Here is a 72,089-nt window from a genome sequence, read left to right as displayed (position 1 = left end):
AAGTGAAGGACTAGGAGATCTGGTACACAATGTTGTGCACTGGTCAAGTCCACCACAAAGAACGATGAAATGTTCTTCATGATTTGCTAAAGGATTAGTAAATGTGATTATACTTAAAAGATTAAGTATGATTCTTAATCATTGGAACAAAGTTTCAATGAATAGCAGAACGAATAAGAAGAATCAATTAGGCAGAAAGATATAAGTTTCTCCAATCTTAAAAAGATGGGAGAAGACTTTAATATCGTGTTTTATGATTAACTTAGTGATTATATAAAACCGTGTCACAATTGATCCTCTAAGGAGACCTAGTGCACTAGTATGGCTAAGCAGAGGAATCAGAAATTGTTGAAATGGTTAAATCAAAAGGCGAATCATACTTTGTTCCAAGATCAAGTCCTAGAGTCGTACTCCAAGATTGTGACTTGAGTGACATAATCTTAAGAAAAAGGTTGAACACACTCATCAAATGTGGAGTAGGAAAATGTTTTCTCTTGTACGTTTGAAATTGGTAAGTTGTGATGTCTTGGATAAGACAAAGACCAACTAAGACCAATTGTGTGTAATATTTGCCTTGATAAGGACCTACACTAACTCTTGAATATTTGTTTTGTCAAGAAATGTTTCTTGACAAGAGAATCTTATATGTCAAGAGGTCAGTGGGAGTCTAAATGATCTTGAAAAGTGTCAAGAACTAATCAAGGGTAAACCTATTGTTAATCACTAGCACACGACTTAAGGTTTGCAACCTATCGTGTTGACAGAGTTTTGCTTCTGTGCCATTCCAGTTTAAGTTAAATATGCATATGAGTTCTATGAGTTCTTAATTGATTGCATAGAGGCAAGGCATCCTGATCAATGGAAAGTACATTGATAGGTAGGGTGAGCTGCTCAAAGACTTGGAAGCAATGGTGGGACCCTTGATGGCAAGAAATTAAGATTGAACAAGTTCAGTCCATATGAGTTTGGATTTGTCACTAACCCTGTCTTATGATTATGGTTATGACAGAGTCACATGGATAGGAACACATACACCATAAAATCTAAGTCTCATAAGGTTTCTCTCCTTCATGAAAATGATTGTGAGGAAACGCTTTCACTAGGAAGATTTTAAGGAGATAGCGATTGTGTAAATTGCATTCTCAAATTCGATTATGATTACGGCATCCCTCTTCATAGTTCGAATTGTGAGATTTGGAAATTAGTTTGAACATTCGAGACTTATTGCTATAAGTTCTGAATTAGTTTAGACATACATGTGAGCTATCTAAGGGAAAGGTGTATGAGTTTGAGAAGATTAGATAAAGGCTTATCATAGCATCTCGTATCAGAAATATGAACTTTCGTTAAGGAAATCGATAAGTATTGATTTTTAGAAGTTCAGCTGTTTTCTGAATACATGTCAAAGCTAGTGGGAGCATAAGTGTTATAATAATTATCATGTTAGTGGGATCATGATTATTATGTTGCAAGTTAGCAATATTAATTATAGAAAACAAAAGTTTCACTTTGCAAAGTTGCAGGGGTTGAAAAGTTGTTTTGCTATAATTAATGGAGAGAATATTATACTTCATTTCGAAATCTAAGAGGTTGGATCGAGAAATTTTTTGATATTATTTTAGTCAAAGGACATATATGGATGTTATGTTGAAAAGATTCAACATAAAGGAATCATATATATGGCAACATTATAGCAAGAAACTGGTAAAGTATCACGTTTTTCATTATGAATCGTGTCCCATACGCTTCGGGTATAGGATTGATTGCATATGTTGTAATATTCGAACGTTCTAAATTTTCCAAATGCCTAGGGCATCAAGAGGGAAAAAGGACTAGAACCGGATTTGACTAAAATAATTAAACAACTGTCAAGGACAATCTAAGGTTCGCCAAGGATTGGTCACTTGTGGACAGTTGGAAGTATAGTAATGGATGGACCATATTGGCATTATTATGAATAGATAAGACTCTATTTAGACTGATTTGTCATATGACAAATATGGAAATGTTTCCATATTGGGAGTTGGACGTTAAGAATTTATGTCTAGATTAGAAGCTTTTATGCAATTATAACAATCTCCAATAGAGCACTTTGAATGAGAGACTTCATGTCTATGGAATTGCCTTATAACAATCTCCAATAGAGCACTTTGTAATTGCATTGGCAAAGTCTTAGTGACTTTTGTGCAATAGATTACAAAAGGATCATTGCATAAAATTTTAGAATCTAACATATTTTAGTAGTGGCGAGAATTTTGTGTTCTTACACTAACGATAAGGATTAGGAGTTGTGAAATGAGCATCATTGGAAATGTTTTCAATTGATCTATTTCACAAAGTATGGACCATAGGTAAACAGAGTGTGCATGCTTGGTGCATGGGACAACTGCTGTTATAATTCAAGTAATAAGTTGATTATCCGAAACATTATACAATGAATAATGTGTAATCTATATGGTGACTAAATAAAAGGGGTTTTATTTATAATCAAAAGTTTGGGGCCATATTGGATTCAATTATTATTGTGTTTCACTTTGCATGTTTTGACTTCCCGAATAATAAGATTATTCAAACCATCCACAGTCGCTCATACTTTGGAAGTAGGTATGAAAGAAGACTGTCATGAATTGGCTTGTAGATTGTCTAAAGTGTATTGGACATAGCAAAAGTCTGCTACAACGTTCATGAGTGCTTATGAATTAAGATTTGAGCATTGGAATAAACCCATGCTCACTTGGATCGCTTCATGGATTTTATCACGAGTGATTGGTGAGACGATAATATCTTATATTTTTGCAACGGAGACGTGTGAGTTGTAATTTACAAGTCGGTTGCACATTGATAATATGTAAACGCACCAGTAACATGGTGTTATGAAACATATTGTTGTGTGTGATTTGATGACTAGGTACAAGCGAGCATTTGAGTCGAAGTTTATCCGTTCCTTTTACCCAATGTGGGATAAAAGCGATATTTGTGGGCCCCTCGATGATTTAGTGATGACACCCTAAGCGCTTGGCCAAGACTGGACTAAGTTGATGTGTTCAATTGTAGTCTGTTGTCAGTCGTCATAAATCGGAAATCGGGAAACAACACATGAACAGAGAGTATGATTAAAATCCATGTCTCAGTTCATACGATATCAAGAATGGAGGAATATATGATCACTTATCTAAAGGACACGTTTCTGATAAGATCAGAGTTTGACAGCGGCTTTTGAAAGCTATGATTGCTGATCAGGTTCTGAAGTCATATGCATAATAGTTATTAGACTTATCCAAGTGGGAGACTATTGGATTGGGTGTCTAAGCCCATAACGATTTTGGTATGTACTTGGCCCGATTGTGAGCATGATCATTTTGGGTTGCCTTCACCATAGCAACTGATAGGATGAATTAAGGAGAAAGATGATTAATTATGATTTATTAATATATTATATGAATAATATATTAAAAGAGAAATCATAGTGTTTAATTAATATTAGTCAAGAATTAATTAAGAATTAATTTTGTGGCTAAAAGAGATTAATTAAATAAAGGGGACTGATACTGTAATTATAAGATAATTGCATAAATTGGGCTAATGGACTCCATAGAAGTTGGGGTGGACGAAATCTATGAGGAAACCCATTAGAATTCGTCCAAGGCTTCTAAGGAGGGAGTCTATGGGCTGCTTGGAGCTTAAGCAGTCAAATTAAGGTTTCCTTGTTTGATAACCCTAATAGTCTAACTATATAAGGAACCCCTAAGGCCCCAAAAACATGTGGAAGTAATCCCTAAGGGTTCTTAGACGTTTTTGTGCCTCCTCCTCCTTCTCCTAAGTCATCTTGTTGCTCATGGTGTTTGTGATTCCATTAGAGGTGCAACATTTGAGGCACTAAGCTTTCAAGAGTCAAGATCAAGGAGATTTGTGATTGTTATTACTACATAACAATCAAGGTAAGATCTAAACCCTAATTCATATGTTAATTAGATTATTATATGCTAGATCTAGGGTTTATGAGCTTTGGATGATTATTGCATGTTTATTAGACAAACTAGATCCAAAGCTTTAGGGTTTGCATGTACACCATATGATTGATGTAGTGCTCAAAACCCATCAGTTTCTTGTATCCCCCCCCCCCCTAAAACATAGAAAAAGTCTTGAAAAATGTAGGGTATGAACTCACCTTATGTGTGTTTGCGGCTAGATAACGAGGTAGAAACGATGATCTTCGGGTTAGAGTACGTGATGGTGTTCGAATCCTATGAGTTTTAAACACATAGTAATATGTGTAAATTAATTGAAATAACATGAAAGTGTTATTGAAAACACTTGATTAAACAAGGAAACTTACCTAGATTTCTAAGAATAAATGGAAGTAGCTTCCCTGGAAATGGTTGATAGTGTTACTAAATGTTGAAGATGCTTCTTTAAGAGAGTTTTGGTGAAGGATGTTTAAGTGAGAAGTGCTTTGAAGGAGGCTTTAAACGTGGTTATATAGGAGGGTAAGAGATAATAAAGTGACATTTACATTGGTATGTGTAATTATCTTCTTGGAAAAACAATTATGCCAATCAAGTGGCACCATTTGGCCACCTTTTTGGTGATTTCGGCCAAGGTGTGACTGAAATCACCTATTTCGGTTTGGTATCACCCAAGGAAGGGTGATTTTGGCCCTAGCAAATGGGATTTCGGTCCATGTGAAGAGATTTCGGTCATGTGCTTTAGATTCATGAAGATTTCGGCCATAGAATGAGATTTCGGTCCAACAAGGCCGAAATCTCATGGTTTTAGATTCCAAAAACTGAAATCTCTTAAGTAGTGTAATTTATTTGCCTTTTGTTGACTTGAGATGTCTTGTGTTGTATTATGTTGACTTGTATTGACTTTCAAAGGTTTATTACGAATATGGTTTTCAACTTATATATATATATATATATATATATATATATATATATATATATATATATATATATATATATATACTTATACAAATGATGCCTTTTGGCTATAAATGATTTATTGCAACAAGGTTAAGATGTGGTTTTACTTATACATAATACACTTTTAGACTTTGCTCGACTCCTAATTTTCCAGTTGTCACTATATATATATATATATATATATATATATATATATATATATATATATATATATATATATATATATATATATATGTGTGTGTGTGTGTGTGTGTGTGTGTCTGTGTCTGTGTGTGTGTGTGTATGTTAAAATGAGAACAAAATGGTATTTGAGAACATTTGAGAACAAAAAAAAAGCGCGTCGTTTAAGTTTTAACGAATAGAGGGGCTTATGTGTTATTTAACCTAACGATTTCCTGTGTCTTGCTTCTTTAAGCACATAACCAACGACACTCCACTCCGATGCTGCCATCCGCCCAGCACCACCTCCTCCCGTTATGCCTCTCCAACAGCGACCCCATCTTGTGCCTTTCTTCTTCCTATTATATACATTCTCTCTATATATTCCAATATTCCTATCTCAATCAATTTTCCGTTCATATCAACTGATGCAAAACATCGTCGTTGATGTCTAGCTTACAATCAGATGACATTATATGTCGTCGTCATCTCCGTCGCAGGTCTTATCTTCTCTAACATCTCATCTAAGTCAATCGCCAGTGGTTGTGATGTTTTCTATGGTTCCAGTCTTTTTTGTTGGATCCCTAACCTCACTATGAAGCGTCTCTACTACAACAAAACGATGATTTTGAGTCAGGTATCCATTTGAGACATTCAAATTTGCTTGATTACAAATTGTTGGAGGGATGGAGATGGGATTTCAACTCAAAATTGTCATCTCCAATCGATTTTATTGGGCTTATGGTTTACTTGTGATTTCCCCACCATATACTCCGAGCTCAACTTCACTCATTGTGGAAACCAGGTACCTCTATCTGTGTTCTCCTAGTACTTACACTAAGCTTATCGCTTAATAAAACTATTTTTACTGAAATAAGAAGTCCATTGTTCCAAATCGATAATCGATTTCAACATATTCTGATGCAATATATTGTTTACACGATTTAGCAAAATGTCGAAGACATGAAGTATATAAATAAGCAGAACTCTAATTCGGCATAGATATTGTATGTACTTTTGTTAGAAGAATTTATTGTTATCCATTTGAGACATTCAAGTTTGTGACAGCTTATAGATTTTTTTATGAACACCAAGTGTTCGATGAAATACCTCAACGAAAAAACCTCCACCAATAAATCAAGAACAAGGTGGTGTATTTATTGTTGCAGATTGTAGGTGCTTGTTGACTGTTTTTTTGCTGAAATAGCATCATTTTGATGTCTCTGTTTAATTTGTCTTTGTTTTTTTACTGGACTTTATTTCCCCAAACATATTCAGCAACTTGAATGTTTGGTTGTTGAGATTATAAACTGGATTTTATATTCTTGCTTAGTTTCCCCAAACATATTTTGATGTCTTTGTTTAATTTGCTTTTGTGTAGGACTCGTTTTTCCTTCCAAGAGGTGACTTAAAGAACTTAATGGTTTAAGTTGGCAACTTAACCCTAATAAGTGTAAAAGTGGCATTTTATGTGAAAGTCCTTAACTTTGAACCCTCATTAAGCCAAGCATTAAGGCCCTTAGGTTAAATTGAATTTCACATCTCAGTAGCCTAATAAGTAACCAACAATCATATAAAAAGTTATAAACTTAAGGCTGAACCATTAAGTTCTTAATAGAACACCAAAAGTGATTTAAAAGCTATTATGATCAATTTTCCCAAATCTGTCCTCCAACTTCTAAAATTCGTGTAAGTCAATAAGAACACCTAAAAATCATGAGACTTAGTTTTATGGAAATCTTAGTGTGTCTAGTTTCTTGAAACTTTGAATCACATTTCGAAATTCCAACTCCTTGAGGGGTAAAATTGGCAATCTTCTTAGGCTGGTCCATGCTGTCACAAATTTCATGCACTGTCTTCAAAAAATCATATTAAATTCACAAAAACTGCAAATGCCAAAATTCCAAATCCTATAGTTGTATATGGATGTATAGTTTCCCACATATAAAGGGACTGATGTAATTCTTAGTAGATTGTACAGTTTATTCCAAGAGTGTTGAGTGGTCCATAAAGTGACAGCTTAAAGTTAATAACTTGTAAATTTAATATAAAATCAACCAAATATCATTAGAACGATATCTTTATATTTATGAAAAGATAAAAGGGGTAAATTTACCAATATTATTTTATAGAAATTTAATAATGGGTTGAAAGGTAAGAAAATAGATCCCAATAAGAGCACTACAATCAAAGAGAAAATAAGAAAATATATACATAAGTTTTATAAGAGTAATATAACAAAGCACAAACTAAATAATGTTATAATTGTTGTGTTGGTTCTTGGAAATGAAAGGATCCATCTTGCTAATGCTAGCTAATTTTCAAATTCAAGGAGGTGAGTTACAATAACTCTCCTATTATATAGGCATTACTTGTTTTATGTTACTGTTCACGGATACCCTAATAAGGTAGAGGGAACAAAGAAAGGCAGAATGTAGTTTGTTTTCTAGTGAGACAAGCAGACAAGATTCATTTCTGCGTTCTCGATTCGTTGATTGTTCTCGTGTATTAAATCACATTTGATTATATGATCTAATCATATATGGCTTATATGCACAAGATTCATTTTTGTGTTTTCGATTCAATAGTTGTTTTTTGTCCATATTAATCGTATTTGATTAAATAAATAAAACGACATATGATTAAATACATGATAACAACTATTGAATTGAGAACGTGAATTTGAATCTTATTCACATAAACGATATGTGATTAGATACGTATAATTACATGTGATTAAATACACGAGAACAACTATTGATTCGAGCACACGAAAATGAATATTGTCCACATAAATCATATGCGGTTAGATACATATAATAACATGTGATTATGTGTATGTAATCACATATGATTTATGTGGCTAAGATTCATTTTCGCGTTCTCGATTCAATAATTATTTTTTTTTCACTTTCATCATATGTGATTAAATATATTTAATCAGATGTGATTATATGTTTCTAATCATATATGATTTTATTTGGAAAAAGCGAATCTTGTCTATATAAATAACATGTAATTATATACACGATAACAAATATTGAACCAAGAACACGAAAACAAATCTTTATCCAAATTAATCATATGTGATTAAATACATCTAATCACATGTGGTTATATGAATCTAATCACATATGACTTATGTGGACACAATTCATTTTTGCTTTGTCGATTAAAGAGTTGTTCTCATGTATTTTATCACATGTGATTATTGTTGGATTAGGTGTCTAAGCCCATAACTATAATTGGTATGTACTTGACCCGAGAGTAACATGGTTCATTTTGGGTTGCATTCACCAGAACAATCTGATAGGATGGATATTTGAGAAAGATGTTATTTATGATTTATTGATATATTATAAGTATAATATATTAATTGAGGAATCATATTATTTAATTAGTATTGATCAAGAATTAATTTGGAATTAATTTAGTGATCAAAAGAGACTAATTAAATATACAAGGGCTGATTGTATAAATCCATGACACATATAGGTTGGGCTAATAATCCATGATTGATTAGTGATGGGCTAAGCTTGTGTAAGGATCCATGAAGTGTTAGTCCATTACAAGCCTAAGTGTAAGAATTAGGGTTACACATGACTCTTGGAATTCTAACACTATACTTAGAGCCCAAAATCGGATGAACAAGTGTGATAGCAAGAGTATAGCCGATTTTAGGGTGTTCCTAACCTCTCTCTCAAGTTCTCCAATTGTTGGTGGTGTTTTGTAAACCATTTGAGGCATCACACTTGAGGTGCTAAGTTCTTAAAGGCCAAATACAACAAGCTACAACAAGATGTATTCTTCTAACTAGTTTTATGATTCATATATCAAGTTTTTGTATGCTAGTTAAGCTTCATGCTTTAGAAAACACTATTGCATGTATAATTAGAAAAAACTTAGATCCAAAGCATTAGGGTTGTATGTGCACCATAAGGTTGTTATAGGGCTCAAAACCCATCTGTGGTCTAAAGGGTAAGTCGGTTGTTACTACTCCTACTCCTACTCCAACTGCGGCCAATGTCTTGGCAATCGGGCATGGCAAAGGGAAGAAGAGAAAGAACCCTTCTAAGGGTACCAAGGGTAAGATCCTTGAAGGCTCCTCTTCAAGCAAAACCAAGAAAGGTTTTGTCACTCCTTCTGCTAACCCTAATGAGGCTGAATGCTTCTATTGCCATGAAAAGTCGCACTGGAAGCGAAACTGCCCAAAGTACCAGCAAGATTTGAAGGATGGGAAAGTAAAACCCAACCATGCAGGTATATACACTATATTGTCTAATAACTCACCTCATTCTAAGTCTTGGGTCCTTGATACAGGTTGTGGTATTCAAATATGTTGTGATTTGCAGGGACTAAAAAGAAGTGAGAATGTGGAGCAGGGAAAGATAAACTTGATCATGGGAAATAGGAAAGCTTCACATGTCACCAAGATAGGAGTTTATTCCTTAGTGCTAAATAGTGGGTTTACATTAGATTTGAATAAATGTTATTATTCGCCAGAAATGGCAAGAAATGTTATTTCCTTTCATGCATTGTATAAACAAGGTTTTACCTTTTATTTTGATAATAATAATGGTAGTATTGATGTTTTCTTTAATAATGTTCTTTATTTTAAACCATTACCTTGTGATGGCGTGTATGAAACTGTATCTGTTGTAGATAATCTAGGAAATAATGTATTGTGTATTAACTCTTCCACTAGCTTAGATAAAGCATCCTTATGGCATTGTCGTCTTGGACATGTAATCAAGAAACGCATAGGCCAACTCCAAAAGGATGGAGTCTTGGAGTCATTTGACCTAAAGTCAGATGATAGTTGTGAATCTTGTTTGCTTGGTAAAATGACAAAGTTACCTTTTACTGGCACTTGTGCTAGGGGTGAAGGTTTGTTGGACCTCATACACACGGATGTGTGTGGACCCTTCAGAACCGCCACAAGAGATGCTAATCGGTTCTATGTGACTTTTACTGATGATTTTAGTAGATATGGATATGTCTACCTAATCAATCATAACTCAGAAACCTTTGAGAAATTCAAAGAGTTTAAGCAAGAAGTGGAGAATCAGTGGGGCAGGAACATTAAGATGCTTCGATCCGATCGTGATGGTGAGTATCTTAGTACTGAGTTCCTTGACTATCTTAAGGAATGTGGGATTGTCTCACAATTGACACCTCCTAGGACACCACAGTTGAATGGTGTAGCTGAGAGGCGCAATCGGACCTTGTTGGACATGGTTCGTTCCATGATGAGTCGAGCTTCGCTACCAATCTCATTTTGGGGGTATGCCTTAGAGACTGCCGCCCATATCCTTAATCTAGTCCCTACAAAGAAGGTTGCCAAAACACCTCACGAGGTGTGGACTGGAAAAGTTCCCAATCTAGACCACATCAAGATTTGGGGTTGCGAGGCTTTCGTGAGACGCGAGACTCACAATAAGCTCGAACCCCGAAGCGAAAGGTGTATTTTCATCGGCTACCCACAGAAATCCTTTGGTTACATCTTCTGCAGACCCAGTGATAATGTGGTCTTTGTAGCAAGAAGATGATTCTTTCGAAAGAGAGAATTCATGAGCCAAGGAGACAGTGGGAGGCAAATTGACCTTGAGGAAATTCAAGAGTCAAGTGGTGAAGGAACCTCAAACCCTAGCCCTCAACCTGAGGAGGAAACTCCTGTTGAGCCGACTGAAGAATCTATACCTCTGAGGCGTTCCACCAGAGTTAGGAATGCACCTGAGCATTATTATGGTTTTCATATTACTGTAGAAGGTGAGACACTTATCAGTGATAACACACTGGTAAATCTGGATGAGCCTAACAGCTACACGGAAGCCATGGCAGGCCCTGAGGCTGCTAAATGGAAAGAGGCTATGGATAGCGAGATACAGTCCATGTATGACAATCAAGTTTGGAACTTGGTTGACAATGTACCTGATCGTAAGATAGTTGGGTGCAAATGGATCTTCAAGAAGAAGACCGAAATGGATGGTAATGTACACACTTATAAGGCACGACTGGTTGCAAAGGGTTATTCTCAAACTCCGGGAGTTGATTATGATGAGACCTTTTCACCAGTGGCCAAGATTAAGTCTATTAGGGTTCTGTTAGCCATTGCTGCATTTCATGATTATGAAATATGGCAAATGGATGTCAAAACCGCTTTCCTTAATGGAAACTTGGCTGAAGATGTTTGCATGGTTCAGCCAGAGGGTTTTGTCAGTACAGAGTACCCCAGTAGAGTGTGTAAGCTCGAGAAATCCATTTATGGATTAAAACAGGCACCTCGCAGATGGAATCTTTGCTTTGATGAGAAAGCCAAATAATTTGGCTTTTCAATGAGTGAAGATGAATCTTGTGTCTATATCAAGGCTAGTGGGAGTATAGTCAGCTTTTTGGTACTGTATGTGGATGACATACTACTCATAGGAAATGACATCCCAACCCTGCAGGAAGTAAAGTCCTGGCTTGGGAAGTGTTTCACTATGAAGGACCTTGGAGAAGCTGCCTATATCCTAGGGATAAGGATTTTGAGAAACAGGAGTAAAAGACTAATTGGACTTAGTCAAAGCACCTATGTGGACAAAGTGTTGAAAAGGTTCAACATGCATAACTCCAAGAAAGGAGAGTTACCCATCCAGAGTAACGCCAGATTGAGTAAGACACAAAGCCCTAGTACTGAGGCTGAGATAGCAGAAATGAGTCGAATACCTTATGCTTCAGCTATAGGATCGATCATGTATGCTATGACGTGTACTCGACCTGATGTAGCCTTTGCTTTGAGCATGGTTAGCAGGTATCAGGGGAACCCTGGAAAGGCACACTGGACTGCGATAAAGAATATCCTCAAGTACCTACGGAGGACTAAGGACTGGGTCCTTACCCTCGGTGGCAGTGAGGACTTGAGAGTTGTAGGGTACAGTGATGCTAGCTTTCAGACTGACAGGGATAATTTCCGCTCTCAGTCGGGCTGGGTCTTTACTCTAAACGGAGGGGCAATTACTTGGAAAAGTTCCAAGTAGGAGACAGTGGTTGATTCCACTTGTGAATCAGAGTATATAGCAGCAAGCGAGGCAGCAAAGGAGGCTATATGGCTAAAGAACTTCATCGGAGACCTTGGAGTTGTACCAGCTATAAAGAAGCCAATGGAGATTTTAGTGCGGTTGCCTTAGCCAAGGAACCAAGAGATCATGGGAGATCCAGACACATTGACAGAAAATATCACTTCATCAGACATCGAATAGAAGAAGGAATCCTCGTGGCAAAGAGGGTATCATCGGATGAGAACCCAGCAGATCCCCTCACGAAGGGACTGACTCGGGCTAAGCATCTCCAGCATGCTCGGAGCATAGGGCTGAAGGATGATATTAGTTTTAGTAGTTAGATAATCTTGAAATTTGTAAAATGTAATTAACATTTGATGATAAATAAAAGCTGTTATTTATGAGTAAAGTGTTGCTATCTCTTGTCAATCGTTTACTATTATTTCTTTTTGCATGTTTTGACTTCCAGAATAATTATGTTATGGTTTATATCATATTATTCAAACTCTCCACAGTCGGTCATATGTTGGAAGTAGATATGAATCAAGACTGTCATGGGTTGGCTTGTAGAGGTCTAAGATGTTAGACAAAGCGGGGCTACAGCACTCATGAGTGCTCATAAGTTCTGAGTATTGGATTCAACCCACGCTCACTTGTATCACTTCATGGAATTTATCTCGAGTGATCGTGAGACGGTAATATCATATAAGTCTTCAAACCTAGAGATATGATTTGTTGCCTATGAGTTGGTTATGCATTGATTGCACGAAAACGCATTGGCAACTCGATGTTATAAACTGTGCCTTTGTGTGTAGTTCAACAAGTAGTAGAGCAAACATATGAGTCGAAGTTTATCTGTTCCTTCTAGGATTAGAAGCGATATCTGGGCCCCTCGATGATTTTGTTTTGACCTATGTACCGGGCCCGGTCAGAACTAAATTGATGTGTTCAGTTAAGTTCTATATCAAACAAATCGGAAATCGGGAAACAAATGTTGGACAATAAGCAAGACCATGTTCCATGTATTTGTCCGGATGATATCTAGAACAGAGGATTATATGATCACTTATCTAAAATGGTGCTTCATAGTTCAACAGAGTTTAAAGAGCTACGATTGCTGATCGGTTCCTGAAGTCATACTTGCAACTATAGTTATTAGACATATCCAAGTGGGAGACTGTTGGATATAGTATCTAAGTCCATAACTATATTTGGTATGTACTTGACCCGACTCGGCATGGTCCATTTGGGTTGCACTTCACCCGAACAATTTATGGATAATCGTTTGAGAATAGTATAAGTTATGATTTATTAATATATTATAAGTCCTAATATATTAATATAAAATCATATTATTTAATTAGTATTGATCTATAATTAATTTAGAATTAATTTAGAGATCAAAAGTATGACTAATTAAATATGAGCTCTTGTATTTATATAGTGTGGGCTAATGCTTATTTGGAATGGGCTAGGCTTGCATGGAAATTCCATGGATACTCCATGGAGCTTTAACCCATGGATCTCATGGAAATGAAAAGACATGGGTATTAGGGTTTACATGGATGTAACCCTAATCCACCATACTATATAAAGGAGGCTTTGGTTCTTGAAATTGCACTAGTTGATGTGTGTAAACCAAGAGGGCCGATTTCAAGAAGTTTGTGACTATTCTCTCAAGTTTCCAAGTTTGTGGTGATTTGTGACTTCCATTTGAGGCATCCACATTATTGGTGCTAGGCTCTCAAACTCCAAGCAATCAACTACTACTACAAGGTAAGTAAGTCTACTAGTTTTATTTGATTCAAGTATCCCATGCCATGCTAGTTAGGATAAGAACCTTGGAAAAATAATTATTTGCATGTATCTTAGTCAAACATAGATCCAAGGTTTCTAGGGTTGCATGTACACCATAGGAGTGTTAGAATGCTCAAAACCCATCAGTTACTGCCTATAAAATGGTGGTTTAATGGGTGTCCACTCTCACCCACCGCTTCCTTGATTGGTGGAGGGTCGTCAGTGGAACGGGTAGGATAGGAAATTAATTCTCATTAAAAGTATAATGATAATTATAAAGTAACTAAATGTTTTATTAAATTCCCAATCTTAGTTACTTTAGGAAAAATGTGAAAATGATGTTATTCAATGAAATTGCACTTTGCACATTGCCAAGTCGTTAGTGGAGCGTGTGTGGTTAACCGGCACACTAACGTGGACTAGTAAGGGTGGCAAAGGGTCGCTTGATGTTTGTCGTAGATCAATGGAGCGTGTGTGGTTTACCGGCGGCACATTGATTAGGTGATAAATGACATCGAGTGTACCAAGCACATTTGCATGGTTATTCACACCTTGTTTGTGATCCTCGGTATCCCAGTCACAAACTTGAAGGGCATAATCGAGATTTAAACATGCCATTGAAAAGTTCAATGAATCTCAAAAGAATCCAGGAATTTCAATTCATTTAAAACTTAATAATCAATTTTGTTTTTCATGGTGGAAATTGGTAAATTGTCATTTACCTACCTTCAAATATTTTGCAATTGGATTACGACATCCCTATTCCGAATTGTAGAATATTGTGTTGGGTCCTAGCCTTTATATTTCATTTGGGTGTTATATTAAGGATTCTTATCTAATCTAAACTTTGTCTTTCTTTTTCAGATGTCTTCCAACACCGCTTTTGGCTCTTTCTCCCTCATGAACTTGTGTAGGAGGGTCATATTTGATGGTTCGAATTTCAATGATTGGATTTGGAACATTAGGATGGGCACTCATTACGAGGACAAGGAATATGTCCTCGACAAAGAGCTTAAGGAGGTTGATGAAGCCACTGTTACTCCTGAAAAGGTTACTGAATTTAGGACACATGAGAAGGACGCCACAAAGGTGTCATGCATCATGCTTGCCACTATGTCAGTTGAACTCCAAAAGTCCTATGAGGACTATTACCCTTTCGAGATGCACCAAGACTTGATGGAAAGATACCATCAAAGTGCTCGTCAGGAAAGCTATGAAATCATTGCCTCCACGATAACAACAAAAATGAAGGATGGAGAGTCCATCACGACCCACTTGCAGAAAATGTAAAGGTTTGTGGACCGCTTGCTAAAGTTGAATGTTAACTTCGATGAAGAGTTGGCCATTGATATTATCCTACACTCTTTTCCTCCTTGTTATGATCATTTTCGTATGACTTATCATATGAACATGGAGTAGGTCACTCTTAGCAAGCTTCAAGGCCTTTTGAGAACTGCTGAAAGTAGTCTAAAAGGAAAATATGTTGTATCTACTCCTACTCCTACTGCTGCTGCCCCAGTCCTGGAAATTGGACATGGGAAAGGGAAGAAGAGGAAGGCTCCTTCTAAGAGCCACAAGGGAAAGTCTCATGATGGATCCTCTTCTAGTGGGACCAAATTTGGTTATGCTAATCCCTCAACCAATCCAAAAGAAGTAGAGTGCTTCTACTATCATGATAAAGGGCACTGGGGAGACTCACTAAGCTTCGTGCTTACAGTTTTCAGTTTTGGTTTCAGATACTTCCGCTAGTAAGGGGAAGAGCTCGGGATGACTGCATGACACACACCACTGTTTTTAGCCTGGGAGGATTTACTCTGATTTATGATACATGGTTTTGATACATTGACAGATATGATGATATTTTTGAGATACATGATTATGATTTTATGTGATGGATAATATTGATGATTTTTATTACTGATTTAAAACGAAACTTTTGGTCTATATTTTTGGGATGTTTCAAGTTGGTATCAGAGCCTTGGTTTGAGGGATTTGGGCACACTCTCGAGTGTGTCTGAACTCAAATTAAGGACTTGGTATGAAAATTTTCAAAAGAAAATCATTTTTACAAAAAGAATTTTGAAAAGAGAAAAGAACTTTGAAAAGAGAAAAAGGGTGTGGTGCATGCAATCAGCCGAGCTCAAGTAAGTACTCCCAAATTACCCATACAAGTTTATGTTATGATATGTTTATGAGAACTGCATGCTAGATTAGGACTAAGGATCTAGGAAGGATGCCTTATGTGCATATTATATGTGCATCAACTTTATGAGAACTGCATGCTAGATTAGGACTAAGGATCTAGGAAGGATGCCTTATGTGCCTGTTATATGTATCTCAGCTTTATGAATTGTATGCTAGTACAGATTAGTCAGTGATGGCCTGAATGAAATATGCTTGATTATGTTTACTCGATGCTCGAATGCTACTTGCTTTGTGCTTTTAGGAGTTCTAGTTATCTTTTACTAACTACTAAATGAATATGTTAAGTTACATATTGCGAGGACTAAATAATTTCAGAATGCTAGGTCTAGCTCTATTGCACAACTCTTGTTTGAGTCCAACCATTGTAGGGTAGGATCCCTCATTCGAAGAATTATCTAGTCTTAGTGATATGTAATACTATTCACGAGCTAGTTAGGGGGAGATAGCAAGGACTTCTTATGCAGATGATAGCGGAGAGTGGTTTGGTGATTACCCTAGGGCAAGCCTAGGATGATTTTAGCATGAGATTAACAGTAGTAGTAGAAGGGACTTGGTGGAGTCAAGGCAGTTCTTGAGGAAAGTACGGATAGATGGGGAAGGTAGTATAGGCTCGTACTACTGAAAGCAGAGGATCCGTACTCGAATCAAGGAAGGCTGAGATGAACCCAGGAAACTTGTAGAATGTGAGATCCCTTGAGTTATGATGAGTATACTGATGTTTGTTATGGTGTATTTTCAGTATGGTGACGCTACACACTAGGCCAGTTGGCACTTCAGGCACTGGTGAGGGATCAGGCTCGGGCTCTGGAGCCGAGCAGATGGATAAGCAGACGAGGGAGTTTATTTCATCTGAGATCACGCACAGCATTCTAGATCAGACTCGTGTGATCTTTGGTTCGGTCAATGAGGGTATTTTGGAGCTTCTGGATGAGAAGCTGAGCACTTTCCGCACTGAGGTGGCGACCATGATGGGGACGCACACACTGACTTTCAGGGAGTTCAAGGCTTGTGGAGCTCCCGAATATCATGGGCCTCGGCACTCCATTGCTAGCAGCAGATGGTTGGCTGATGTCACCAACGCATTCCGTACGAGCAGATGTCCTGAGGGGGACAAGGTCCGACTTGCATCCTGTTTTCTGAAGGACAGGGCACGAGATTAGTGGGAGGAGGTCGTAAGAGCCATTGGGGATGATACAGTTCTAGATGCTATAACTTGGAGTGATTTTTCGGCCAGGTTTAGGGCCGAGTTTACACCTGTGATTGAGGTGCAACAGCTAGCGAGGGAGTTCCAGGATCTAGAGAAGACGACAGAGACTATGGCAGAGATCACCGCCAAGTTTAGGGAGAGGGGCCTTCTCGTTCCGCAGTACGTGGCGGACGAGAAGATGAAGAAGACCCGATACCATGAGATGTTGCGGAGTGATATCCACCAGTTTGTGAGCCGCTCCAGCCGCAAGACGCTGGAGGATATGATTGCCAGGGCTCGAGAGAGGGAGTTGGATTTGGAGATGGAGAGGAAGAGGAAACCAGATGGGGTTCAGACAGGCAATTCGGGCAAGAAGCCCAAGTTATCAGATCACAAATCGAGGAGCCAGCAGGGCCGTATCCGGTGTGGCAAGTGCGGAAAGATGTACGAGGGGGCGTGCAGGGCGGGGAGTTCGGGCTGCTTCAAGTGCGGCCGAACTGGGCACATGAGCAGGGATTGTACAGCTGCCACCACCACCACAGTAGTTTCAGATTTGATTTGCTTTCATTGCAATCAGAGGGGCCACAAGAAGGCCTAGTGTCCGAGTCTGACAGCAGCAGGACAGGTGGCGGCAACCCGCTCCTGCCACGTTGAGGATTACAGATGGCCGTCAGGGCTGGGCAGAGGCGCCTACAGCAAGGAGCAGGGCTTTCCAGCTTACTGCAGAGGAGGTACATGCGGCTCCCAATGTTGTGACGGGTATGTATTATCTCCTTATCTCTTTATTTGTTATGATTATTGCTTATGTTTATGTGTTTATTATAGGATCGTTCTTAGTGAACGGTATATCAGCCTTGGTACTGTTCGATTCAGGTGCAACCCGATCTTTTGTGTCTCTCTCGCTCAACAAGCGATTCATAGGAGCTACGGGGGAGCTGGATTGCCTAATTGATGTGGAGATAGCAGATGACAGGACAATTAGGGTTGCGAGGGTTCACAGAGGTTGTACACTACAGTTATTCGATGAGCAGTTTTCAGTGGATCTGGTCCCTATTCCCCTGCGAGGGAATAAGGTTATAGTGGGTATGGATTGGTTGAGCCCCAATGGGGCAGTGATCGACTGAGAGCAGAAGCTAGTGAGGGTGCAGACTCCTAGTGGGGGAGGGTTAGTGATCCAGGGTGAGAGGCCACAACGTGGACCGGTTTTATGTTCAACAGCGAGGGCGAGGCATTACTTACAGCAGGGTTGTGCAGGTTATGTCGCTTATGTTATGGATACCCGGGATAAGGGTAAGGCGACAGTGGATGATGTACCGGTCGTGCGAGAGTACTCAGATGTATTCCCGAAGGATTTGCCTGGGATACCTCCGGAGAGTCTCTTCATTAAATTAAAAAAAAAAGTGTAACCTTAATTAGTTCCATAAGTTACAATAAAAAAAGTTATTTTTTTTTATTAATTAGTTTACAAGTCTTCCATAACTTGTCCTCAAGTTATGGAACTTGAAGAGTTTTTTTTTATTTTTTATTTTAATTAAAACTACTTTAAACTCATAAGTTATGGAATTAATTAGTTTTGAATAGTTTCAAAACTTGCCCTCAAGTTTTGGAATTTGAAAAGTTTTCACTTATGAATACTTTAATTCCAAGTTATCCCTTAGAATTTTAAAAGTTAAAATTCAACCCTTATACTTTATAATATTATAAGTTAATAATATTTATATATATGTATAAGAGTAAAGTCAGTCTTACCGTTAGTAGGCCTCATTCACGAAGCCGGTCTATAAGGGGGGTATAAGGTTACTGCCTATAAAATGGCAGTTTAATGGGTGTCCACTCTCACTCACCGCTTCCTTGACTGGTGGAGGGTCGTTAGCCGAACGGGTAGGACAAGGACTATAATTCTCCTTTCATTAAAAGTATTAATGATAAATACTAAGTAACTAAGCTCTTATTAATACCCAATCTTAGTTACTTAGGAAAATGTGAATTTGGTGCTAACCCATGAAATTACACTTTGCACTTTGCTTAAGTCGTTAGTGGAGCGTGTGTGGTTAACCGGCACACTAACTTGGACTTAACAAGGTAGGCAAAGGGTAACTTAATATTTATCATAGTATCGGTGGAGCGTGTGTGGTTAACCGGCACACTGATTAAGGGGTAAATATTAAGGGTACCAAGTATATTTGCATGGTTATTCACATCTTGTTTTGTGATCCTCGGCATCCCAGTCACAAAACCTGAAGGGCACACTCGAGATTGAAACATGCCTTTGAACAGTTCAATGAATCTCAAAGATCTAGGACTTTCAAATCCAATTAAAACCTAATAAATTATTTCGTTTTTCATGGTGGAAATTAGTGAATCGTCATTCACCTACCTTCAAATATTTTATAGCTTGGATTACGGCATCCCTCTTCTAAGTTATAAAATAGTTTGTTGGGTCCTAGCCTTAATATTTCATATTGGGTGTCATATTAAGGACTTTAAATCAACTATCTTGAATATCTCCCAAAAAGATGTCTGGTCTAGACATTTATGATCTTCCCAAATCTCTTGAAACAAGCTTTCCTAAATGAAGATGATGTCCCATGGATATCATACTTCTTTCACCTCCTCCAATTATTCTCCCTAACCCACAAGTTCCTAAAAAGTTTAAGGTCACTCAAGCCCTATTGGCAAGGCAAGGTCTAGGTGTGATCACATCTTGGAGATGTAGTCACATATTGACAAGCCGGGAGAGTTGGGTGTCAAAGTCTTGAGAAAGTTGGTGGCTCAACTACTTTCTAAGTCACATAGTGAGTTCTTTTGGGAATCCTATGAAACAGACTAAGACAAGACCCTTAATGATCTTATCTATTTGCTAAGATCAACTTCCTAAAATGCTATGGACATTGACAATGATGCCATTGGATATCCAGTAAAGCTCTCTCTTCCCAATGGAAAGGGATCGGCCATAGTCAACTCTGTTGACCCAATGGTAAAGAGAGAGGCGAAGTCTGAGATAGTCCTATTATCAAGGATCCATAGGTAACTATTGCCAAAAGAAGGGGCATTGGTTACGAAGCTGCCAAATTTACCTAAGGATGTTAAAGTCAATAAGTTTGGCTCTACTTCAGGTAAAGTCCATTGTCTAACTCTATTAAGTACATGTTGATTCTGATCGCGAAGATGGATTTCAATCGCATGGTTCGGTGATCAGAATTTTGGGCTATTACTTAAGAGTTATGATATTTATATTGCTTAGGAATAGATAACAACAAGGTTTTCATATGGATTGTAAGGATAAGTTTTTCCGCAAAGTTTTAAAATAAAAGAAAAAGGTTTTGATTTTATTTATTTTAAGTATCCTTACAATGGCATTTGTGAAAAGTTGTTGCTTATAAGATTCCATTGATAGCAATATTGGAAAAATGGATTTGATTCTTTCGGTTGTGGTAGTGTCTAATATTACCAAATAAGGAAAGATTCTCATCACCCAAGGTTCAATTGGACCGAAACTTGGAATCATGCAAGTTGTATAGTATGATGAATGAGAACTTTCAGCTTGGAAAATTAAGACTAATTCCTTATGTGAATAAGGAAAGGACTAAGGGATCGAGTACACATTCTTGTGCACTGGTCAAGTCCACCACAAAAGATCAAGAAGACTATTCGTCATGATTTACTTAAGTTCAGTAAATATGGTTATACTTATAAGTTTAAGTATAAGTCTATAGCATTGGAGAAGTTTCAATGTGAGACAGAACGAATAAGAAGAATCAAAGTATGGCAGAAAGATAAAAGTTTCTCAAATCTGAAAAGATGGGAGAGTACTTTAGTATCATGTTTATGATCATCTTAATGATTAAGATACCATATCACAATTGGTCCTCTAAAGTCAAGAAGAGGAGTCATGAATTGTTGAAATGGTTAAATAAAAAAGATGAGTCATACTTCGTTCCAAAACAATTCTTAGAGTCATACTCCAAGATTGTAACTTGAGTGACATATCTTAAAGAGGGTTTGTTAACACTAGTCAAATGTAAGAGTAAAAGGTTATCTACTCTTGTACATTTGAAATTGGTAAGTTGTGATGTTTTGGATAAAACAGAGACCAACTTAGGCCAATTGTGTAAAGTGTTAGTCTTGATAAAGAATCCGCACTATCTCTTGAATATTTGACAAGGGAGTCTTATATGTCAAGAGGACAGTGGGAGTCTTAAAGCTCTTGAAAGTTTCAAGACTTAATCAAGAATAAAACCTAAAGTCCTTCACTAGCACACGACTTGAGGTTTATAACCTATCGTGTTGAAATTTTTGTGCCTATTCAAGTTGGCTTTGCATAGGAGTTCTGAGAGTTCTCAATTGGTTGCACAACTACTTGGAAGCAATGGCAGGCACCTGAGCTGCCAAATGGCAAGAATTTAAGATTGTAGAAGTTTAATCAATATGAGTTTGGATTTGTCACTAACCTTGTCTTGTGATTATGGTTTTGACAAATTCACATGGATAAGAACACATACACTATTAAATCTAAGTGTCATAAGGTTTCTCTCCGATTCATGAAAATGATGGTGAGGAAACACTTTCACTAAGTAGATTTTAGCTAGATAGCAATTGTGATATTTGCATTCTCAAAGTCGTTAGTGGAGCGTGTGTGGTTTACCGGCACACTAACATCGACTTGTGAGAAGTGGCAAAGGTCTAAACAATTGAGACTATGATTACGGCATCCCTTTTCATAGTTCTAAAATTGTTTAGACACACATGTGAGCTATCTAAGAGAGGTGTATGATTTTGATAAAGTTTTATCAAAACAATCTAGTATCAGAAATCTAAACTTTGGTAAGAAAGTCAGCTGATTTCTGAGTACATGTCAAAGCTAGTGGGAGCATAAGTGTTATGCTAATAATCATCATGTTAGTGGGAGCATGATAATTATGACAAAGGTTGCAAGTTAGCAATGTTAATTATAGAAAACAAAAGTTTCAATTCGTGAGGTTGCAGGGGTTGAAAAAGTTGTTTTGCTATAATTAAGGGAGAGGAAATTATACTTCCTTTCAATTCTAAAAAGCTTAGATTGAGATTTTAATCGTATTTAATCAAGGATATATATATGAATTTCATGTTGGAATGGCTCAACATAAGGAAATTCTATATATGGGTCCATTATTTGCGTTCTAAAATTCGATTATGATTACAGCATCCCTTTTCATAATCTGAATTTTCAGAACTTGGCAAATTGAAATGGAAATATTATAGCAAAAGACTGGTTTAGTCTTTATGTGAGACATCATGAATCGTGTCCCATATGCTTCGGATATAGGATCGATTACATGTGTTATATTCATCCTTTCTAAAATTTTCCAAATGCCTGGGGCATTATGAAGGGAAAAGGTCTAGAATTGGATATGACTAAAATGATTAAGCAATTGTCGAGGACAATCTAAGGTTTACCAAAGATTGGTTGCTCAAGGACAGTTGGAAGTATAATGTTAATTTTGGAAGGACCATATTGACATAATCAGTAAGGAGGCAACTCTTGTTCATAAGTGATAGTCAAAATGGAATATGGAAATATTTCAAAGTTAGAAATTATTCAATATGTGTAAGATTAGGAAACTTAATGAAAGAAGGATGTTTCCAAGGAGCTGATCTCCTTTGGAATGCTCTGTAATGATTGTTGTCCAGTCTTTCTGACTTCGTGCATAATCATTAAGAGGATCAATGCATATAAGTTTAGAATCTAACAGATTTCAGTAAATGGCATGAATTTGGAATTCTTGCATTTGCAGTAAGGATTTGGGACTGTGAAAAGAGGATCATTGGAGTGATGTTCAATTGATCTATTTTACAAAGTAAAGATCATAGACAAACATAGTATGCATACTTGGTGTATGGCATAACTAGTGTTTAGAAAACATAGTGTACATGCTTGGAGCATGGGACAACTATTGTTTTAAATTCAAGTATAAAGTTGATAAAACCGAAACAATGAATAATGAGTAATCGGTATGGTGATAAATAAAAGTGTTTATTTATATTCATAGGGTTTGATACCATATTTGATTCATTTATTCTTGTGTTTCACTTTGCATGTTTTGACTTCCAGAATAACTAAGTCGCTCTTCCTGAATGATTAAGTTATTCAAACCATCCACAGTCGGTCATATGTTGGAAGTAGATATGAATCAAGACTGTCATAGGTTGGTTTGTAGAGGTCCAAGTTGGTGGACAAAGTGGTGCTACAACACTCATGAGTGCTCATAAGTTTTGAGTATTGGATTCAACCCGCGCTCATTTGAATCACTTCATGGATTTTATCATGAGTGATCATGAGACGATAATATCTTATATTCTTCAAACCTAGAGATATGAGTTGTTACTATGAGTTGGTTATACATTGATTGCACGAAAACGCATTGGTAACTCGATGTTATAAAACATGCATTTGTGTATGATTCAACAAGTAGTAGAACAAGCCATATGAGTCGAAGTTTATCCATTCCTTTTACCTTCGGGATAAAAGCGATATATGTGGGCCCCTCGATGATTTAAAGATGATACATGTGAGTGCTTGGCCAAGCCAGGACTGATTTGATTTGTTCAATCAGTCAGTCATCATGAATTGGAAATCGGGAAACAACAAATGGATAGAGAGAATGATTGATAATCCATGTCTCAGTCCATATGATATCTAGAATGGAGGAATATATGATCCCTTATCTAATGGACAAGTCATCAACAAGGTCAGAGTTCGACAGAAGCTTTTGAGAGCTACGATTGTTGATCGGTTCCTGAAGTCATACGCAATAATAGTTTTAGACTTATCCAAGTGGGAGACTGTTGGATTAATGTCTAAGTCCATAACTATAATTGGTAAGACTTGACCCGACCCGGCATGGTCCATTTGGGTTGCATGGCATCATGCATTTGGATAGACTATAATGAGAGAAATAACACTTAAGGGTGGTTAATATATTATAAGTTCTAATATATTAATAAGGTTATTTAATTAGTATTGATCAAGAATTAATTTGGAATTAATTAAGTGATCAAAAGGAGACTAATTAAATATATGGGTTGATTGTGTAAATCATTCATTCTTATATATGTGGGCTTGTGATCCAAGATTCCTTATGTTGGACTAAGTCCATGGGGTGACCCATGGATACTCCATGGAGGTTAAAATCCATGGAGCATAAGGAATGGGTAAAGTTATGAGTTACATGGTGTAACCCTAATAGCCACCATATAAAAGAATCCCATGGCTCAAGAAATCGTGCACTAATGTGTGAGTGTGAGGGCTAGACGATTTCAAGGAGTGTTCAAGTTTCTCTCAAGTTATTCCAAGTGTATTTGGTGTTGTGTGAACCATTTGAGGTGTCACACTTGGGGCACTAGGCACTCAAGCTTCATGAAGACATTCTACATCAAAGAGGTATGTATTCTATCTTGTTATATTTATTATTTTGTATGCTAGATTAGGATAATACCTTGGATGTTCATAATTGTATGTATAATGGAGAAAACATAGATCCAAGGTATTTAGGGTTGCATGTACACTTAGGAGTGTTAGAATGCTCATAACCCAACAATCTTGGTCTATTCCAAGACTTAGGAGCAACATGAGGAGCACCTGACGGAGGTGCTAGAGACACTGAGGAGGGAGAGACTTTTTGCAAAGTTCTCCAAGTGTGAGTTCTGGTTGCACGAGGTGCAATTCCTTGGGCATCTCGTCAACCAGAAGGGTATTCTGGTTGATCCGCCAAGGTAGAGGTCGTGATGCAGTGGGAGATTCCGAGGTCTCCAACTGAGATTCGGAGTTTTCTTGGTCTAGCAGGTTATTATCGGAGATTTATCCAGGACTTTTTCAAGATCGTTGTTCCTTTGACCCGACTGACCAAGAATTCGGTGACATTCTACTGGGGCCTGAGCAGCAGGCAGTCTTCGAGACTCTTAGACAGCGGTTATGCGAGGCACCGGTTTTAACTCTTCCCGAGGGAGTTGATGACTTCGTAGTTTATTGTGACGCGTCGATTACAGGTATGGGTGCAGTTTTGATGCAGAGGGGTCATGTGATAGCTTACGCGTCGAGGCAGCTGAAGCCTCACGAGGCTAACTATCCGACGCATGATTTAGAGCTGGGGGTTGTGGTTTTCTCCCTCAAGATTTGGCGGCATTACCTCTATGGAGTCCATTGTACCGTTTACATGGACCACAAGAGTTTGAGATACCTCATGGATCAGTCGAATATGAACATGAGGCATCGTCGGTGGTTAGATGTGGTGAAGGATTATGACTGTGAGATCCTTTACCACCCGGGCAAGGCCAATATGGTGGCCGACGTCCTGAGCCGGAAGGCGGTGGTGGCTCCGATTAGAGATATATGCATGAGGATGACAGTGATTACTCAATTGTTGGAGCAGATTAGAGAGGCACGGGTTGAGGGCCTGAAGAAGGAGCGCCAGAAGTGCGAGCGGATCGTAGGTCGGGTGGCCTCATTTTATTATGACAGCCGATGGTTGTTAACCTTGCATGGGAGGGTCTGGGTTCCGTACTGGGGTGGAGTACGGTAGGTTCTGATGGAGGAGGCCCATAAGTCGAGGTTCTCTATCCATCCTGGGGCGACGAAGATGTACCGAGATCTTCGCCCTGATTACTGGTGGCCCTGCATGAAGCGGGATGTTGCTTGGTACGTGGGGAGGTGCTTGACATGCAGGAAGGTCAAGGATGAGCACCAGAGACCACACGGAAAGATGCAGCAACTAGACATTCTCGTGTGGAAATTGGAGGATATCACCATGGATTTCATTACCAAGCTTCCTAGGACCACATGTGGAGTAGATTCGATATGGGTCATCGTGGATCGGTTGACCAAGAGCGCCCATTTTATCCCGATACAGGAGAGCATATCAGCCGAGAAGCTGGCCGAGATATACGTGTGAGAGATAGTAGCATGACATGCAGTGCCTGTCTCGGTGGTATCAGAACGAGATGTCTGTTTCACCTCCAGATTTTGGAAGCGGTTTCACGAGGGGATGGGTACTCATCTCCACTTCAGCACCGCTTTCCACCCTCAGACAAACGGATAGAGCGAGAGGATGATACAAACTCTCGAGGACATGCTACGTTCATGTGTTTTGGATTTCGGTGGCAGTTGGGATACGTATCTTCCATTAGCGGATTTTCGTATAACAACAGTTACCACGCCGGCATAGACCGACCTCCCTTCGAGGTGCTCTACGTGAGGAAGTGTAGGACCCCAATATGTTGGGGTGAGGTCGGTCAGAGAGTCATGGGGAGTACTGAGGTAGTACTCAACACTACAGAGCGCATCCAGCAGGTCCGGAGCAGGCTCCAAACTGCTCAGAGTCGGCAGAAAAGTTACATCGACAAGCGGCGTTCAGACTTACAGTTCCAGGTGGTCGATATGGTCCTCCTGAAGGTGTCACCTTGGAAAGGTGTCACCCAGTTCTGGAAACGGGACAAGCTGGACCCCAGGTACATTGGTCCTTTCAGGGTTATAGCTCGGGTGGGCAAGGTGGCATATCGGTTGGACCTACCAGCAGAGCTCAGTTAGATCCACAGCACTTTCCATGTTTCCCAGTTGTAGTTAGTGGATGATTCAACGATTGTGCCCTTGGAGGATATTTAGGTTTATGACAGCCTGAACTACATTGAGAGACCGGTGACGATTCTGGATCGTAAGACGAAAACCTTGAGGAACAAGGTTGTTCAGTTAGTGAAGGTGCAGTGGCAACACCGCAAGGGTTCAGAGTGGATGTGGGAGCCAGAGGAGGAGATGAGGGAGCACTACCCGGAGTTGTTTTCAGATGCAGCAGACTTCGGGGATGAAGTCTAAGACAAGTGGGGGAGAATTGTAACGTCCGGTTTCTGATACGCATTTATTTACAAATTATTCATTTTTATAGAGCTACTCGACGAGTTGGAAGCCCCAAACTCGTCGAGTAGAATTGAGTCTTGGACGCGGGATTTCAGCCATCTACTCGACGAGTCAAGAGCCCTCGACTCGACGAGTAGCTCGGCCAGAGTGAAACCCTAATCTCGGGGTTTTGCACCCTATTTAAGCTCCTTAACCCCCACCCCTTGGCTTCATTTCCAACCTCCTTGTCCCAAACCCTAATCCACGAAACCCTAGAGCTTTCTTTGAGAGTGTGAGCCATTTTGAGTGATCTTTGTGTGCTTTTGAAGCTTGTGGAAGAGGAAGAAGATAGAGGGCTCAAGAAGGAAAGAATAGATCCAGAAGCTACACATAATTTGCTACATTTTCTAGTAATCAAGTTTCTATCTTGGCTATTAGTTCATTAGATCTCTTTATGTCCTCTTTATGTGGGTTTTGTTCCAAGATTGGTAGCTTTTGGGAAATGATCGACCCAAGAGGGTATTCTTCCAGATCTAGTACCTAGAGGGGCTGTTATGACATAAAGGTGCAAACTTTATGCCATTGGAGCCCCCATGCAAGCCTTAGAGAGTCATATTGGCCTTTTTAGCCCCAAAAGGCCATGCATGTGGGAAAGGTGGGAACTTTACGTGACCAGGTAGTGTTAGGGGTTTAGATATGAGGTTGTAAGCTTGAGTTTGGTGTATGGAGGGCTTAAGGACCAAGTTCTAGGTCCCAAGGAATTAGGGTTTGAGCTAAACCCTTTAAGAAGTAGTATTAATGGGTAGAGTTAGAAACTTTACCCTTAAAAGGACATTTTCAGGGATTAGGTGAAGTATGAAGCTTGGATCTGAAGTGTAGGGGCTTAATCCCTTAAGATAGTCCAAACAGACAGGGGAACTCGGCGAGTCCAGTAAGGGACTCGACGAGTTGAAGAGGGTTGTCCCGTTTGTATGCTAGGTAGAACTCGACGAGTCTGTGAAGGGACTCGACGAGTTGACTCGGTTGACCACGAGTCTGAGTAGTATAGGAACTCGCCGACTTAGGAAGTAACTAGACGAGTTGGGTTGACTGGGTGTTGACCTTGAATGTGACTTTGACCAGGATGTTGACTTTGGCCAGGGGTAAAATGGTCATTTTACCCTAAGAACGATTATCAGATTTTTGATTAAGTGTTATTGTGAAATTGATAGCCGGGGAGTCGTTGGAGCAGCCGTCAGAGATTCCTCACATGAGATTTCATAGCTAGCATTCGAGGTGAGTTTCCTCCAGTAGGAACGGGTCTAAGGCACCAAGGCCGACCCGTTTAGCTAGTAGTAGTTTCGGACTATGGTCTGATGTCGGGCGGGGCCCGATGTAGGTTTATATGCTTTTTCAGATTTCGATCCGATGTCGGGGAGGTCCCGAGGAATGCTTGTATGCTTGATGTCTTTGTGATTCTTGTATGTGTTTGTATTGTATATTTCCGGACTTCGGTCCGATGCCGGGGCAGTCCCGAGGAATGTTAGTATGTTACCGGATTATGGTCCGATGTCGGGCGGGGCCCAAGGAATGTTTAAGTGTTAATGTTATATGCTTAGGTTTATGTGTATTACTGATTATGCTCATATGTATTCGGAGATGTTCTCGATGTCGGGCGGGGCCCGATGCCGAATAGGGTTTGATGTCGGGCGGGGCCCGATGCCGGGAAAGTCGATGCCGAGCTTGACTCGATATAGCAGGGACGGGGCCCAAGATATGTTATGTGTTATGTGTATGGTATGTGGTAGTTGGGGAGACTCACTAAGCTTCATGCTTACAGTTTTCAGTTTTGGTTTCAGGTACTTCAGCTAGTAAAGGGAAGAGCTCGGGATGACTGCATGACACACACCATTGTTTTTAGCCTGGGAGGATTTACTCTGATTTATGATACATGGTTTTGATACGTTGATAGATATGATGATATTTTTGAGATACATGATTATAATTTTATGTGATGGATAATATTGATGGTTTTTATTACTGATTTAAAACGAAATTTTTGGTCTATATTTTTGGGATGTTTCATGGGTGGTGGTGGCGAGTGGTGGTGATGGGTGGTTGGTGGTAATGACAGGTGGTGGTCATAATGGTGGGTAGTGGGTGGGTGGTAATGATGGGTGGTGGAGGTGGGTGGGTGGTAGTGATGGTGGTGGGTGGTGGTTTTGGTGGGTGGTGGGTGGGGGTGATGTGGGTGGGTGGTGGGTGGTGGTGGTCGGTGGTGATGGATGGTGGTGGTTGGTGGTGGTGATGGGTGGTGGTGGCGAGTGGTGGTAATGGGTGGTGAGTGGTGGTTGGTGGTAGTGGCGGGTGGTGGTCATAATGGTGGGTAGTGGCTAGGTGGTAGTGATGGGTGGTAGAGGTGTGTGGGTGGTGGTTGTAGTGAGTGGTGGTGATGATGGTGGGTGGTGGGTGGGGGTGATGGTGGCGGGTGGAGGTGATGGGTGGTGGGTGGTGGTAGTGGCATGTGGTAGTCACAGTCGTGGGTGGGTGGTAGTGGTGGATGGTGAAGGTGGATAATGGGCAGTGGTTGTAGGGGGTGGTGGTGGTGGGTAGGGTTGGTGGTGGTGATGGGTGATGGTGGTGGATGATGGTCGTGGTTGGCGATGGCAGATGGTGGTGATGATTTGGTTATGTTCAGTGTGAGGAATCCAGTAGCAACAACGCATGTATTTTGGTTATCTCAGATTGAGGTGAGTTCCTTCACTATACTCGTGGGTCGAAGGCATAAATGTCATCCCACCAGATTATGTTTGTAGGATGATAGTTGTCTTCGTGACAATTTCCTGTTATGTATGTATATGTTTGTTGTCTTTGTGACTCTTGCTGATATGATTGTATGCTAGCTGTAGGGGGTGAAATAGACCCGATACCGGTTGAAAAAGATCGAAGGGGGTAAAATATACCCAGTATCAGTTGAAAGATGTCGAAGGTGGTGAAATAGACTCAATACTGGTTGAAAGAGACCAAAGGGAGTGAAATATACCCAGTACCGGTTGAAAGAGACCGAAGGGGGTGAAATTGATCCAATTATGTTTTGACTGTTATGTATGTATGGTATGAGGTATTTTCGGAAACTCACTAAGCTTTGTGCTTACGGTTTATGTTTATGGTTTCAGGTACTTTCGATTCGAAAGGGAAGGGCACGGCTTGATCGCAGCACATACACCCATGTTTCTGCACTTTATGATTTTGGGATTATACTCTGATAACTACTTTCATTATGGCTGCTTTTAAATGGTCGATAAGAATAAATGGTGTTTATATGTTGAATTAAAAATGAAATTTTTACCTTATGATTTTTGGGTCGTTACATTTTTTCTTCTTACTTCATCATGGCCGAAATTATTCTCTCTTCTTTACTTCTCTCTCTTTTGAAGTTAGTTTAGTGATTTAAAGCTTCCTTGAGTTGTCTCCTTTAGTTATTATTTGATTTAAGCACTTAAAGGCTTAAACACTCAAGAATACAAGAATAAACTAGCATTTCAAGTGCCTTACTCTTGATGGTGGATACACTTAGAGAAATTCTACTCTTGAATTTTTGCTATCTTCATCAACACCCCAAAACCAAGTGGGTTCAAAGGCTTCAAACATTGTCACTTTGGTTGTTTTTATTTCATTCTAACCTTTATAAATGGATCCTTGATGGTTTGGTTTTGTTATAAACTAAAAATAAACTTGTTATGTTTATAAGACTTTCGTTGCGGTTTTTATGAAAAACAAACTTATATTTTGTATCAAAACCCATCATTTAGAGAAGGAAATATTTTCTCCATAGTGGTAATGAAAGCAGTGGATTAATCTTTGGATTCGGTGACTCTTAAAGCCTAATGCTAATTGATTTTCACAAAATTACATGCTTCATTAGTTTTGTGACTTTGATTTAGGAAATGTGTTATGAGCTTCTCTAGCCATTTTAATATAAAAGAAGATTTTAGGCAATTTATGCTTATAAATTGTTATAGCCAAGTTATATTGTAAACACAAGTATTGCACCTTGGTATTCTCATGATTATTTAACCAATTGTTCAAGTAATAAAAGTCCAATGTCAACCATATTTCTCTTTTTAAATTAAAAATCAAATCTTTTACTTGTTTATTTATATTTTCAAACCTTATTGTAAGCCTAGTTTCTTTAAAACCTCTAACTATTACCCCCCCCCCCCCTCTTTTACTTTTATTCTTGTTTTACACGTGCTTGAACACAAAGATTTTCATAGAGTTATTAATTTAACCAATCTCTGTGTATATGATCTCTTTACCACTATACACTATTTTAGTGTGAAATATTACGAGTATTTTATTTGTGTTGGTCTCGACAACCACCATTCATTATCATCCCCCATCACTCTCAAACCTCAGAAACCCTAACCTAATCCATCTTGGTGGTTCTTGGCTCATTTTGGTGGTTATTGATCCTCTTTAAAGGAAACAAAAAAGGAGATTTGGTGTAAAGATCAAGCAAGCAACAACTTCACGTCCTTGATATCATATTCTGGACCATTTGTAAGGATTCAAGCTTCTACATTTATGGTTTATTCTCTTAAATCTAAGTGTTTTAGTCCCTTTTTGGTTCTTGGCTTTGATTTAAGTTAATGGACGGAATAAATTTGGCAACTTTATGATCCTCCAGAGTCCCTAGAGCATCATATCTTATGGATCTAAGGATTGGTTGTGGATTTTGAATCTTACATGAAGTTTTAGGTCATTTTCTTGCATTTAACCTAGATCGACTAGAGGACATGCATGGAGCATGCATGTCCATAAAGTTGTCATTTATATGAACCTATAGAGTCCCTTAAAGCTTTCTGGAAAGTTGGAGTTGAAGACTTAATGGATTAATGACTCAAACCATTAAGATTTTGCATCAGACAGTGGTCACGTCATGACATGGAGAGTGTCACGACGTAACGATGGAGTATTCCGCAATTATTTTCTCATGTTGTGTTCACAACGTGACCAAGGAGGGTTCACGTCATGGTGAGTTCTCACAATGTGACCAAGGGTTGGTCACGACGTGAGGGTCAACTGTTGGCTATTGACTTTGACCATTGACCATTGACTTTTTGAACGGTTTGACTTTTGGTCAAACATAAAGGAATTTGGTTATTGATTAAGGTCCTTCCATGTTTTGGTGTCATTCAACTCACAGAAGCAATCTATGTAGAGAGTGAGCATGTGACAGTGTTTCTTGGGTCTCCGATTCAGGTGAGTTTCCTCATTATACTACATGTTGCAGTATATATCCTTGTATGTTAGGATATATATGAGTAGTGGTATGTTGGTTAGAGTATCGGTAGGCTGGTTATCGTCTAGTGGAATGACCTAGGGGTTGTATGTAGTCACATAGGATAGCCTGAGAACTCTTCATCTAGGTTTTCGTCTAGTGGAATGACCTAGGGGTTGTATGTAGTCACATAGGATAGCCTGAGAACTCTTCATCCTTGTTTGGTTGTGGCTCTAAAGTGGGATCATCTGTTTGAATGTCTATCTCACCTTTGGTTACATATAGCTATGCATTCCTTAGAGATTTGACGGTAGTGGCGTAGTGTGCTGGGAGAGGCCTAGTATGCAGTAGTGAGCTGTTAGACAGGTAGATTCGTGTAGATAGTTGCTTGTGTTTATGAGTTTTATTGATTGCTTGGTTGATTACATATGTCGACATATTGTGATGGGTCAGGTTGAGGCGGTCCTGCTTCGTGCTGTAGGCCAAGATACTAGGTGCGGGCCGAATCTAAGCCGTAGGCACAGGAGAGGAACCAGTCATGGATTGGAGGCTCAGGTGATTGGTTGGGTTGAGGTGGTAGGCCAACAAACCCGAGAGCAATCCAGTAATCGGCTGAGGGCCGAGAGGGCATTTCAGTCTTATGTTGTGGGTTCAAAGGCAATCCAGTATTTGTGATGCGGACCCGGGAGCAATCCAGTCTTCGTGTTGTGGATCGTTTCTGTAAAAAAAATGCACAACGATTTTTTGTGTAAATTACAAGGATAATTTTGTAAATTATTTTCTACATATAGGTCAAACATGCCAACATACGAAAATCTTAAACATAGGGATTGTAGGAACCTTTTCGGTAAATTACAAAGTTATAGGGATTGAATCGGTCAATATTCAAAACCTTTGTAGCAAAAATCTGAAATATTAAAATGTTGACTAAATCTTCCATTATTGAAAAAATTTATGGCAAAAACCTCAAATGTTAAAGTTATGCGGTAAAATCTCAAATACGATAAAAAACCTCAAATACAAAAATTATGTGGCAAAATCTTTAAATGCTAAAGTTTACTATTCATTTGATAGTTTGATTATTATTATTTTTTGACAAAACTGTAAGATTGGTCCATGTGGTATTTAAAAAACTTTGGATGAGGTCCAAAAACTTTCTCACTTGCATGGAATGTCCAAAATCAAAACATTTCTATGATTTTGGTCCAAAAAAACTTGAAAAGACGATGATGCCCTTTTATTTTCTTTTTTGTATTTTTTATAATCATTCTAATACTATTTTAATTAAAAAATAAAGAAAAAAGAAAAAAATTATCCCCCACCCTACCCACTGTTCTCCCCCTCCCCCGCCCCCTCTCTTTAATCGCTGGTATGAATCGATTTAGCTGCTAAGAATCGATTGATTATTTGTCATCGTTTGAGTTGTCTTCTTTCATGAACCAATTTCTTGTGAGAATCGATTGATTCCTGAAAATTGATGGTTCATTACAATTGATTGCTTGCTAAGTAAACAAAATCTATTGTAGTTGATACTGGTTGTTGAAAATCAAATTATGCTGAAAATTGATAGTTGCTATGTAGAAAAGAAAACCATCTAAGAAGCATCTTCATCTTCAAGGTCTTGGAATCGATAGGGATTAAACCTCAGCAATAATCGCATCTCATCAAGAACCCTATTGTTGGTGTTCGTCTGATCAGAAAAGAAGAGTTCAGCCCAGTGGTCGCCTTACAATCACTTCTGGGTTTTTGATCTTCATCCCGATTGGTCTCTTGGAGATAGATGGTTGTTGTTTATCTGGAAATCTATGAAGAATGCGAGGGATAAAGATGGAATTTTGATTGAAATTTGATGGGTTCTAGGTCTTGATTCGTGTATAAGAGAGAAACAAGGTATGATTTTCATTCGTGATGCAGTTTTGGGTCTTGAAATCCTCTTCAACATCATATCTTCTTCTTCATTTGAATCTGCAAATGGATCGATTTTAAGTTTTTCCCAATAAATCCGTTTCGATTTTTTTGGCATCAGCTATGCAAGAGCTATAAATGCCCAAATTTTTATTTGAAATTCTTTGTGTTGATGAATGAGATTTGTTTATCGATTCTTGTGAGTTTTGAAATGGGAAGGTAATGCAGATTAATCGAATGGAGTTTTCGAATGTATGAATTTTCATTTATGTTATTGTTCACGCTTATGAAATGGGTGTTGATGTATTTGTTTTTGTAATTTCTGGTTATCCAATAAAGACGAAGACTGTTATGTTTCTTTAGTTTGCATAAGAGACATACATGGGAGGGTGGATTTTGTTTTTTAGAGTTGCAACTTTTTTTTTAGTTGTAGGGTATGTGTATCTACGCGAAGTGTTTTTTTTTTATTATTATTTTGTGATATTTGATCATTGATTGTGAAGAACATGATTTTGGGTTTTTTTGTTAGCTTGATTTTGGTTTCAATTTGAATGGTCTCTCATCCTCACACATCTGGAATGGAGGTGAGTTTTGTAGGTTAAAATGCAAAAAATGGATGGAGACAGCAATAGAAAGAGAGAGAGAGAGAGAGAGAGAGAGAGAGAGAGAGAGAGAGAGAGAGAGGGGGGGTTACGGATGTGGGATGGATGGGTAGATATTTATTTTATTTTTAAATTGTAAAGTATTAATATAGATTTAAAAATTAAAAAGAAAAAGATAAAATAACATTTTCAAGTTGTTTAATTTTAGACCTTCTATCCAAGTAAAAAAGTTTTTAGACCCAATCTAAAATTTTTTGATAAGAACCAATCTTGCAGTTTTGTCTTATTTTTTTCGTTTAGCCACATAACTAACACTCTGAAAACCATTCATCCAACTCTACACATTTGATATTTTCTCAATTATTAAAAGGAAAGAACACTCATTTACAAATCGTGTTTCAATAGATTCAACTATACCAATTACGAGGCAATCCTACCATCGAAAACAAATTCAACAAGCTCACTTTTTTGGAATGTTATAAAGCTAAAATCCCAATTTAGTAAGTAAGTTTCATAGTCTACCTTCAATTTCAAACACATAATTAATTCCCTATGACTTTCAAATAAATAACAAGAACCAAAAAAAGCACCTAAAATCCCATTTTATTATCACAAATACTGTTCTTGAATCCTGCCTCTGTTTTGCTCCCACCACATCCTCGCATTCATTTCTCCAAACTTTTCTCGACTGCAAAACCAACATTATATATAAATATATAATTGAACATCTCTTATCTAACCAACCAACTATTTCATGTTTCCACATTTGGTTTTTTTTTTTTGTACATATTAACTTTAAAAAGTATAGAAAATTAAAAAATATAATATTTATTTTTACCTGAAGCGGACACGCCTGAGCTCACGGTTGCCACCTGGCAATGCTCTGATGGTAATGTAGACACCTGGCTCATCCTGCTCCACCCATTCGGTTTCCAAATCACTGGCGTTGCTGATAGAAAGGTCTCCTGAGTGATCAGTGGAACTACTCCTAGCAGAAGCTAAGGATGATGTTTCAGTTTTGGCCCCACTTATGCTTGATAATGCAGGTGTCGATACATCTGCAGGCCCATTAGAATTAGATTCATGTTTTTGGTAGAAATGACGAGGTGGTGGTTCTTTGCTAAGTGGTGGTGTCACTGGGCTGTTTTCTAATGACTCCATTTTTGAGCCCTGTGGAAAACAAAATACATACAAGTCAAGGACTGGAATCTGTCACAAGGAATTGGAATTCGTAATGTGTTTGGTTGGAATGAAATTCAATTATAAAAACTCAACAGTTTTTAAATGTTCATTTGTAAATAAATATTTAAGAGAGTAAATTACAAAAATGGTATGCGAATGTCCAAAAATGGAACCATTTGTGGTTTTGGTCCTTATGGCTAGGTTTCATATCAATTTTGGTCCTCGTGTGGTTAACTTTAATATCCCTTTTCTTAAATTGGTAGACCCTTTTGCCCTTGCTTTTGGATAAAAATTGTTAACATACCACAAAGATCAAATTTGAAAGAATGTTGTGATTGTTAATATTTTGGTTCAAAAAATAAGGGCAAAATGCACATTTTAACAAACTTAACAAAAAGATCTGTTAAAGTTGATGCCACAGGGACCAAAATGGATATGAAACATTGCAGTAAAGAACAAAACTGAAAAAGGTTTTGTTTTCGGACTAAAGCCTGGTTAAAATCACATATGACGTACCACAGGGACCTTTTTTGTAATTTACTCTATATAGTAAGGGTATTTTTGTCTTTTAAAAATGCAATTCAATTCCTTCCACACAACCCTCGGAATGGTGAAATCCATCAAACATGGTATTTGAAGGAATCTCAAATTCCAATTGGAATTTGAGTTCCTAAAAGGGGTTGAAGATTAACCTCATCTTCAGATTTTGGAGGAGCAGGTAGTGGTACTCCTTGATGATTGAAGTGTTGAACATTGTATAACTCCATAACTTTCTCACAGTTCTCAGCCCACCACCTTTGAGCTTGCCTTTTGTTGAACATTTCACGGCTTTATATATATATGAAGTTACATTACACACCATTAAAATGTCATTTCCTCAATAATTAAACTAAACTAGCAAGCAAGCAAAATAACAGGAATATCAAAAGACCCCACTGGATCATTTTGGGCCATATAAAAATCAATTATGTTCAACTGCAGGAATGGAGGGGTCCCCTAAGTTTATCAACAGCATAAAGAGTCACAATCGTTGTCTAAGAATGACCAAATGCATATACATATAACAACAGACAATTCGGGTCTCCAACATAAATTTCATACGCATGGTGGTGTCATGCTTTTAAAAGCTTTAAAAAAGGTGGTATTGCTTCACCTCAGCTATCCTCCATATTCCAATGAGGGAACATAATTCAGGATAAAAAGGGACTCTCCATGTGATGCAAACAGATGCATTTGTTCTCCAATTATTACAGTATTAGTATTAGTATGTATGTATCATCTAACGCTTTATGTTTTCATTTCAACCATGACCATATCTAGTTTGTGCCTTTGTGGTGTGATCTTAAATTAATGCAGTAATGGACCCACAGACAACAGTCACATCTTTGGTTCTTTGTGTGTGTAGCATATAAGCATATAAGCATATAAATGGAAATTCAAAATGGCTCAAACCAACAAAACCTTAAGCTCTAAACAAAGGATGTAATGGACCCACATGACATAGAGAGTTTATTTGACTGTATCTTGCTTTTATCAAACTGATAGATTTTGTCTGCATTATAATTTGTTTTCGTTTGTAAATTGTTATGTAAGAAGAATAAGTGGTATTGCTGATGTTAACCGACACCCAATTGGGGGCCACTTTCATAATTTCGGGCATTATGCAAGCTAGTGTCTGGTTCTCACATACGAGTTGAAATTTGACTTTATTTTGGAAGTAATAGATACCAACAGTAAACGAGCATTGCTACGATTGAAAAGAAGAATCAGAAGTTGATATTTCCATTTGAATTTGAATACATACCTGAATCGAATACGTTTTAGATCGTTGCCTCCTTGAGGTAATGAATGGAACGTGATGAGGACCCCTGGTTCGACCTGAGCAACCCATTCTTTAAGCTCGTCTTCCTCTATGAACTTAACTGATTCAATTCTGTCACTGTATGAGGCCGGAGTGCTCCCACCACTCGAAAGCCCCTTCAACCTCGCCTCCATTTCCTTTCCCCAAACCCTAGGTGTAGAATTACAAGTCCTTTGGTACCCACAGTGAAATCTATCGGACCCTGAACCAGCTTCAGAGTCCGCATAGCCATCATTAGTCCGGTTGTGATTTGATGATCCGGAGCAAGGCTTGCAGTTCTTGTATGCTCCCGATGCCTTTACCGCCATATCCTTGATCTATAAACCATTAATGATATAAATATTAATAAATTAGCATCAAACGATCAATCATTACGATTTATTAGTAATGTGACGGAAACGTCAGTTTTACCTGAGATGTGAGAGCTTTAATGGCTGGCTTACTGCGAGGTGTAGCGCCGGTGTCATCTTCTTCCTGTTCGGGAAGAGATCCACCGCCGAGCTGCTTCGAACAAGCAATACAAGTCAACATACTCGATTCTATTTTCCGATCCCAACTCTCGCGTTCAAAATAATCTCCGATTTAATTGAATCCAATTCGAACTCGCTACACGAGTTAAACTTCCAAATCGTACACAACGCTTCCGGTTGCAATTGCTTCCATCAACACAATTCGATCGAATAAAAACTAAAGTTATGAAACATAGATTTGAATACACGCAGTTTGCGCGTTGTAAAATAAATGAAAAACCCGTTATAGAAACGTTAATGACGAAGATTGACGAAGATGGAAGCAAAGAATGATGTAAAGTTGTTGAAACTCCGAATCTGTTAACGAAAACCTAAGCAGACACCACCTACGAAGAACATACACATTGTTCACTTCACTGCACCAGTTGATCGAGGGATTTGGTTGTGATAGGTGTGCATTAACTTTTCTTTCAAGTATGGAGGAGAGAGAGGGCTGTAGTCATGTGATGTGCGCCACCCTATTTTATATATTGCTGGTACCGGTGTACGAGGCGACGGCCGAACGGCGAGTAGTGCCACTGCTAGTGATACTGCTAGTAGTACTAATGCCTGGTGCTTATAATGACTATGACCAATGGGCAGGGTTATATTGAATTAAACAAAGTCGTGGTAGAATGAAAAGTAAATTTTGATAATTAAAAAGCCAAGAACCAAAGCGAATAACCTATGAATGGAAAAGAGCGGTTTAGGCTATCCGGAGTGGATAGCTCTCCACGCGTGAAGGGTTGAGAAGGGCTGAGCTAGAGGGGCTAAGTACGTGTGAACACCGCCCCCAGCCCCAGTGGTTTGGGTGTGGCGTTGCCATGGAGATGGACGAAGACGCTGCATTTGATTGGTTCCCTCACATTTTCTCTCTTTATCTCTCTCTTCTTTTAGCACCTTCACTATCTAACCACCGGTGAACACCGCCCCCCGGTGGTTTGGGTGTGGAATGGTAAAATATCTACGTGCATCACCTTTATTCACAAACCATACATAACCATTGCCGATAGCCTTAGGAGAAGTAATGTGGATTTGCGGTCCTAACGATGCCATCGTTGCCATCGACTGACACTAATAATGGTTAACTCAATTTATATTTATTTTTATACAAATAATAATAATAATAATAATAATAAATGATCATCGTTTAAGGTAATGTGGTAAAATTTATCATTGTATCACAGTTACTAGTAACGTTTAAAGTATAATATAATATAATTTACTTAGACTGAAGAGAGTGTCAAATATGATGTGGACAATAGAGAAACTGATGTGGAGCTCTCCAACATCGTGCCAAGTGCATAGCATATCGATATTTTCTCTCTCATCGACAGACAAGTATCTTTTCTTTCTTTTCAAAAAAGAAGATGACTAAGGTGGAGTTCACACACACTAATGGCTCTTCCAATCTTATTTTGTCAAATTAGGCAAGGTTTAATAACATATAAGATCATCAAAATATTTGTTCCTACAAAAAAATCATCGTACAATCATACATGGTCCGCTCCCAAACTAATAACAATGATTTTCTAGTTTGCAAGCATATCTTTTAGCTAATGAAGTTGCCGAGTAGCTGAATATTCTCTTATTTTGAAAAAGAAAAATAAATAAATAAATAACCATCGAACTGTGTATGTTGTGTTTGTGAATCTGCCCGTTAAACAAGGAAATGATACATCTAGGTTCGTCTCAAAACCCTTGCGGGTTTGTGAAAGAAAATTCTCACGTATAGTTTATCTTATTAATGAAAAAAGTTTCCACTAAAGGAAATTTAATAATTCTAGTTTGGACTGTGCAAAATCAATGACGCATTCTTATATAGATATTAAAGATGGACCATCCTTAGGAATAGCGAACATCCTGATTTTTTTGGCAAAACTGGTCCTTTCTTTGGTTATGGGTATGTGTTCTCTTGTGGCTTTGTTGCTGCCGGTTTTTTTATGGGGCATATTATGTTATTTTCTCAATTCTTTATGATACGTGTCTTTCTTTCCTTCCCTCTTCCGATGTAATTGATACGTGTCATTACCACCGACTCAAATCCCTCTTTTCCACTTCCTGATCCATCTTATCCACCACTACCCTCTGTGAGGGCTTCTGTTTAGAACCTATTGAGAACTGCCATCACCACCGTCTGCTTGCATCACCGATCTCCGCCAGCTGCAACCATCGTCATCCCATCGGCTTTTGGCTTCAGCCTGACACCTATTTTTCATCGTTTTTCTATCGAATTTCAACTGTACAACGTCTACCCCACAGGCGATTTGCGATTTGCAGCTAAGCAGATTTTCATTTCGGATTTGAACGAAGCTATTGTTCAATTTCGATATAATTTGGATTTTGTTTTTTTCATTCTTTATTATAAATTTTGAAAGTGAGTTTGATGATGCACACAAAGTGCTCGATGAAATGTTACAACCAAATGTTAATGTTTCTTACATCTGTTGTACTTTGTGGATGCAGGGATTTCCAAGCACTATGATGTTGTCGATCTTTTACTGTGTCCATGGTAAATATGTGGAATTGAGATAAAGCATCGGTGGTTTTCAGGTAATTTTATATCATTTTTTTACTCAATATTTACACTTTTATTCACTCCATTTATTGATAATTATCTGCTTTTGTATTATTGATGGGGCTGATTGGAGATGTGTTGTTGACAACCTTTTAACCAAAAAGAGGTGTTGCAAAGGCTTCAACAACTAAACTATATACTCAATCATCAACTACAGATGATTCTCTCCAAATGAATCCTTTGATAACAAGCACGAAGTGGCCAAAATGATCGGAACTGTCCAAATCCATCCCTGCAAAGCGGGGTTCCTCATCGAGTTCATTATTAGTAGAATTGTGTGTTGGATACATGAGTTTTTTTTAGAAAGAAAAAAAAAAAAAAAAAAAAAAAAAAAAAAAAAAAAACTGTTTTAGCACTAATGAAATTGGTCATAACCTTTTTATATTAAACAAATTTTAAAATATTTTTTAAATGAGATACCCACACTCGATAAAATGTTAACAACTTCAGGAACTATTGAAAAGTCATGGGGGCGTTTGCTTCGTGAGTTTTCGAGAGATTATGAGGGAATTAGAATTTGATGATGATGATTTCTCGTGTTTAGTTGTAAAAATATAAGAAATTAAATGCCAATAAAATGCTACAAAACCTTCTTCTCTAGTGATGTAAAAGGAATTTCTTTTTGGGAAATCTTGAATGAATCTTTGACAACATTTGAGTAAACTAATAAAACCTTCATTTTATTGGTTTATGAACGTGAGTTTTCCCACTTTGTTATGCACTCAGTTTTATTTTGGCCTACCATGATATTGTCTTTTGTGATATCATGTCCTATGAAGGGGACTTCTACGTTGATAACTTTGAATAAGTTGTTCTTGTGTCAAAATTTCTAACGTTGTCATTTGTAAATATTGTTTGTGTTATTCTTGGCTTTTAGAATATATGAGAGTATTATCAATGAATAAATTAATAAATTGTCAAGTTAAGCCTTACATACCTACTTTGTGAGATCCATGAACACTTTTGGTGCCTTCGTCAAACAAAACAAAAAATCAATATTTAGGATATCCTCCTTTTGTACCTTTAAATGATGATAACTTGAGCGTAATTCCAATTTCGACAAATTGTCACTGCTTTGATCAAACAAGTTATCAATTCTTGGTAAGAGATGTCACTTTTTAATCGTGACTTTATTTGATTCACGATAAACAATACACATTCTCATTGTTTAATTATTATAACATATTTATGAATATGCAAATTCAAGAGATTGGTGATGTCAAATTGCTTATTTGTACGGCGATTCATTTTATAATTTTAACCCACCAAATTTAAGGAGGTTAGATTGTTTCTATAAGGAAGATTAGGGCATTCATAATGCATTGAACTCCAAAGAGTTCAATGGATTGTCACATCATTTTTTTGACATCCCATACAACTGTATCAATTTTTTCTTACAATGCATTGTACTCTATAAAGTTCAATAGAAAGTTAGCAAAACTAATTTATAGTATATATTTAAGATTGGAAAACTTTTCTTTTTCCCACTGAACTCCAAATCCATTGAATTCCAATATGGTATCTCATTATGGTAGAGTTTCATCAATTGAATGACAACTAAATTTGCCACCACATTCAACCCTCCTACTGAACTAACCATTATGGATGCTCTTATATTGGTTCATATAGGAAGTCTATTGTACACGAGCTTCTTCATTGCATCTGTCATGTGTTACACAAAGAAAGATTTGCTAACATTAAATATAGGGAAAATGACGCAACGACCCTATTATGTATTACGACTTTGCCCATTAAGTCCCTAAAGTTTTTTTCGTGCCTTTTAAGAAAACAAAGTGGTTTTTGTCGAGTCGATTGGGTCCTTTTGTAAGAGTTGAAGGAGTCAGTAGGTAACTTCTTTGCTTTTTTCCCTCAACCCATGTTGACTTTCAAAAGTCAAAGGTCTTTGCCTATTCCCTCATATACAACATCACAACTTCGTTTTTGCGTCTTTTCCTATTGGTTTTTCTTGTGAAGTTTAGAGAGAGAGAGAGGGAGAGGGAAAGAGAGAGAGAAATAGAGAAAGAAAGAGAGAGAGAAAGGGGGGGAGAAATAACTATAGAGCGACCACATTCCTCTCATGATTTTCCCCAAATCCTCTTTCGTGGAAAGATAAAGTTTTGACCGGATACTTGCGCGACCATCGACGCTAACAGCGGCGGCGGTAGAATGCCAGGCTTACGGGAATGCTTCATCGGATTGAGTACCCCACCACACTGCAAACATCAACTCGCATTTCAGTTTGTCTCTTTTTCGATCAGATAATCGATACCACTATGGAGCAAGAGGAGAATCTGGTGGGACTCGTTTGGGAACCTCGTTGAGATCGAATAAAACTCCACCCATGATATCGTCTTTCATGAGATCTTTATCTTTTACTATAACGTCGAGCATTGTGGCTTGAATTCGATCTTTGGAGAAGGAGAAGGCTTGGTTCCATTCTGAATTGCTTTTCTTCTCGAAATAACGAGTGGTTCCTTTGTAGTTCCCCATTCGAACCTCGACGTATGGGTCACAGCTTCATGTGACGTCTTTTGTGGGTAAATATTTGGCTTTAACGACACGAACGTATAAGTATTTCATTTGTTCGACGAGGTCATGGGTGCTTGTGAGCTTATCTATGGTGACCTTACCACCGTTGAGGTGGGGTTTCGTATCTTTGAGCGAGAAATCTTCATTTGAGGTCTGTTCGTATTCATCATCCGGGGTTCCTCCAAATTGAAAAACCAGTAAAGAATCAATCAAATAAAAAACATAAATGTTTAAGCAGATTTGAAAACCATGTAATCCCCACCTTATGAAATTAAAATAGGGTAGATTTGACAGCTACAGATGTTGGTCTAGGAACAAACAAATCGTCAAAATGTGATTTTGACTTTTTAAATGGAAAATGCTTAAATAGCATAGAGACCGGCTAATATAGGTTAGCAGGAGTAAAAAGACATGTCACTTTAAAGTTTATTCCTTCATAAAGCAGGAAAATAAGTTAAGGGACTAAATGAGCAAATTCGAAATACATCATTGGGCCAAGGTGTCATTTTCCTTATATATATATATATATATATATATATATATATATATATATATATATATATATATATATATATATATAGGTTATTATATTTTTGATAACTATTGTATGGACGTAAGAATGATTCTGGTCCAAACATTTTTTTTTAATTTAGGTAAGTGATTATCTTATATAATTAAAATAATAAACATTCTAATTAAAGGAAATGGTGACTTAATGGTATTTTAGTCAATTAAACTTTATTTAAAAAAGGAAATTTTCGGATTTTAAGGAGTAATTAATTATTGTAACGCCCGCAGATTCGGGCTAGTCAATTTAGTGACGATAAGCGTCAAAAATGACTTTTTGATAGAGGATTATTTCGAATAAATAATCTTAACTAAGTTGTATTATATGTCACAAGGTTTCCGTACATATAAAGAACGCCGAAATCCGAGTTATAATAAAGAAGTTATGACATGTCGAAGTTTCGCGACAAAACCGACACGACACCGGGAATCATAAAAAGTGAGTTTATGATTGAGTATTATTTAGCCTTAGAATTCTAAATGAAAGTTGTAGAGTACGTCTCCACCTTCGCGTGGATATAAATAACGTCAAAAACGGAGCTCGTATGCAAAAGTTATGGCCTTCCGAAGATGTAGCTGTCTGAGAGCATGACACGTGTCAGAAACCCTAATCTGACTGGACTCACGATGTGATCCTCTTTTGTCACGACATGAGGATTCAAAACGCCACATTTCGAAGCTAGAAGTCTACGGAAACGATAACTCAAAAGCTCACGACGTGAGCAATGAATTCTCACGACGTGAGGAGTCAAACGGACACTATTCAAGTCTAGAACGCAGATGGCGAAGCTACGAGGTGATTCAGCCATGGCTCACGACGTGAGCAATGAATTCTCACGACGTGAATGGGCTGAAATCAGCCTATAAATAGCAAGTTCGACCTCATTCACTTCTTACACCAAATCTTCTTTCTTTTTCTCATTTGCTGAAGGCATAGTGCGTCCCGAGCCCGACGATCACGAACCGTTGACCGTTTTTAGTTAGATTCTATCAACTCACGCTGTTAAGATGAGTTCATATTATTTTCATCTTACACACACACACACATATATATATATATATATATATATATATATATATATATATATATATATACATATATATATATATATATATATGAAGAATTTTATATAAATCACGTGCTATGTGTGCATATTGTCTGTATACTTGCTATCTATGATGGATGAACAATTTTATACATGTTTTAATTGATTTAAACTGTATATGTATTTTATATCTACAAATATGTTGGGTAAAACATGGGTAGATGAATTAGATGATGTGTGATGAAATAAAAATTGATGAGAGGTCTCGATGTTTAAAATGATCTAGTCATCTTGCAGAGTATAGACATAGTTATTTGTTATTAATCCGCGAGTATGGATTAAGACATAGTTAATTGTCCCTAGTCCGAGAGTATGGAATGGGCACAGACGTACAATTATTGATCCGAGAGTATGGATCAGACATACCAGATCCGGGAGTAGGGATCAGGTAAAGAGGTTAGTTTTAGACCCGGAAGTATGGATTAGGTATTTTTAAACTAAGTGTTTACTAGGTGTTTTTGGACTAGGTGTTCATTAAGTAATTTTGAACTGTGTGTTCACTAGATGTTTTGAACTATGTGTTTACCAGGTATATTTGAACTACGTGTTTACCAGATGTTTTGAATTATGTGTTCACCAGTTGTAATTTAAGAACCCTGGCAGCTATGGACTTAGTGCCTTATATATGTACGTTGGTAGCTATGGATTTAGCACCGTATTGTTTGAACATTGGTAGCTATGGACTTAGTACCTTGGCAGCTATGGATTTAGTGCTTGTTGTATAAACCTCGGGCAGCGATGGACTTCGTGCCTATTCCTTAGGTCAATCCTTAGGAATGAAGGATAGATGATTCTTAGGGTAGTTCCTTAAGATTAAAGAAGATAATGGGGATGGGTAATTGGGTTGATTGTTTGATGATTAAATATAATAATTATATTATTGTAGGTTGAAAACCCTATGTACTCACCAGGTTTCCCAACCTGACCCACTCAGTTTATTTGTATCACAGGTGTCGATACGAAGCTATTTTACACTGAGAGATTTAAAGGAGATGTAGATCACTAGTGTAAATAAATGTAAGGTCTGTTTATGCTTATGTTTCAGTATTGACGATGACATCCCAACGTTTTAATATGAACAAAATACATTTCTTCGGAAATGATTTGATAATATATTTATCATGTTTTTCTGGGAACAAATTCCGCAATATATTTATTTAAAAATATACTCTGATTTTCAAATAAAGCTTAAACAAATCGGTCTTTTCTGGCCGTGAAATTTGGGGATGTCACAGTTGGTATCGGAGCATTAGTTTAAGCGAACTAGGAATTTGTAGTAAATTTCTAGACTTAAACTTAGAATGCTAAGTGATGATCGTGAGGAGTGTGTCTAATGTATTTTAGGATGTATGCCTGAATAGACACGAGCACTAGCTTAATTTAGGATTAGATGCCTAAATTGCTTTTATGTGCTAAATGATTTATGTTATAGCCTTATATGCTTTATGATGCTATTATTTGATTGGATCCATGGTCTATTGCCGACCGGATCTAAAACTTTTATGTGTTCAGATTTCTAAACGTTTAATTACGATATTAGAACTGGCATGTAATTTTTCGGAGTAATAAGGAGGATTACACGTCTAAACCTTCATCTATCTATATTCTCGTCTCGATACACCGAACGTCTGCTTTGGTGTATAGAACGTCATAGTGAAGACTCATAGTGAACTGAGTAAATTGAGGAAATGAGAAGGCTCACGATGGTGAATGGTACCTATCGAAAGATATCGTAAGAATGATATCTTGCCTTTAGAATATTCCTGATAAAATAACAGTACGTATAGAGGAGTACGGTACATCCGAATGTACACATTTGATTGACGGGATGATAGAACGGTTGGTTTAATTCCTGAAGTTGTCTTGTCGTCTGACGTTTCCATCACCAACCAAGTTGAAGCACAATTATGTTGAAGATATGCATGGAAGAAGTCCTAGTAGAGTCTAGAGAATTTTTTTTATGATTATTTGGACACATTCGTATGTGTTAAATTGCTTTGTGATTTTAGGAAATAAGAACTTGGGGACTGTGAGACAATACTTGGGATGAGTATGAGTAGGTGTGAAAGGTAGTAGAGGCCTATACTACCGGAAGCACAATACTCACACTTGGATCAGGGAAAGTCACAAGGTTACCAAGAAACTAGTAATTGATTACGTTTTGTTCAAGTATGTCGTTACCATCGTTTCGGTAATGACTAAGAAGATGATTGTTTTTCCGACCCTAGTGGTCATATCAATGAAGTCCGACAAAGACGAGTATGTTACATGGTTTAGAGAACCAAGATCGATATAACATCCGACTTATGCCAGAAGATTGAAGTGAAAGATAATCGAAGCGATCAATAGAAGTACCGCGACCATTGTTTAAGTAAGAAGTATATAGCTAGAAATGCTACATACTAAAATGTGATTATATCACATTAGAACATGAAGGAAGGTATATTCCATTCTGGAATTTGACTCTAAGAGAAGTGAGTCTAAGCGTTGCATCATACGATGTGAGGTCATTAGAACATGACCCATCGGTCTGTTATGATAATCGAAGTAAAAAAAAACTTCTCTTAAGATTAGTCTATTTAAGAAGAAGAAGTCTCCAATAAGGATCGATTTTGTAACTCGAAGGTTACGTTGAAAGTCCAATATAGGATAAAGAGCGGGTGTAAAATTGACCACCACCTGTAGTCAAGAAGTCCAAGAGTTAGATACTCATTCGAAGGAACATAGAAGTTACGATTTACCTAGGATGAAAAGATAATGTATGGAGTCATTATACAAGCCCTGTTTTGTTGATGATTCTGGGACGTAATCATCCTAAGGGGGAGATAATTGTAACGTCCGCAGATTCGGGCTAGTCAATTTAGTGACGATAAGCGTCAAAAATGACTTTTTGATAGAGGATTATTTCGAATAAATAATCTTAACTAAGTTGTAGTATATATCACAAGGTTTTCGTACATATAAAAAACGACGAAATCCTAGTTATAATGAAGAAGTTATGACCTGTCGAAGTTTCGCGACAAAACCGGCACGACACCGGGAATCATAAAAAGTGAGTTTATGATAGAGTACTTTTTAGCCTTAGGATTCTAAATGAAAGTTGTATAGTACGTCTCCACCTTCGCGTGGATATAAAGAACGTCAAAAAGGGAGCTCGTATGCAAAAGTTATGGCCTTCCGAAGATGTAGCTGTCTGAGAGCATGACACGTGTCAGAAACCCTAATCTGAGAGCATGACACGTGTCAAAACGCCACATTTTGAAGCTAGAAGTCTACGGAAACGATAACTCAAAAGCTCACGACGTGAGCAATGAATTCTCATGTCACACCCCCGAACCAGACGGCGGAAACGTCTGATGGCTCGTGTGACTATCAATTGAAATATCATCACAATGAATATACATGAAACATAACACATTCATCACCAAACATTACATATTACAACTGGTATTGTTCACATCAAGTACATTGTATTAGGTTACATAATTCCAAAATATCAATAGTACGATGAGTGACATTACACAAAATAAATCCACACACACTTGAATGTTCTTCTGCTTAACGGTTACCTGAGAATACAAGTTATTTTGAAAACGGTAAACATATATAATGTTGGTGAGTTCATAAGCATGTTTGAATGAAAATCCTTGCATTGTTTGTAAAACCCAGAAAATCCGATATTTTCTGTAAAAAAAATCTGAAAAATGATGTGAAAATCGAGTATAAATGCATGTGTGTATTTCATAGTAGTAACATGTAAGTATGCAGTTCAATTTCTTTGTACTCTTTCTGTTGTAAGTAGATGGTATTTGAATAATAGTATTTCCGCAGAAAATCCGATATTTTCTGATTTATAAAAATTTTGCAGTCCTTGCACTATCGTATGATTTGTTTTGTATCAATATGACTTACGAGTTTTTAATTTCCGTAATGTCGTGATGGGAATGGATCTCTATATGAGTCGTTATAACTATGCATGATAGTGACTGATTTGCCTGTCTTGGCATTTTTCCAAACGCCAGATTTTCGATCAAGGTTTTGTCATCCTAGACTGGCCTAGTCTAGCTGTAGCGAACAGCTCAGGTGTAGGGGAGTCACCCCCGTATAGATCTATACACAAACTGTCGCTCTACCTCCAGGAGACTCTGATTACAACTACAGGCTACGGCCGTACACTTAATGGAGTCAACCGACAAGTCTCACTAGATTCCAATTATTGCCTCATTAATATGTATACGTTATATGTATTTAGAATTTCGAACACTAGATGATACATGAATATAAAAGGATAAGGCCCAACAAACATGAAGAAAAGACAACTATGGCCCATTAGACATGTAAGTTATTTCCAGGCTTGTTAAGTATGTCATGGACACATTAAAGTCCATTAAACACATGATGAATTATTCCAGGCTAAATTAGCATGTAAATGGGCCACTAAGGCCCAATAACATGTAAAGGCTAATTTAAGCCCATTAAGCATGTAATCGGGTCACTGGGGCCCAATAGACATGTGATGAATATATTGGGCCCAATAAACATGTAAATGGATCACGAAGGCCCAATAAGCATGTATAGCAAATACTAGGCCCAATAATCGCACCGTTGTTGTATTTCGTTTATTTGTTATAATATAGTTCATTTAGTCGAAACATTTATCCATAGCGTTATAAAAAGTCCAGTGTTTTGTTATAATGATATATTTTGGTTTGATACGTCAAAATTCTATAATTTGAACCCGTATTTATTAAAAATTACACCTTAGGTTCCTTAAGGACTAATTTGAACATTTAAAGGCTTATTTTTTTTAAGACTAAACTGCACAAATGGTCCCTGTGGTATGTCAAAAATTGCCACTTTAGTCCAAAAAGGTTTGGACTAGCACCAGAGGTCCAAAGTTTTCATTTTGTTGTATGTTTGGTCCTATTTGTTTTGATTTTTTAAAAAATACCGATTTTGCCCTTGGTATTTTCTATTTTTGTTTTTTTTATTAATTTTATTTATTAAACAAAATAAAAAAGAAAATATAAACATCAACCCCTTTATCTTTCTTTTTTATTTCTATGAACACCCCTTTGTCACTTAACACAACATCACCCATCAAGCAAAATCACCACCAGCACCAGAAGCCACCTCCGGTAGCACGCCCACCACCACCTGAAGTTGCCTCCGGTAGGAGGGAGATGAAGAGACACAAATCCAACGAAGAAATAAACCCTCAGATCCACATCTTTGTTGTTTTAGTCGTTTCAGATGCATCAAAAAAATACGCATGTTTTAGTCCTTTCAGATCCACATCCGACAAAGAAAAAAACTACCGGTCAACAGCAGCAACAAAACCACCACCACCGGAAGCCGCCGTTGTCGTCAGAGAAGAAGTGAAACGCAGAGACACATGCGAACTAGGGTTTGCGAACCCTAAACCACTTCAGACCTGTGAGAGAGAGACCGAGAACAGCGTTAGGGTTTGCTATGACATACTCGGCGCTAGGGTTGCTATAAGAGGCGGCTCTAACGGTGGGTTTTCAGCACCAACGAAGAGGCTCCAACGAGTGCGAAGATCCGGCTCCAACGAGTGCGAAGAGATGGTCTTTCGGGAAATAGATCTGGAGACCGACGACCTTCATGGTTTCGTCATGGGTAGGAGGAGGTGTTTCGATGAGAAATGTGGCGTTCCGGCAAACAGATCTAGAGATCGGCAAAAGTTTCTCACTCTCACCCCCAGCTTCCTTTCTCTTTCACACTCTCTATCTTAATGAGGTCCGACTGGATTTGAAAATCGAGCCACCAGAACTCCGACGACCAGAACTCAAACTTGAGGAGAGATGTGGAGGCGGCGAGCTAAAGTGGAGATGGTCACTGATGGTAGCGGTGGTGATGTTTACCGGAGGCAATAAAGAAGAAGAATGGGAAAGAAGAGTAGCAGCATAAAGAGAAGGGGGGATAACACGTTTTTCTATCTTTTTTTTTAATTTTAAATCAGAAATAAAAAATAAAAAAATAGAAAATTAAATTAACAAGGGCAAATATGTCATTTTAAAAAGATTCAAAATAGATTGGACCATACTCGCAACAAAATCAAAGTTTTGGACCGGTGGTGCTAGTCCAAACTTTTTTGGACCAAAGTGGCAATTTTCGACATACCACAGGGACCATTTGTGCAGTTGTGTCTTTTTTTTTTACATAAAGTGTCATTTTGGTCTATCTTAAATTAAAAATAACATTTTAGTCCATAAATTTATAAAAATTTATATTTTCGCCCCAAATGTTTAGTAATTGACGGGTTTGGCCCAAAAATACATATAATGACATTTTCAGCCCATTTTACAGAAAATTACAATTTCAGCCCTTATTTGAATAAAATGACATTTTCGGCCCAAATTTTATAAAATTAACATTTTTGGCCCAATTTTGAAATAAGTGTCATTTTCAGCCCTTATTTTCGTTTATTCTCATTTTTGGCTCAAGTTTTGATTAAATAACATTTTAATCGCCAAAAGTTGATATTTTTGCAATTTGGGCCCAAAATGGGGCCCATAATGCGAAATATTACACTTTTGGTCCTTTGAAAAGTATTGTTGTTATAAAAACTCATTTTTATACAAATGTGATCCTTTTGATCCTTACAAAACCGTGAGTGGTAAAATTATCCCAATCTTTTGTTTACTTGTCAAAAATGGTCCTTATACAAGATTTTTGTTTTGCTTTCCACATCTAAAGCATGTATAACACTTTTATCCTTGTAGTATGATGTTTAGAGTGTTTTAGTTTATGAATCTCATCCATTTTTGTTGGAGTATTCGAAATTCATCAAGATTTATCACAAAATCACAACATAAACTAAGAAAATCACACACAACATGCAATAATACATAGATCTACACATGAACACTTGTATTCTCCCCCAAAAACATGTAAAACCCGAAAACAAGGGGGTATGAACTCACCTTGCTTGTTTGATCTCAGTTTGAAGAAGAAATGGAAGAGGTTTCGGCTCTAGCAAGCCTTCCTTGAATAGATCTCGAGCTTATGGGGTTTTCTAAGAGTATGATCACCAAAAATGTTTAGAAGGAGTGATCTTAACATAAGAATGAAGTTATGTAACTTGGATATGTAGGGACTTACCAAGGAAAGATGATTTTTGGAGGAAATCTCCTTGAAACAACTCTAGATCTTCGGAAATTTGGAGAAGAAAGGAGGTTTTCTAGAGAGAGTTTCCTTGAAAGATTTTTGAAAGAAAATGAGGTGGTGAGAGTGAGGTTCGGCCGAGAAGAAGAAGGGAGAAGAGAGAGAGAGTGTGAAGTGATGTGCATGGAAATCCACCATGCAATAAGGATGTGTCTAATGCTCATTAATCCTCTTAATTTCATTTTATTTCTTTTTTTTTTTACTCATTGGGTCGAGAATGGGCTCAATGAATGAAGGTGAATTAGCTTTGGGTTCAAATCCTTGGCTTTGATCGTATTTCATTAGCCCAATATTATTGTTCGGCCCATTGGGCCCTTAGGATGGTTCACGGCCCATTTGAATAAAAGAAATGGAGTTTATGGCCCATTAAGGCCCATTAGGGTTAGAATGAATCATTTTAGGCCCATATGGTCCAAAATGCTATAGATTTATGAATTGGATCCATTTAGAATCCAAATAGGGTTTCTAACCCAACATAGTTTAATTGAATGCTTATTGGTCTATTAGGCCCAATAAGGAAATCCTAGTCCATAATGAACTTGAACCTGTATCTCTAGGGTTTTCAACTCCCAATTGACTTTCTAAAATGTTTTGCATAGAGTTTTGAATTTCAATTGTAAATCTTGACTAAGTTTGTGGTCATAGAATGAACATAGTGTAGGATATCGAGTTAGAGTTACAAGTATTATCATAGATGACGCTTACATGATCACAGAATTTCCTGGTAAAAATGCCAGTTGTGACATCTCACGACGTGAGGAGTCAAACGGACACTATTCGAGCCTAGAACGCAGATGGCGAAGCTACGAGGTGATTCAGCCATGGCTCACGATGTGAGCAATGAATTCTCACGACGTGAATGGGCCGAAATCAGCCTATAAATAGCAAGTTCGACCTCATTCACTTCTTACACCAAATCTTCTTTCTTTCTCTCATTTGCTGAAGGCATAGTGCGTCCCAAGCCCGACGATCACGAACCGTTGACCGTTTTTAGTTAGATTCTATCAACTCACGCTATTAAGGTGAGTGCATATTATTTTCATCTTACACATAGATATGAAGAATTTTATATAAATTATGTGCTATGTGTGCATATTATCTATATACTTGCTATCTATGATAGATGAACAATTTTATACATGTTTTAATTGATTTAAACTGTATATGTATTTTATATCTACAAATATGTTGGGTAAAACATGGGTAGATAAATTAGATGATGTGTGATGAAATAAAAATTGATGAGAGGTCTCGATGTTTAAAATGATCTAGTCATCTTGCAGAGTATAGACATAGTTATTTGTTATTAATCCGCGAGTATGGATTAAGACATAGTTAATTGTCCCTAGTCCGAGAGTATGGAATGGGCACAGACGCACAGTTATTGATTCGGGAGTGTGGATCAGACATACCAGATCCGGGAGTATGGATCAGGTAAAGAGGTTAGTTTTAGACCCAGAAGTATGGATTAGGTATTTTTGAACTAAGTGTTCACTAGGTGTTTTTGGACTAGGTATTCATTAAGTAATTTTGAACTGTGTGTTCACTAGATGTTTTGAACTATGTGTTTACCAGGTATATTTGAACTACATGTTTACCAGATGTTTTGAATTATGTGTTCACCAGTTGTAATTTAAGAACCCTGGCAGCTGTAGACTTAGTGTCTTATATATGTATGTTGGTAGCTATGGATTTAGTACCGTATAGATGAACATTGGTAGCTATGGACTTAGTACCTTGGCAGCTATGGATTTAGTACCGTATAGATGAACATTGGTAGCTATGGACTTAGTACCTTGGCAGCTATGGATTTAGTGCTTGTTGTATAAACCTCGGGCAACGATGGACTTCGTGTCTATTCCTTAGGTCAATCCTTAGGAATGAAGGATAGATGATTCTTAGGGTAGATCCTTAAGATTAAAGAAGATAATGAGGATGGGTAATTGGGTTGATTGTTTGATGATTAAATATAATAATTATATTATTGTGGGTTGAAAACCCAATATACTCACCAGGTTTCCCAACCTGACCCACTCAGTTTATTTGTATCACAGGTGTCGATACGAAGCTACTTTACACTGAGAGATTTAAAGGAGATGTAGATCACTAGTGTAAATAAATGTAAGGTCTGTTTATGCTTATGTTTCAGTATTGACGATGACATCCCAAAATTTTAATATGAACAAAATACATTTCTTCGGAAATGCTTTGAGAATATATTTATCATGTTTTTCTGGGAACAAATTCCGCAATATATTTATTTAAAAATATACTCTGATTTTCAAATAAAGCTTAAACAAATCGGTCTTTTCTGGCCGTGAAATTCGGGGATGTCACAATTATCTTAATTTTTAAAATCTGATTTTAAAATATATTAATTCTCTAAATTCAGACATTCTATAAGAATGCATTTTCTAACAGAATACAAATTATGATAAAACGTATATTCTGATAGAATACATATTCTAATTGAATGAAGATATTGAAGAATAACAATATTCTTAAAGAATAATCATTTATTATTAGTATTATCCAAGAATCTATGGTCCAAAAGTAAACAAAAAAAATTAAATTTACAGTCATGTTCTATAAAAATACCGTCATTTTTGGAATTTTTGTCACATTCTATAAGAATACAATACTTTATAATAAGTCACTATTGAAAAAATCTTAATTCTATAAGAATACAATGCTATTCTTGACAGAATTTTCATTCTCATTAATGTTTACTGCTTTTCTAGCTTGTATCTCTTGTTATATTTTGACATATTGGTGTAGTAATTTCCACCCACCATTGTTGTTCCAAGAAACTTTGCTTCATTCTGAGTAGTCCTGAAACAAGACACACACAAATAATGAAGTTCATAAACATTTTAACATTTTAACAAACACCTGGTAGACATCAATCTATCATAAACTTACGCATATAAAATGAGACATATCTTTGATTCCTTCCTTGCAAATAATGAAGTTCATAATTCTTAATAACAAACCACCACACAAAGTATAAACAAAAGTCAAAATTCTAATTAAAATAAGCTACAAATTAATTAAAAAGCCAACGAGGAAGGGATGTTTTCAAATGCAATCTCTTTAAAAGAATCATAAACACATATCAAGCACTTTTAGTCATTTATCTGATCAATATCAAATAATATAGTTGAAAATTTGACGATTTAAGTTTTAACGAAGCTATATTTAATTAATGGTCCAACTTTATGATTGAGTTTCATTTTGATCGACCATACATACCCTTATGATGATTCTTTATGAGATATATTGCACTACTTTTAATAAATATATATTCTTGTTTTGGAGCCATGTGCTAGGGACGATACACATGTTGACCTAACATTACTAAACAAACGAAACTTCAAAAGTTTCAGAAACAAAAATAAAATATATATAATAAAATTTTAACAATTACTTATAAATAAATAAGAACAACCTGTAGCAACAACCGTTGAGATATTATGGCCAGCAAAACCAGTAAAATCGACAGTAATGGTGAAGAATGTGATTGTGTAACGCCCGCGTTTCTGGCTAAGCAATAATATTATGATGTAATAGTTAGGGTCAACAATTGTAACCTATTTTGAAGTAATTAAGATGAATTATTTGAGTATTATGTGATTTATGTGCAATATACGTGCTTATAACGATGTAATAAAATAATAATAAAAATATGCGTCAAAAATAAAATAATATATGGACCCAATATCTATGAAGATAGTTGAAGTGGTCGTGACAAGGATTCCGGTGATATAAAGAACGTTGAAATCCGACTTATAACGAAGAAGTTATGACCTGTCGAAGTTTTGCGACAAAACCGGCACGACGCTGTGTATCGTAAAAAGTGAGTTTGCGATAACATACTTTTTAGCCTTAGCGATCTAAATAAGAGTCATAGTATACGTTAAACCAAGAGCTTGCACATAGAGAACGTCCAAATCTGACTCCGTTAGATGAAGTTATGATTTTTCTAAGATTTGACATAGCATTATGCAGCCCGAAAATCGAATTTTAGATCGATTGATTTTTAGCCAACACAATCTAAACGAGAATCGAAGAACTCATTAATAAGAACTCAACGATATAAAGACAGACGAAAACAGACGTTGGATGACAAAGTTATGAATTTTTAACGGACTTTAACTGTCTAAGTCTGTTAAAAAATAACATTAAAATAAAATCAAAATTAGCCAATGAAGTCTAAACGAAAGTTGTAGATCATGTCGCTACCTACGCGTGGATATAAAGAACATCAAAAACGGAGCTCGTATGCGCAAGTTACAGAATTTATAAGATAATTAAATTATGGATTAAGATGTGAGGCTGACACGTGGCACAATCCTGACCGTTGCTTCCTCCCCACGCCTTGCCACCGGATGGTGACACCTGTCCACGTACGCCCAGCGTAACTTGCAGTACGCCCCAACATACTGCAATACGCCCAGCGTACCTGTTATGTACGCCCCGCGTACTCCGAGTTCCCAGCCTATAATTAGAGGCGCAAATCTCTCATTTTCTTCACACCAAAACCATTCTTTCTCTCTCAAATACCCTCCTTAGCCCTCCCCTTCCCTAGCACTTCCCAAGTGTTAGAGGCGAAGCCCAAAGCGCCATAAGGCTCCGAGAAGATGAACTTTCGGCTCATAAGTTCTTCCCCTGCAGAGCCCGACTCCTAGCTAAACCCCCTTGTAAGTGAGTTATGCTTACCCTACTTTAAGTATAACTTAGATTTAAGTTTATTATCGTTATTATGAACCTATAAACAGGATTTATCAGTGATTCAAAGTCATTATACTGATTGATCTACTTACGGGGATGATGTCTAGGTTGTGATTTAGTAAGGTGTTTAAAGTAGGTTTTCCAAACAGTATACTACATATACCAAACGGACCCTACCTCCGATATGATCCTACCTGGTTGTTCCTTACTTGATAGATCATGACGTATACCTTGATTCAATGATAAATCTTGACTAATAATTAGTCGCAATAAATATTAGACTAAAATCTAGTAATAATGATACTAGGTTTCGTCGAAGGAAAATAAAATTGTTAGAAGCGAAGCGCTGCCCGAGTTTGGAGTCATCACTTTAACAAGTGAGTGCATAGTTACACTACTAGAAAAACAGCCTTTTACGAGGCGCAATGCGTGTGGTAAAACGCTCAGACGACGCGCAAATGCGTATCAAGGAAGGCCCTGTCATAACGAGAGACGACACGCTTTTGCGCGTCGTCTATAGACGACGCGCATTTATGACACGCATTTACGACGCGCAATGCGTATCAAGGAAGCCCCTGTCATAAAGGAAGACGACACGCATTTGCGTGTCGTAACCTTAGGACGCACGTTTAGGACACGCATTGCGTATCATTAAAGCCCTTGTCGTAAATGAAGATGACACGCATTTGCTTGTCATAAACTTCAGCAACCATTTACGATATACATTTACGACGCGTCTTTACGATACTCATTTACGCATAATATAAAAATATGGAAACAAATATATACCAAAACAATCAATTTCATCCATAACATCATGTCAAAAAATTGTAATACATTGGTATTAAGGGGATCCGATTGTATATTGTTATTAAAAGGTTTTCCCTAACTATATAACCTAATACTACATTGCTATTAAAGAACACCTTAAATCAAAATTGTAATCAGATTCGACATTTCCAACAAAAAAAAAAGAACAATTAATTTCTTTCTACATAAATCTGCTCCTTAAGAAAACTTAAGCACACCGAGAATCTTATAACCAGAGGCAAAACAATTTAGTGCAGCCTTTCTAAGATCACCATCCCGTTCTGCTGTTAGATTTGCAACAATTTGCAGGTTTTTTATTTGTCCACTTATCTACACCATAATCATGGAAAGCATGAGCAACCTTCAGCTATAAGCCTATAAGGTGTGCGTGTGACACATTAATTGAAAGGACTATCATATGTAGTTATATACCTCAGTGTAATGGTCATCAAGCAAAAATCCAACAAGATTAGTACACTCAATTTTTGTCTTGTTGTTTCTAGAATGCAAACCTTCCAAAATATATGGGAAAGTTATAGCAGCTGAATAGCTATGTATGATCTTCTTCATAGTTCCATCATTTGTTCACACAGTTTCTCAATGGTATGACCAGTCTGCACAAGAAATTAATAATAAAGTCGATATATGACTAACATCCATGTATTTTAAGAACATTAATTAGGGTCAAAAAAACCTGCTCAACCAAGCAAGGAAGAAAGATGGAAGCTTCAGATAGTAGAGAAATCGACCTACACATAGGGATGCGCCAATTAAGCTTGTGTGAAGTATTAAGAACTTTAGATAACATCTAAAGAACTCCTTCACTGAATAGTATTCGCTGTAAAAAAAGCATAAATCATTAAAAATGAGCAAATATTAACTTTTAAGCAACAACTTAATAAATAGTATAGTCTAAAATTTCTTGCAATACATGCCTCAACAATCAGATGTCTCAAATTTCCACTTCACCTTTTTGTCAACAGAAAATTCAGAAATAGCTGAAATAAATCCTTTAGATTGTATTTCATTCGCATCAGCGAATTCATAAATCTTATCTAGAAATTCTTGACTGCTTTGACCTTCTTGAGAAGACTCATAGTATGAACACAGTTGGTCCAGAAAGTTTAATACCTTCTTCTTATGACTGAAAAATAGAAATCAATATCAGAATTAAATAAAAATCCCACACGACCTCTTGGAGAATCTGCCAGCTGTAAATATGTGTTAGTTTTTTTGCGCTTGATAAATAATAAATTATTAAATTAATAGTGAAAGTGTACCAAATAACATATTCCTTCATGGAGTAACTTAATCCCTTTTCTTGATGTGACATCAACAGCAAGAAGATGAGTTATGGGCTTCAAGTCATCCATAGCTAAGAAGGGCATTTTTGGAATTAGAATAAAAAAGCAAACGGTTTACAAAAGTCAAATTCAGGAATTGACCAAAATCTTACTTCCAACAGAGTGTAAATATTCGATATTATTTAGCAAAGATTCATCACCGAGAATCGATGGAGTCGGAGAGACAAATTTAGGCTTCACCTTTCCTCCAACAATCTGTTTATAAAATCCAAGATGAATTTAGTACAAAAACATGACAAATATTTTATAAAAATTAGGGAAATCGATTCGAATTATCGTTTCAAACCTGTAGATTATAGCGATGAATTCCATTTTCAGATAAATATTTATCCAAAATATCAGTGCGAGAATTTATACGCCCATAGTAAACTTGTTCCTGGAGTCTTGGAAGCTCATTAGTCATTGCATTCATTAAAGCTTCCTGAATATGTAATAAAACCATGGAAAATTACTATTTAATAATAATGTTAAATTTAATATGCATAAAAAAGAGAACCTCATTTGAGTCAGGTTTAAAATAATCTTCACGTTTTACAGTAATGTTTCCACAAATGCCCTTTCCACATGGTGAAGCACAGGTGCATCTTCCTCCCCTGACTCCATCTGCAATTTATGTATCTGTATATATTTTTTAAACATCATTTATCCAATCAACACTTGATCTTAAAAAAACAAAAAAGAACAAAGCCTCAATAGCTATCAATGTACTAATTAAAACCCATACATTGCTGAGAAATTGAAAAGCCTTCTCGATCCCATGACTCTCTTTGATATAAAGAAAAAGGCGTATAGTCTGCAGATCATTAGAATGCATATATTAATTGGTGACTAATATATTAACAACAAAAAGAAATTAAAAAAAGAAAAAGAAAAAACTTGTTACCAAGCTTGATAGATCTTCCTTAATTGAGTTGTCTGAAGATGGCAATTCTCCACCGTTTTCCTCACGTTTCTCAATCAATTTTCCCGAATATAATATCACACCAAAGTTATAAAAACCGTTTTAATAAAATGTTTCATGTAGAGTTAGCTGTTCCACTTCACCTTAGTTACTAAAGAGCATATGGAGACTGATATTCTCTGAATCACATCAACAGCTGCTCCAGACCTGATATTCTCTGCATCACATCAACATCTGGTTGTAAAATCAATGAGTGTAACAAATATTTTTTTACAGTTTTACTTTTAAAGATCATTAAGATTTAAAGATCATACCTTTGCACCACATAAAACTAGAAGACAGAGAGAGCTAGACGCCATAACCTTAACAACCCCACCTAAGGAGATGGAGTGATCCTTTTCATTTTGATCCCATTCATCCAAATATGGAATATCCATTTGTCAAAAACATACAATCAGAATTAAGAACAATATTTTATATTAAAAATAGGGGAAAATCAATAACAAAATGAAAGTGACAATGAAGTGAATTGACATTCTAACTTGTTTCTTGAGGATAGAGTGCAACTTCAAGTCCTGATTCAGCTGTTGTATCTGTAATCTTTTGGATATGACAGAATGCCACATCTTTGAGATAGTCACCCATGCGTGTCTGAAAGAAATAGTAATTGTTTGCGATAAAAGGTACATAAATTAGCACTATAACTCTAAACAAACAAACCTATGTCCCTGTAGCTCGGGACATTTTTTCTTGCTCCTGAAGAGCTTCTTCCACTCTCTGAACTGCAACTCTAGCTTTCTCAATTTCAGTTCTTGCGAAAGCTCTCTCTTCATCAACAAGCTTTTTTGCATCTTCTGAAGCCTACATGTAATTATAAATCTTTACCAAAACTAAACAGCAAAAATACAAGAGAAAAAATAATTTCTTTAAGGTGATAAACTAAAATAATGAAATACTATTACTAACCTGCTTTAGAAAACTTGCAAGCTTCTTAACCTCATCCTTTTCTTGAACCAACTCTCCTTCCCTTTGCTTTAGAAAACTTGCTCGGGTAGTTCTTCAAGTTTGCTGCTATTACCCTTCGAAAAAGATTTGTTTAATAATATATTAACTCTTAACATATTAAATAAAAACAATAAAAAAATAAAATTAAATAAACTTAAATAGACCATACCAATTTCCCTAAAATGACACAAAGTGATTCAGTGTCTACTGCCCTGCTTTCCCTGCAAAGTTAATCTCATCAAGTAGGTTTGGTTTCGCTATATCTCTTTTTTCATGAATCTATATAGTATAACTGTTTTGAAGTGTTGTTTCTTGTTTACATAATAGCTTAATAGGGACAAGATTTAATCTGCTATATATGGGTGTTCCATGTCTTTATGCTGACCATATATGGATGTAATCATTTAAATCACAACTTTGAAAAAAAAATTAAGATGAAGTCCAGAAGACCAGAAGTTTGAAAAATAGAAGCTTAAGCAAGTAAATAAACTATCATACCTTAAACCACAATCTACAATACGCCCCAACTCAATAGCAGATTCTCCAGGACGACCTGAATCGAATGAAGGATCCGCCATGGGTGAGAATTCAATGTAGATTTCAAGTGTCCCTTCATTAGGCTTGTCTCGATAAGGTTGTACTAGTTGTCCTGTGACAAATCCCATAACTCGAGTTTGTCCAAGCTGGATCTCTGATGAACCATCTTCTCTACAATATGAAAAACTCATCGTTCATCAACAAACTGTTTATTTTTAGCCAACGGAATACGAAATCAAGTGATGAGTTTGGGAGTTCTTACCTTCCGAAGATGATAGATAGTTTTCTATAATCGAAAGGACGCCTACCATCAACTCTAAGGTCAGATAGTAATGCAGACTCGATGAATTTCTTATCATTCATCGACACTGTTACACTAGGGTTTATAAGGGAGAAGACTGATGAAGAAGTTGAAACCAATGAGAGACCAAAAGCATACATACCTACTTGCCTGTAGACGGAGTAGTTGTTGTCGGTTGTTGCAGACGCGGGTGGTGGCGGTTTTTCATCTCTTCGCTTTGAGTCGAGGAGAGGGTTTTGGGAGGGTTTGGACCCAAATCGATGTATATCTAAGCCTCCATGGTTGACTTACTGAAGATGGTGAAGCGGATCGGAGAAGAGGGAGAAGGAGGGAGAGGGGACAATCGATTGCGGAGATGAAAGAAGAAAGAAGGTAGAAAAGCGGGTTTTCAAAATTTTGGGGATTTCGTTTCCCCCCATATCTACTAAACACGCGTTTCTTTAAAATTATAAAGCGACGCTTATAGAGGATGCACATTTTAGATAAAGTGCGCTCCGTTTTTTTTTACATTAGACACTAATTTAAAGGCACACAATATTGCGTGACCTAAATCCTTAAATTTTTTGAAGAGATGACACTTTTTTAATGTCACTCTCTTTTGCGTAACATAAATCAATGAGTGTCGTGGTTTGCGCATCGTAAAAGGGTCTTTTTCTTGTAGTGTTACTTTCATCTTACCCATAGATGTGAAGTATTTAATATAAATTACGTGCTATGTGTGCATATGATCTGTGTTCTTGATATCTATACTAGATGAACAAAATATACATGTTTTATTTAAACTGTATATGTATTTTATACCTATAATTATGATGGGTAAAGATGGGTAGATGATATAGATGATGAAATAATTGAAAAGAGACCTCGATGTTTAAGCTGATTCACTCATCTAGTGGAGTAGATTACGACCACAGACTATTCTAGACAGTCTAGTGGAACGTTGTCAGGCTCGCAACATGTAGGTGTTTTTGAACTACGTGTTCACCAGGTGTACTCTATCCCCCTCATGGTTGCCTTTTTGACATATATTGCTAAGGAATCCCCTAAGCAGTGTTGTCCATCCCGATGAAAATCCTTAGGCTAGGCCCCTTAATTTAGATGCTTTAGGGACATAAAGTGAGTATAACGGGAATGGGTAATCGTGTTGATTGATTTGATAAAATTAATAAACTTAATTATTGTGGGTTGAAAACCCTATGTGCTCACCGGGCTCCCAAGCTTGACCCACTCAGTTTTTGGTATTACAGGTAGTGGCCATAGAGCACAAAAGTGATGATCTCATGAGAGTGATGGGTTTTGTATATAACAAACAATCTTATGTGTGCATGCAACCCTAAGGTGAGGATCTATGTTTTCACTATTAGACATACAAGCATTGAACACAAAAACTAGAAACCCTAGGAGGCACATGTAATTTTCGAAATTAACATATAATTAGGGTTAGGATACATACCTTGATTGTTATATTGTAATAACAATCAAATCCTTGAAGATCTTGAACTTTGGTAGCAAGCGCCACAAGTGTCGCGCCTCTAATGACTCACAAACAAACCTAGCAACCAAGGATTACTATGGAGAGAGAGAAGTAGAGTAGAATTTCGGCCCTTAGCCTTTCTTGGAGTGCCTCAGACGAAATCCAACCCTATAGGGGTTTATATAGGTGATAAGGAAGGTTTAGGATAAGGCAGGTGTATCTTAGATAACCCTAATCCATTAACTTCCTCCCTAAGGCTTCCAAGGCACCCTTAGAGCCCAAGGAAACCCTTGAACACTCTAGATTTCGTTCCCCACCTCTAAGGGAGGTTCTAGAATGCTCAATACACAACTTTTGAACATTGTCACCTTTAGTCCCTACAGTTTCAATTAATTCCTTTAATCCCAAAATTAATTCCAAATTAATTTATGATTAAATATTAATTAAACAATATGATTTCTAATTAATATATTATATCCATAATACATTAATAAATCATTTATATTGATTATTAATTTATTAACCAAGCAATAAATTAATAAATCATTATTCTCTCTCCAACAATTACCCTATTCAATTGCCAGGTTTGAAGGCAACCCAAAAGGACATTGCTACTATCAATTCAAGTACATAACAATTATAGTTATGGGCTTAGACACCTAATCCAACAGTCTCCCACTTGGATAAGTCTAATAATTATAATTGCAAGTATAACTTCAAAAATCGACTAGCAAATTTTAGCTACCAAAATCCGTTGTCGAACTCTGACCTAGTCAGTGACGTGTCCTTAGATAAGGGATCATATATTCCTCCATTCTAGATATCGTATAGACACGAGACATGGATTTTAATCATTCTCTCTGTCTATGTTCTGTTTCCCGATTTCCGATTTATGACGACTGACTAATTGAACAAATCAAATCAGTCCCGGCTTGGCCAAGCACTTTATGGTGTCATCACTAAATCATCGAGGGGCCCACAGATATCGCTTTTATCCAACTTTGGGTAAAAGGAACGGATAAACATCGACTCATATGCTTGCTCTATTTACTCATCAAATCACACACAACAATACGTTTTATAACACCAAGTTACTGGTGCGTTTACGTATTAATAATGTGCAACCAATTTGCAAATTGTAACTCATATCTCTTTGTTTCAAGAATATAAGATATTATCGTCTCACAATCACTCGTGATAAAATCCATGAAGTGATTCAAGTGAGCGTGGGTTTAATCCAATACTCTAATCTTATTAAAGCACTCATGAACTCTGCAACAAACTTTTGCTATGTCTAAACACTTTAGACAATCTACAGACGGACTCATGACAGTCTTGATTCATACCTACTCCCAATGTATGAGCGACTGTGGATGTTTGAATAACCTAGTTATTCTGGAAGTCAAAACATGCAAAGTGAAACACAATAATAATACTTAATCCTATATGACCCCAAAACTTTTGAGTATAAATAAAACACCTTTTATTTAGTCACCATATTGATTACTCATTATTCATTGTATACTGTTTCAGATAATCAACTTGACACTTGAATTATAACAACAGTTGTCCCATGCACCAAGCATGCACACTATGTTTACCTATCATCCTTTCTTTGTGAAATAGGTCAATTGGAAAACATTTCCAATGAAACTCATTTCACAATCCCCAAAACTCATTGTTAGTGTAAGAATATAAAATTCTTGCCACTATTAGAATATGTTAGATTCTAACATTTTATGCAACGATCCTTTTGTAATGTCACTGCACAAAAGTCACCAAGACTCAGCCAATGAAATTACAAAGTTCTCTATCGGAGATTGTTTCAAGACAATTCCATAGACGTGAAGTCTCACATTCAAAGTACATTCCTTTGAACATCCTTCTTGCATAAAAGTTCCTAATCTCGACATAGATTCTTAATATCCAACTCCCATTTATGGAAACATTCCATATTTGCCATATGACAACTCATTCTAAATAGAATCTTATCTATTCATAATAATATCGATATGGTCCATCCAATACTATACTTCCAACTACTCACAAGCGACAAATCCTTAGGAAATCTTAGATCGTCCTTTGACAGTTGTTTAATCATTTTAGTCAAATCCGGTTCTAGTTCCTTTTCCCTCTTAATGCTCTAGGCATTTGGAAAATTTTAGAACGGTCAAATATTATAGCATATGCAATCGATCCTATACCCGAAGCGTATGTGACACGATTCATAATGTCTCACATAAAGACGTGATACTAGACTAGTCCTCTGCTATAATATTTCTAATTGCCATGTTCTCAAAATTTTGATTATGAAAAGGGATACTGTAATCATAACCAAATTTTGAGAATGCAATTATCTTTTCCATATATAAAATTTCCTTATGTTAAACCATTCCAACATAACATTCATATATATTTGACTAAATTTGACTAAAAACTCACAATCTAAGCTTTTAGATTTGAAATGAAGTATAATATTCTCTCCCTTAATTATAGCAAAACAACTCTTCATCCCTTGCAACTTTGCAAATTGAAATTCTTGTTTTCTATAATTAGTATTGTTAACTCGCAAATCATAATAATCAAGCTCCCACAAACATGATAATTATCTTCTTACCAGCATAACACTTATGCTCCCACTAGCTTTGACATGTATTCAGAAATCAGTTGGACTTCTAGAAATCAATACTTATTAACTTTCTTACTGAAGTTCATATTTCTGATACGAGATGCTTCGATAAGCTTTTATCTAAGCTCATACACCTTTTAGAAAGCTCACATGTGTGTCTAAACTAATTCATAACTTATATTACTAAGTCCCAAATGTTCAGACTAATTTCCAAATCTCACAATTCGAACTATGAAGAGGGATGCCGTAATCATAATCGAATTCGAGAATGCAATTTACATAATCGCCATCTCCTTAAAATCTCTCTTAGTGAAAGCGTTTCCTCACAATCATTTTCATGAAGGAGAGAAACCTTATGACACTTAGATTTTATGGTGCATGTGTTCTATCCATGTGATTTTGTCATAACCATAAATCGAAAATCGGGAAACAACAAATGGACAGAGAGAATGATTATAATCCATGTCTCAGTCCATATGTCTAGAATGGAGGAATATATGATCCCTTATCTAATGGACAAGTAATTGACAAGGTCAGAGTTCGACAACGGCTTTAAGAGCTACGATTGCCAGTTAGGTTTTGAAGTCATACTCAATAATAGTTTTAGACTTATCCAAGTGGGAGACTGTTGGATTAATGTCTAAGTCCATAACTATATTTGGTATGTACTTGACCCGACCCGGCATGGTCCATTTGGGTTGCACTTCACCGACACAATTTATATGGATAGTCTTTTGAGAATAGTATATTTATGATTTATATTAATATATTATAAGTTCTAATATATTAATATGGAATCATATTATTTAATTAGTATTGATCAAGAATTAATTTAGAATTAATTAAGTGATCAAAAAGAACTAATTAAATATGGACTCTTATATATATGGAATGGGCCAAGTTCATTTAGGTTGGGCTAAGCTTTCATGGATGGTCCATGGAGCTTTTAACCCATGGATCCTATGTAAATGAAAGGTCATGGGTATTAGGGTTTACATGGATGTAACCCTAATCCCCCATAATATATAAAGGGGTCCTTGGCTCACAAAATTGGCACAAGTATGTGAAAATAAGAGTGGGCCGATTTTAGTGTGCATACATATTCTCTCAAGTTCTTTCAAGGTGTTTTGGTGATTTGTGATTCCATTTGAGGCTTCCACACTATTGGGGCTAAGCTCTTAAAGCTTGAAGACATCAAGCTACATCAAAAGGTATGTCATCTAACTAGAACTTTGTAGTATAGGTGCTTCATAATATGCTAGTTAGGATGAAACCTTAAAATAGTTAATATTTGCATGTATAATAGAGAAAACATAGATCCAAGGTTTATAGGGTTGCATGTACACCATAGGAGTGTTAGAATGCTCAAAACCCAACAGTGGTATCAGAGCCATGGGTTGTTTTCTGTTATATTGATGCAAATGTTTTATTTTCAAGTTGAATAAAAAAAGGAAAAAAAAACATGACGTTTGTCAAATTTTAAGATAATTACTTGTTTTGTGAAAAACGAATTATTTGTAAAATTTGAATCATTTGTTATATGAGTTGAATTAGGTCAAATTTAGTAAAAGATAAAATGATATGATTATTTTATTAGTTTTAAAAGTTTGATCTAAATGTTTTAAGGAGTTACATATTTTGTCATAAAATTTTGGAGCTCAAAAGTTTTTTTTAAAGTTGTGATCTTAAGGGTTTTTGAAACTTCCATAAGTTATGGATATTAAAGTTTTTTTTTGAAAAAAACAAAATTTGATTCAAAGTTTTTATGGAGTTACAAAATTTGGTGTTAATGTTTTAAAGAATTCCATAACTTGTTCTTAAGTTATGGAACATGGAAAGTTTCATCATAAAACACCATTAATTCCATAAGTTATGGAATCCAAAGTTTTTCAAGAATTACAAAACTTGCCCTCAAGTTTTGGAATTTGAGAAAAGTTTTTTATGAAAAAAAGAATTGAATTCTAAAACTCTTGGGTTCATAACTTAAACAATTAATTAAATGGTTTTAATTTTGAGTTTAATAATTGGAATTATGATGTTTTGTTGAATAATTCAAATTAACTCTTATGGACTTTATTAATAGTTAATTAAAGCGTTTAATTAAAAGAGTATTATTAATCCATAAATATATGGTTTGAGTTTAATTAAATTAAAAGTCTAGTTTAATTAATAGATTAAACCACCAAGTATTTTAAATGTCTAAAATACACCCTTATAATATTATAATATTAAAAGTTTAATATATTATATGTATAAGAGCAAGTCGTCTTACCATTAGTAGGCCTCATTCACGAAGCCGGTCTATAAGGGGGGTATAAGGTTACTGCCTATAAAATGGCAGTTTAATGGGTGTCCACTCTCACTCACCGCTTCCTTGACCGGTGGAGGGTCGTTAGCCGAACAGGTAGGACAAGGACTATAATTCTCCCTTCATTATAAGTATAATGATAAATACTAAGTAACTAAACACTTATAAATTTTCAATCTTAGTTACTTAGGAAAATGTGAATAAGGTGCTAATCCATGAAATTACACTTTGCACTTTGTTTAAGCTGTTAGTGGAGCGTGTGTGGTTAACCGGCACACTAACCTGGACTTAACAAGGTAGGCAAAGGGTAACTTAATGTTTATCATAGTATCGTTGGAGCGTGTGTGGTTAACCGGCACATCGATTGAGGGGTAAATATTAAGGGTACCAAGTATATTTGCATGGTTACTTCACACCTTGTTTTGTGATCCTCGGCATCCCAGTCACAAAACCTGAAGGGCACACTCGAGATTGAAACATGCCATTGAAAAGTTCAATGAATCTCAAAAGAATCTAGGAGTTTCAAAACCAATTAAAACCTAATAATACATTTCGTTTATCTTGGTGGAAATTGGTGAATCGTCATTCACCTACCTTCAAATATTTTATAGCTTGGATTACGGCAGCCCTCTTCCAAGTTATAAAATAGTTTGTTGGGTCCTAGCCTTAATATATCATATTGGGTGTTATATTAAGGACTTAAATCAACTTTACGTGAATTTCTCCCATTGTTGATGTCTGGTTTAGACAACAATGATCTTCCCAAACCAAGCTTTCCTAATGAATATGACTTCCCGAGTTTGGCTCATGGAAGTCATACTTCTCTTCCTCCACCTCCTCCAATTATTCTCCCTAACCCACAAGTTCAAGGTCACTCAAGCCCTAATGGCAAGCAAGGTCTATGTGTGATCACATCTTAGAGATGAAGTCACATATTGACAAGCCGGGAGAGTTGGGTGTCAAAGTCTTCAGAAAGTTGGATGTTCAATCACTTTCTAAGTCACATAGTGAGTTCCTTTGAGACTACTATGAAACAGACTATGACATGAACCTTAATGATCATATCTATTTGCTTGGTGCTGCTGAATCAGCAATGATTTGGAACGATAGTAAAGCAAATTTGATTAGAAGATCAACTTCCCAAAAACTTTATGGACAGTGACAATGGTGACACTGGAAATCCAGAAAAAGCATTCTCTTCCCAATGGAAAGGGATTGGCCATAGTCAACCCGGTTGACCAAATGGTAAAGAGAAAGGCTAAGTCTGAGATAGTCCCATTACCAAAGGGTCCATATGTTTATTTTGCCAAAGGAAGGGGCGTTGATTGCAAAGCTGCCAAATTTACCTAAGGATGTTAAAGTCAATAAGTTTGACTCTACATCAGGTAGAGCCCATTATCTAACTCTGTTAAGTTCTATTATGAGATCCTCATTACATGATGTGACTGGGTCACATGTTGATGTTTTAAGAATCAAAGAATAGAGAGAAATCTTAAAGGAAGTATATGCTGATTCTGATCGCGAAGGTGGATTTCGATCGCATCAGAATTTTGAGCAGTTGCTTAAGAAGTTATGATATATTGCTAAGGAATAGATAACAACAATTTTCCATGTCGATTGTAAGGATAAGTTTTTCCGCAAAGTTTTAAAATAAAAGAAAATTGTTTAATTTTATTTATTTGAAGTATCCTTACAATGACATTTGTGGAAATTGTTGCTTATATGATTCCACTGACAACAATATTGGAAAATGGATTTGATTCTTTCATTTGTGGTAGTGTCTAAATTTATCAAATCAGGAAAGTTCCTCATCACCCAAGTTTCAATTGGACCGAAACTTGGAATCATGCAAGTTGAATAGTATGATGAATGAGAACTTTCAAGCATTGGAAAATCAAGACTAATTACTTGTTCACATGGATGTGTGAGTCAAGTGAAGGACTAAAGGGATCGAGTACACATTCTTGTGCACTGGTCATGTCCACCACAAAGCTCGTTAAGACTATTTGATTTACTAAAGTTTAGTAAATATGGTTATACTTACAAGTTTAAGTATAATTCTGAAACATTGGAAAAGTCTCAATGTATGGCAGAACGAATGGGAAGAATCAAATTAGGCAGAAAGATAAAAGTTTCTCAAATCTGAAAAGATGGGAGAGTACTTTAGTATCATGTTTGTGATCATCTTAATGATTTAGAAATCATATCACAATTAGTCCTCTAAAGGTCATCTTAGTGCATTCTTATGACTAAGAAGAGGAGTCATGAATTGTTGAAATGGTTAGATCAGGAAGATGAGTCATACTTCGTTCCAAAACAATTCTTAGAGTCATACTCCAAGATTGTAACTTGAGTGACATATCTTAAAGAAAGGTTTAAAACACTTGTCAAATGTAAGAGTAAAAGTGTCCTACTCTTGTACATTTGAAATTGGTAAGTTGTGATGTTTTGGATAAAACAAAGACCAACTAAGGCCAATTGTGTGAAGTGTTTGTCTTGATAAAGAATCCGCACTATCTCTTAATATTTGGCAAGATAGTCTTATATGTCAAGAGGATAGTGGGAGTCTTAAAGATCCTAAAAAGAATTTCAAGAACTAATCAAGAATAAAACGTGAGGTTCTTCACTAGCACACGACTTGAGGTTTATAACCTATCGTGTTGACATATTCTGTGCCCATTCCAGTTAAAGTTGGCTTTGCATAGGAGTTCTGAAAGTTCTCAATTGGTTGCATAACAACTTGGAAGCAATAGCAGGCCCTGTACTGCCAGGTGGCAAGAAGTTAAGATTGCATAAGTTCAGTCCATATGAGTTTGGATTTGTCATTATCCTTGTCTTGTGACTATGGTTTTGACGATTCACATGGAATAAGAACACATACACCATAAAATCTAAGGGTCATAAGGTTTCTCTCCGATTCATGAAAATGATGGTGAGGAAACACTTCCACCAAGTAGATGTGAAGCAGATGGCAAAAGGTCTAAACAATTGAGACTATGATTACGGCATCCCTTTTCATAGTTCTGAAATTGTTTAGACACACATGCATGCTATCTAAGGAAAGGTGTATGATTTTGATAAAGTTTTATCAAAGCATCTCGTATCAGAAATCTGAACTTTGGTAAGAAAGTCAATAAAGTATTGATTTCTAGAAGTCCAGCTGATTTTTGAGTACATGTCAAAGCTAGTAGGAGCATAAGTGTTATGCTAATAATCATCATGTTAGTGGGAGCATGATAATTATTGTTAGTGTTGCAAGTTAGCAATGTTAATTATAGAAAACAAAAGTTTCAATTCGTGAGGCTGCAGGGATTGAAAAAGTTGTTTTGCTATAATTAAGGGAGAGGATATACTTCATTTCAGTTCTAAAGGCTTAGATTGAGACCTTAATCATCTTTAGTCAAGAATATATATATATATATATATATATATATATATATATATATATATGAATTTCATGTTGGATTGGTTCAACTTAAGGAAATTCTATATATTGCGTTCTCAAAATTCGATTATGATTACGGCATCCCTTTTCATAGTCAAATTTTGAAAACATGGCAAA

General features: G+C 36.8%; 2 protein-coding genes across 2 annotated transcripts; both read right to left on the bottom strand.

Moving 5' to 3' along the window:
* Positions 1-35,330: 35,330 nt before the first annotated feature.
* Positions 35,331-39,090, bottom strand: LOC145117005 (protein Brevis radix-like 3). The gene is made up of 5 exons (XM_079053309.1): positions 38,402-39,090; positions 37,934-38,307; positions 36,822-36,957; positions 35,786-36,117; positions 35,331-35,635 (listed from the first exon to the last, which is right to left on the bottom strand). The coding sequence occupies exons 1-5, from the start codon at positions 38,519-38,521 to the stop codon at positions 35,557-35,559; spliced, it is 1,041 nt and encodes a 346-aa protein (XP_078909435.1). The 5' UTR covers positions 38,522-39,090; the 3' UTR covers positions 35,331-35,556.
* Positions 39,091-61,270: 22,180 nt separating this feature from the next.
* LOC145113566 (exosome complex component RRP45B-like) lies at positions 61,271-62,178 on the bottom strand. The gene is made up of 4 exons (XM_079049636.1): positions 62,078-62,178; positions 61,777-61,986; positions 61,443-61,499; positions 61,271-61,352 (listed from the first exon to the last, which is right to left on the bottom strand). The coding sequence occupies exons 1-4, from the start codon at positions 62,176-62,178 to the stop codon at positions 61,271-61,273; spliced, it is 450 nt and encodes a 149-aa protein (XP_078905762.1).
* Positions 62,179-72,089: the final 9,911 nt, after the last annotated feature.

The sequence above is a fragment of the Lactuca virosa genome, chromosome 5 (genome assembly GCF_052849685.1).
Source record: "Lactuca virosa cultivar CGN04683 chromosome 5, Lactuca_virosa_CGN04683_v6, whole genome shotgun sequence".
Classification (NCBI taxonomy): domain Eukaryota; kingdom Viridiplantae; phylum Streptophyta; class Magnoliopsida; order Asterales; family Asteraceae; genus Lactuca; species Lactuca virosa.
The sequence above is the reverse complement of the archived record's forward strand: the minus strand, read 5'-3'. Positions and strand labels throughout refer to the sequence as shown.

Excerpts from the sequence above, each read along its gene's own strand:
- LOC145117005 (XM_079053309.1), bottom strand. The coding sequence starts at position 38,521 with ATGTTGACTTGTATTGCTTGTTCGAAGCAGCTCGGCGGTGGATCTCTT. Across the intron at positions 38,308-38,401 it reads TTAAAGCTCTCACATCTCAG|ATCAAGGATATGGCGGTAAA; the intron begins GTAAAACTGACG and ends AATGGTTTATAG. Across the intron at positions 36,118-36,821 it reads CTCCAAAATCTGAAGATGAG|GGCTCAAAAATGGAGTCATT; the intron begins GTTAATCTTCAA and ends TGTTTTCCACAG.
- LOC145113566 (XM_079049636.1), bottom strand. The coding sequence starts at position 62,178 with ATGAATGATAAGAAATTCATCGAGTCTGCATTACTATCTGACCTTAGA. Across the intron at positions 61,500-61,776 it reads ATTGTAGATTGTGGTTTAAG|GGAAAGCAGGGCAGTAGACA; the intron begins GTATGATAGTTT and ends TTAACTTTGCAG. Across the intron at positions 61,353-61,442 it reads ATTTTAGGGAAATTGGTATG|GGTAATAGCAGCAAACTTGA; the intron begins GTCTATTTAAGT and ends TCTTTTTCGAAG.